Source organism: Camellia sinensis, chromosome 5 (assembly GCF_055761805.1).
Source record: "Camellia sinensis isolate YWXY chromosome 5, ASM5576180v1, whole genome shotgun sequence".
Classification (NCBI taxonomy): Eukaryota; Viridiplantae; Streptophyta; class Magnoliopsida; order Ericales; family Theaceae; genus Camellia; species Camellia sinensis.
In genome coordinates, this window is record NC_138965.1 from 25,283,824 (window position 1) to 25,355,912 (window position 72,089).

The 72,089-nt window shown below is 39.9% G+C and overlaps 1 protein-coding gene across 2 annotated transcripts; it reads left to right on the forward strand.

The window, feature by feature from the left end:
• Positions 1 to 31,949: 31,949 nt before the first annotated feature.
• LOC114294591 (uncharacterized) lies at positions 31,950 to 56,680 on the forward strand. Of its 2 annotated transcripts, none has more exons than XM_082867778.1 (4): positions 31,950 to 33,169; positions 43,641 to 43,753; positions 43,863 to 43,981; positions 55,801 to 56,680. In XM_082867778.1, the coding sequence occupies exons 1-4, from the start codon at positions 32,800 to 32,802 to the stop codon at positions 55,820 to 55,822; spliced, it is 624 nt and encodes a 207-aa protein (XP_082723904.1). In that variant the 5' UTR covers positions 31,950 to 32,799; the 3' UTR covers positions 55,823 to 56,680. The 2 variants fall into 2 exon arrangements, with proteins under 2 accessions (XP_082723904.1, XP_082723903.1); XM_082867777.1 differs by lacking the exon at positions 55,801 to 56,680 and adding an exon at positions 45,009 to 45,557.
• The last annotated feature ends 15,409 nt before the right edge of the window (positions 56,681 to 72,089 follow it).

Below are 72,089 nucleotides of genomic sequence, written 5' to 3' on the forward strand. Positions count from 1 at the left end.
AGTTCGCTGGAATGAGGTCACCTCTCTCTGCGGTCTTGTTAGTGGTTATCGGAGGATCTTCAGTCACGCCTGCCATGGATGTATTTGAGTATTCCCACAGACGGCGCCAGTTGTGGGGAAGTGGTTTTGGAAATACTCTTCAGCTCATGGGAGACGCTGGTGATCCTCAGCTAGTCACCTGAAAAGACACAAAAACTCCGGTCGGGGGTGCCGGAATTAGCACTCCGACGGACAAGTTAGTTCAGACACTCAGAATAGCTTGTTTACTAAATTTAGTGAAATGATTCTTACATCCCTTTCTAAATCTATGGTTCTTGTATTTATACTTGCTTTTTGGGCCTCGGGGCCTGAGCCTACTTTTATCCCATTCCCTTTTTATTCATTCGGAGCCACTGACCTCCGTCTATTCGGCTTTCCTAACGTATTCGGCGTCCTAGTCACGCAATATGAAGCCGGATAGTATCTAATTTCTGGAGTACGCATCTTCCGACACTTCTACTTATTCGGCTCCCACATCACTTTATTCATTTGGCAACTTTCCAAAACGCAACACTGAAATTACAGTTTGGGCCTATGAGACAAAATTGAAAAAGTAAAAAATAAATGTTAAGGAAGGATATTTTGGTCATTTTGGAGTGATGTGACACTTTTAAAAAATATTAAACCAAAAAACAAAAAAGTCAGCTTTTTACCAACTTCCCAAATCACTTTCAAAAAAGCCAAAAAGTTTGGTAAAAAGTCAAAAGTCAGCTTTTTACCAACTTTCCAAAACACCCTATGTTCATTTTACAATCAATTTTTGTAAGTCGAACTGTTCATATTTTAAGACTTATTGAATAGAATATTCAAGTAAAAAATCAAGAATATTGATAGTCATATATTTTAATCATATTTGTTTAAAAAATGGACCACAAATATAATTTAAAAAATAACCATTCAATTTTTGTAATATAGATTTGATTCAAATATATTGATATCGATATTCGATCATTTTGATTTTTTACACATATTTTACGCAATAAGTACTAAAAAATAAACGATTTAGATAATCGAAATAAGTTCCAAAATGAACCTGTCAAATCCAAATTCTCTCCTAAATGGCCAATAAGAGAGAAACTCAATATTTCGTTATCTTAGTTAAGTATTTTATTTTTTTCAAAAATATGTGAAGAGAAAAATTGACTTTTTTGTGAAGACTTTTTAAATTTTTAGTGAAAATAGCTAATTGTCAAAAGCAAGCCTGAGTGGTTTTCTTTTTTTCAATGACTTTTGGTTGACTTCTTTTTGTGTTTAGTGAATTTAAAATTTTTTTTATTAAACTTTTAAAAGTTTTACTCTATTAAACAGATCAGAAAAATGAAACAATGTTCCCTATAAATATATATATATATATATATATATTTGTGTTTAGTGATTTTTATTTACTTTTTATAGATCTTTGTTTATTAGGTGGATCTGAAAAATCTTTGTAAATTACATAGATCTGAAAAGTAAAAGAAAAAAAAATGATATAAATTTATAAAAATATCCATTAAAGGCACCAAAAAAAAAAATGTGGCTTTTTTGTGGACTTATTTTCATCTTTAGCAAAACAAAATTATTTTTTTTAAAACTTCAGATTTCTAGAATCTATTTGGCAAGTCGAATCAGAAAATTAAAAAGAAAATTAAATTTAAATTTTTTTCATAAAAGACAAAAATAAAATAAAAATCATTGATATTTTTAACTTATTTTGACTTTTTAAAATTATTTTTTGGAATGTTTTTAATTTTTATTTTTAATTCATCTACACTAGATTGGCTGAAGAAAAAAAAAAAAAGAATATTTTGATATGAATTTTTTTAAAAAATCACTAAAATAAAAAAAATTCAAAAAAAATTATGCCTTATTTGAAAGTTTCCAAACACGATAGTCAAATTACAAATATCGTTAATGTAATTTGCCGTTTTATATTAATATGTCTCTCAGAAGAAAACTATTTCAGTGGTGTTTTAACAAATTGTGATTAGTTTTTTTTCCGGGGAAAGTTTCAAATCTGTATAAATTAAAAAATAATATTTATAGAGAAGTGATAAACTTTTTAAATATTAATAATTAAAGTTATAATTTTCATGAATATGTAGGTGCCGTTTGGTAACACTGTTTGGTAACACTTACGTTTTCAGTTTTCTGTTTATATTTACAAAAATTAAAAAAACTCAAATAAAAACTTGTTTGGTAAAATTTTTGATTTATAAATCAGTGGTCTCAGTTTATAAATTTGGCCAAAAAATGAAAACACAAAAAATGTGTTTCCGTTTTGAGTTTTGAGTTTTTTTTTTTTTTTTTATCACTCAAAACTAGCCACCACCCGTCATCATTTTCCACCACCGTCTTCCGGCACCACCACCCACCCCCTACCACCACCACCTGCCACCACCACTCACCACCCACCTGCCACCACTAGCCACCACCCGCTACCACCCACTCGCCACCACCACCCATCCCTTGCCGCCGTCGCCACCACCACCACCACCACCACCACCACCACCACCATCACCCACCACCCACCCGCCACCCACCTGCCACCCACCACCCACTGGCTACCACCCGCCACCGTCACCCACCCACTCACTACCACCACCCGCCACCCGCCATCCGGCACCCACTTGCCACCACCACCGCCACAACCACCCACTTGCTACCACTTGCCACCGTTACCCACCCACCCGCCACCCACCCGCCATCCGCCACCCACCTGCCACCACTACCCACCACCACCACCACCACCACCACCCACTCGCTACCACCCACCACCCGCCACCGTCACCCACCCACCCCCCCACCACCACCACCACCACCACCATCCACCCGCCATCCGCCACCCATCTGCCACCACCACCCACCACCGCCACCACCACCATCACCACCCACTCGCTACCACCCACCTACCCGCCACCGTCACCCATCCACCTACCACCACCACCTACCCGCCACCACCACCCACCCGCCACCTACCCGCCACCCACTTGCCACCACCAACCACCCGTCACCACCACCACCACCACCACCCACTCGCTACCACCCACCACCCGCCACCGTCACCCACCCACCCACCCACCTACCACCGCCACCCACCCGCTACCACCCCCCACCACCTGCCACCCACCTGCCACCACCACCACCACCACCACCCACTCGCTACCACCCGCCACCGTCACCCACCCACCCACCGCCACCAGCTACCCACCATCCACCGTCACCACTTTCCACCACCGTCTTCCGCCGCCACTTGCCACCACTTGCCATTTCTCACTCTTTTTTATATTTTAAATTTTTTAAAAACATTTTGTCAATTACCAAACGCGTTTGTAGTTTATGTTTTTCTAAAAATAAACAAAAAATAAACAAAAACCAGTTTATAAAATTTTTGTAAATATAAACTAAAAACGTAAACGTTACCAAACACACACTTACGTTTTCAGTTTTCTGTTTATATTTACAAAAATTTAAAAAACTCAAATAAAAACTTGTTTGGTAAAATTTTTAATTTATAAATAAATGATCTCAGTTTATAAATTTAGCCAAAAAAATGAAAACACAAAAAATGTATTTCCGTTTTGAGTTTTGAGTTTTTTTTTTTTACCATCCAACACTAACCACCATCCGCCACCGTTTTCCGCCACCATCACCCATCTCCCACTATCACCTGCCACCACCACTCACTACCCACCTGCCACCACCACCCACCACCCGCCACCACCACCCACCCTCCGCCACCACCACCACCACCCACCTGCCATCCACCTGCCATCCACCCGCCACCACCCACCACCTGCCACTACCATCCACCGTTCGCCACTACCATCCGCCACCTACTTGCCACCACTACTCACCACCCACCTGCCACCACCATCCACCACCCGCGCACCACCAGCCACCTGCCATCCACTCGCCACCATCACCTACCACCACCACCACCACCACCCACCCGCCACCCACCCACCACCACCACCACCCACCTACCACCACCCGCCACCTACCTGCCACCACCCACCACCACTTACCTACCATCACCACCACCCGCCACCGCCACCGTCACCCACCCATCCACCACCACCCACCGGCCACCACCCACCCATGTCACCCACCCACCCACCCACCGCCATCACTCGCCTTCCGCCATCCACCTGCCACCACCACTCGCCGCCACCACCACCACCTACTCGCTACCACTTACCACCCACCACCGTCACCCACCCACCCACCCACCACCACCCGCTACCCACCACCCACCGTTACCACTTTTCACTACTGTCTTCCGCTGCCACTTGCCACCACTTGCCATTTCTTACTCTTTTTTATACTTTTAATTTTTTCTAAACATTTTATCAATTACTAAACGCGTTTGTATTTTATATTTTTCTAAAAATAAACAAAAAATAAATAAAAATCAATTTATAAAATTTTTATAAATATAAATTGAAAACGTAAACGTTAAGTCCAGGGGATTCACGTACACTTTATCAGGGTTTGGGTTGGTTGCTGTGCAATAAAATGGCCTCATTTTGATAATACGAATTGTTCATATTTTAGAATATATTAAATATAATATGTTTGTAAAAAATCAAATTAATTAGACATCGTTTACCAATTCATCCACTCACATTTGGATCTACAAAAATAAATAATAATTGTGATTTAAAGAATTATCATGAATACAAATGTAAGTGGATGAATGAGTAAATGATATTAGATTAACTTGATTTTTTACACATGTTTTACCTGATGTATTCTAAATGTGAATGATTCGAATTATCGAAATGAGCCTCGAAATGAGCCCATTTTACTGCACAGCACTAGTTGCTGTGCCCCCCGCACAACAGCTACCCCAAACCCCTAAACTTTCAATATCTATACTATTATCCATATATATAAAGATTATGTATTGTTTATTCCTTATAAAATTATAATATTGTCCCTCCTTAAATCATGTAAAACTTTTTATATTTTTTAAACTTTAAAAATGCTCTATCCTATTTTTTTGGTTATTCATGTACGCTTTTAATTAAAAAGTGCACGCAAGAATTGAATTAATTTATAATTCATTTCTCATTTGGGGTCTATTTAGTTGTTTGTTTCTTTTCATTATGAGGTTCTTTAGTTAATATGATTGAACTTATTGATTGTAAATGTAGTTATTTGTTTGCCCATATTGTTGGATTAATAGAATTTTAGTTATTGATTGTGAATTTATAAGTCATGTTATTGTAAATTTCTAGATGATTATAATATTATACTTCACGAATTGACAAAAAAAATAAAAATAAAAATGTATAGGTTTAATAAAATGTCATTGTTACTTGCATGGGAAAAAAAAATTCAGTGCTATGATTAATATGCGGCTACATTGAATTTTTGGCTTTGTCACTGAGTACACCAACGAGCTAGTTGAGTCTCTGATGAAGAAAGCAAACAGGCTTTGCAAGGACATTCATGATCTTGATTCGTATACCTTTTTCTCTTTTGTTTGTTTCAATATATTTTGGCGAAATTACAGTAAACCTTTTTAAACTATGACTTATTTATATTTTGCTTTCTTGAATTTTAAAACTCAAAAGTTAACCATCTCAAAGTATTATCTTATTGCAACTAATCTTTTTTTTTTTGTTAGGAATCTGTTAGAAATTTACACAAAATCAAATGATATACAAAGCACATGAAACATTTTTTAGGTCAATTCTACATTTATCTGATGATCTGGTTTACAATTTGTCATTAAGATAAAGGAGACAAAGTGCAAATAAGATCACAAAATAAGAATATTATTGTCGGAAAAAAATCAATGATGGATATTATTATTTTAAAAAAATCAATAAGTGTGTCATTTGCTTCATACATGATCTCATTCCTTTTAAATTCTTAACAAAATATAACAGAAAATGTTAGATAATAGTTCAAGATGGTTAACTGTTGAGTTTTAAAATTCAAAGGCACAAAGTCTAAATGAGTTATAGTTTGAAGGAGTTTACTATAATTTATCCTTGTATTTTTTGTGCGTTGTGAAGGATAAAATAGTCATGTTAAATAAGTGTTGTGGATTGTATGCGGGCATCCATCGCAAGTTAAGGTGGAGATGGTGGCAGAAACTGGTAATCCAAGAGATGTGATCTATCAAACAGAAGAGAAGTTGGGTGTTGATATGGTGGTGTTGGGAAGGCAGGGTCATGGCATCATCAAGAGATGGGTCCACTCTCACTTTTCAACCTTAATTTTTTTATGTTTTTTGAATTGAACCAGTTATATTTTATGCCATTGGATTATTTTTTAGGGAAAATCGGTCTAGGGTCCCTCTTCCACTTTTCGTAATGGAAGAGGTCCACAAAATTATTTTTTGATGTCTAAGGTCCTAAACATATATCAGACAAATTTCAGTCAAACCCATTGACACCCCTCTCTCTCTCCCTGTTGGACGATTTTTTCTCGATTATTTTCAACAACTCGAAGATCGATCGACTGTGAAATTCTCGATCGAAGTTTTTGATTATCGCTTTGCCAATGTCTTCAACGAAGCCATCAAAAGCCTCGAATTCGAGATCAAAAGTGTCGAAGATGTGAAGAAAATGCAATGGGAAACGCTGGAAGGAGAGATCACGACATGGATCAAAGTCGTGAAGCACTGCGCCGCCGTGCTCTTCCCCGGCGAACGCAAGCTCTGCGATTCCGTCTTCTCCGAGAATCCATCCATCGCCATCTACCTCTTCAGCAACCTCGCACGCGCCGTCGTCATCCAACTCCTCAACTAGGGATTCATCCCCTGTTCGCCGTACTATGGCACCACCTTCTTATGGTAGAAATGGCAAAGATGATTATTCACGAAGATCTCCCAGCAACCGTCGCAGCCGGAGTCGTGATTTGTCTGATCAAGATTATCCAGACCGAGACCAAGACCGAGACCGGGAATGGAAGTAATGCATGCCCATCCAATTTCTCTTTCAGGGAAGATCAACTTCTTCCTCCCAATTGAACAATTCCAATTTCTTGTGAGCTCTCTTTCCTCCCATTATCAACTTCTCCGATTTTTCCTTATGAAGTAGAGACACGAATTGAATGATATTCACAGAATCACGTACAGTGCATCTGTAGTTAGGCTGCATGTATATTTGTTGTTTATTTAACATTTTGTATTTCTCCTAAATTCAGTGGATTGTTTTTGGTCAATTGTTTCAGAAGATTGTTTTTGGTTAATTGTTTCGGAAGAGTTTGTAAAACAGGTTCTGCTTAGAAAACCCATTACCGAAAAGAAGTTGAAAAGAAGTTGAAAGAAACTGTGGAATTGAAAAGAAATGGAGAAGAGATTGAAATTTGTTCATATATACAAATATAGATATACTGTGAGCAAATCAAATTAAATTTTCTCTGGACTGTGTGAATTTTCTCTGAATGTGGGAACTGTGTGAATTTTCTCTGGTTGTGATCATTGTTTGTAATTTTGTGAATTTTCTCTGACTGTATAAAATTTCTCTGGTTGTATGAATTTTCTCTAGTTGTATGAAATTTCTCTGGTTGTGATCACTGTGTGAATTTTTTTTTTTTTCATTTGAAGTTGAAACCAGAGAAATTCTCTGGTTTTTGAACTGAATTTTCTCTAGGTTGAAACCAGAGAAATTCTCTGATTTTTTAACTAAATTTTATCAGGGTTGGCCCAGAGAAATTCTTCCCAGAATTTCTCTGGACCAATTTTCTCTGTGACGTGAGATGATGACAATGGTCGTGATCCGGCAATGAAGAAGTTGCAGAACTCTCCCATTAATGGAAGACTGAAGCAGAAATATAAAGGCCACGAATTGTATACGAAACACAATGGTAGAAAGAATTTTGAATTTACAGCCAATACATTGTTTTTTCTTAGGAATTGGGAAGAACTTGCATCAGGTGATAAAAGGGAAGGGGGGAAAAAACAATCATTCGTAAACTTGTTCAAGATAAAAAAGACATTTATTGATTATTAGTGCACAAACATTCACCAAAAACATGCATGGTGTATGTGTGGCTCCCTCTGCATAAAATTCTGAGAATAATTAGATTTTCCAAAGAAATTTGGACTGAAATTTCTCTGGACCAATTTTCTCTGGACTGAAATTTCTCTGCACAATTTTCTCTGGACTGAAATTTCTCTGGACCAATTTTCTCTGGACTGAATTTTCTCTGCACCAATTTTCTCTGGACCGAAATTTCTCTGGACCAATTTTCTCTGGACTGAAATTTCTCTGGATCAAGGTTGAGGGACCTTAGACATTATGAAAATATTGTTGATGGACCTTGGACATCATAAAAATATTTGATGTCCTTTATGCTATAAAATCATAATATCAAGGACCTTAAAAAAAAAAACCCCTATTTTCTATTTGATTTTTTTTGTTTTTTTGTATCTTTTATTTTTAATATTTTTTATATAATTTAATAATTTTTTTTAAAACTATTTAGAGCCACATAATTTCGATTCACTTTGTTAACACAATTAGACAAATAGAAGAGTATATTGAATAATATTATGTGTATCTGATACAATACAATGAAGGCGCATATATATAAGCAAGAAGAAGAAAGAGAATCCTAGTCCTACTATATAATGTAATCCTAATTCAATATATATTACTAACACACTTAAAAAAATAACATATTTGCAAATATTAAAAAAAAGAAAAAAACAAATGACCAAATACAAAACATACCACATAAATGGGTTATTTCATCGATTTAAAGGGTCTTACTACTAATATTTGTCATTGCATTATTGTTTCCATAGCGAGGGTAATCCATTTCCTTTCACGTGAGTAATCCATCTCAATTTATCTTTCTTTTTGGGTCTCGTGTTCAAAATTTAGGGGTTGTTTGGAATGACCTAAATAAGTGTACTTTTTATCTTTTTACGAAAAGATGTACAGAAAAATAGAAAAATAATGTGATAGAAAAAAAAATAAAAAATAAAAAAATAAATTATTTTATATATGCCAAACTTGATCTTATAATCCCTTATCCTAAGCGCCTCATCAATATCGTACAACGTGAGCATCTCAAATCAGCGAAATTTTGAGGCACGATCGTATAATTACAAGTGCTCCACGGACATGGAATAAGCATTTTGGAGACAAATTGTGTCATAATGATCTAGTGCTCAAATATATAGAAACTAGTGTATAGCTGTACCTAAACGAACGGTATAATTAATAATGAGATTAAAATATAATTGAATATAAAATTATTAAGTTAAAATGTAATTTATCAAATTTGTTGTCAAAAATTAGAGGTGCAAATATAAATACAGGTCTGATTAGTTATTCGGAAATAAAAATATGTTATTTTTGCTACTGAGGTGAGTTTTTTTAGTTTTTAAACAAATCACACCATCTCCATTATCTCTCTTATCTCTCTTTGTAAAAAGATTAAAACTAAACCATTTTTTTGTTAAAAGAACCCAATTTAAATTTTAAATTTAAATTTGTTCACCAAAGACAAAAATATTTTCCAAAAAAATGTCTTCCAATTATATTTTGACCTCATCATTAAACATAAATATTTCTAATGATATTTCGTCCCTTAATAACCAAGTAACTTTAATTTTTTTTTTATTTAAATTTTGAATTCAACTTTGTAACCTAAAAAAAAAAATTCCACAAACATTTTTTTAACATGACCATAATCAAACCAAGCAGCACTAGCCAGCACACAAAGCAAATGCAAATGCAAATGCCAAAAAAAAAAAAAAAAAGGACCAATTTCACATACCCTTTGCCTCAATATCCCTCTTCCCCGTACTCTTCACTTTTAAGAGCATAAAACACACAAACCTATAAATTTAGGGCATGCCTGGGTTGTAGAAAAAAAATAAAAATAATGTTTGGTTTCTCACTCCTCTTCATTTTTCTCTCTACCTCTCTCTTTCAACTCGTCCAATTCCAAACCCTTCTCCTTCAATTTCTTCCAAAACCACAGTACCTCTCATAGACAACAACCCAAGATTCAAAAATCCTCATTGCCGATTAGAATCCGAAATCACCATTTTCGTATAGTTACACCACTCTCACCGACAACAACCCTCTCGAAAACCACAATCACTGCCACCCCAGAATGCCTTTTCCACTCCGCCTCCAACGTGACTCCATAGGGCCAAAACTTTATCTGCGGTTATCTATGGCAACACTACCACCGGCTGCAACTTCAACAGGTATCGTACAACGACGGTTCGTTTGGATCCAGTGCTTCCCATGTTGAAAATGCTACACTCGGGCCGACCCGATCTTCGATCTAACCAAATTGACTCGCCAGGCTACCATAACCATCAGACGTGTCTCTACCAAGTATTGTATGACGACGATTTGTTCACGGTGGGCAATTTCTCAACCGAAATGTTGACGTTTCGGAGGACTAGAGTCCCTAACATTGCTCTCGGATGCGGTCATAACAACAAAGACATGTTCGTCGATGTCACCGGGTTGTTGGGTTTGGGCCGAGGGAAGTGAGGTTAGAAATTGGAAAGTGAGGCTGAGAGCCTTAAGAGAGCTTAGAGAGAGAGAGAGTGTGAGAAGAGCACGAGTGAGTGAATGTGTGTTTTTAAATTTAAAATCTGAAAAGTGAGGCTAAGAGAAACAGAGATAGGAAAGTGTAGAGAGAGAATGAAGTGAGACATGAGAGAGAAAGAGCAAGTGTGGGTGGGTGCAAAGTTTTAGATGGTGATATTGGATGTGAAGATGCTATTGTGCATAAAGCACAGCAGCAATTGCTGCACATGGTACGGTGTCGTTTTGTTTCTTTTTTGTTCCTTGTGGCAAAATGTTTTATTAATTTTCTTAAAGAAAAAACCTTTGACCAAAATATTACTGATTTTCTTATTGGTTATTAAAAAATATTATACTTACAACCCATCTCTGAGTATTTGTTCAAAATTAAATAATGTTAGAAAATTTTAAAATTTTAATACATATTTAAAAAGAAATATATATATATATATATATAAATATATAAAATGTGTAAGAATATGTAAAATGTGTATTAAAATTTTAAATTTTGAACATTATTTAATTTTTAACAATTCGTAGCCTAGTTTTTTTTTTTTAAATACAACCGATAAGAAAATCAATAATAATTTGGTTAAATGTTTTGGGGAAATTATAAAAAAGAAAAAAAAAATCCTAGGATTTGAGCCTTATAACAAAACCGTAATATTTTGATTTATTTTCAGTGTAAACTGTTTATCTATTTATATTAAGTAAAACTAATGAAAAATTGGTATTTTAGCCATTAAACTAAATATATATATATATATATATTTAAAACATTTTATGTATACCTACATCAAGTTTAATGGCTAAAATACATTTGTTATATCGGTTTTATTTAATAAAAATAGACAAATAATTTAAATTAAAAAAAATAAGGGTTTCAATTAAAAAAAATTAAAACCACAAGATTTATTTTATTACCATGGTCAAACTCTGAATTTTTTTTTTTGTTGTGATTTGTCCAAATTTTTTTTTTAAAAGTGCAGCCAAACTTTGTCCCAAGGGATACTTTTAAAAGTTCAACACCATTTTATGCACAAATAAATAAATAAACAAAACAAAACAAAAAAAAAAACAAAATTAAAAAAACAAACCAAAGACTCATTCCCGAAGAAAACAATTGCATTGGAGAAAATAGTACACCACACTTGAAATTTGAGAAAAAAATTAAAAAAAAAAAGAAAAGAAAGAGGGAGGGAGGGTGGGTGGATGGTGTTGAGAGTCATCACTAACTCTCCTCACTCTCTAGAATCTTCTCTTTAGAATTAATGATACAGTTTGTTCCAGTGAATGGATCGGACTGGTCCAAGCTCCTCAAGCCCACGTCCAAATGATCAAGCCCACCGGATAACCTACAAACAAGTTCAACGGGGAACTGGGTAGTCCCCCAGTGAACCCTCCGACGAGCAAGTTAGGAAGAGAAGTAGAGTACAGAGGGAGGGATTAGAGATAGAAAAGCTTAACCTTCTTCTTGTCTTTAACGTTTGCTTATATCCTTTGGTAATCATTTCGCTGTCCCTTCCGACCTGCCCTCCTCGTCGAAAGTCTATGCTGTAGCTTACCTTATTCAGGGTAAGGGGGTCCTGTTCCGACGAAGAGGTGTTGTCGTAATAAATGCTGTGATGGGCTGCATTAATAGTGATGTGCAGTGGTAATAACTTTGCAGATCTTTGTCTGCTGATGTGGCTCGTCCTTCACCTGCCATGTGTCTGAATGTCATTGGCTCTTTATGCCATGTTGGATTCCAACTGTCTCGGACCTCACCAACTGGGTTATGTTTTGGGCTCCAAGTGATGGGCTTGAGTTGTTCATAGTGATTCATGGCCTTTATAGGCTTATACACGTCAGTAGTCCCCCATTCCCGAGTGCAGCTTTAGTCCAACGAAGGGAATACTAATGAAGAAGATGAGGGTGTTAGGGATTGGCAGGATGGAGGTCGACCAGCAGGGGTGACTAAGAGGGTGAACCGACCGGGAGGTGGTCCGACCGTGCAGGGTGAGCTAGTGGAAAGGCCGACTACGAGGAGGGCCGACCGCAAAGGTTGGCCAAGTGGGAGGGTCTACCACGAGGAGGACCAACCGCGAAGGGGGCCGACCACGGAGGTTGGCCGAGTGGGAGGGTCGACCACGAGAAGGGTCGACCGTGAAGGGTGAGGTGGAGGGGCGTAGGGCTCGAGAGGCGTCGTGTCATGTGGTGATTTGAAGTGGAAAAGACAAGGTAAGGGGAGGAGACAGTGGATCGTGGTCGTACACGTGGCAACATCCCGCGGGAGGGGGAGGTGGGGGAGATTAGGCATTAGATCAGAAATGAAACGATAGGTCATTATGGGTGTTGAAAAGACAGTTTTGGCGGATGATTTAAAAAGTTTTCAAACTGGCGAAAATTAATTGGGATCCTTGGAATACGGGCAAACCGTGGGCTTTTGGCATTATTCGATTCACCTACTTGTTTACGAAAAATCAAAATATTCCAAGTGTGAATTCCTATGTTGCTCACGATACACCTCTGCAACACTTTTTTAATTTCCTTGCACCTGCATCCGAAGCGATTCGCAGACATACCATAGAAATGGCCCAAGAAGAAGCTGCGAATGTCAGGGTGGATCCACTTGGTGATGATGATGCAGTGGAGTTAGCACAGCAATATAGGATGGAGAGGGTGGGGGAGTTGGTGGTACGATCCCATGGTTCCACCATGATGGCAGCTCCAAAGCCAATCAACCAGGCAGAACCAGATCACTGGCATACAAAGGCAGATAGATCAACGGTTACTGCAACGGATTTGGAGGCTATTCGCGAAAAATACCAAGTGCCTGCTGAAATAGAGTTATTGTTGCCGATGTCAACGAAGAGGCCATCCGACGCCAGGCCAGGGGAGTTTGCCCTTTATGAGGAAGCATTGAAGGGAGGACTGAGGCTGCCCCTGCCGCAAGTGGTGGTACATGTCCTGAATCGTTTGGAAGTAGCACCGGGCCAACTAATGCCCAATGCGTGGAAGATCTCACTGGCCTGTGCAAGTGCGTGGCCGAAGGCGAACGAAGGGACGGCTATGACAGTAGACGAATTCTTTGCATGTTACAAGGCCTCAGGGCAACAAGAGACTTGGGTCACTCTGTAGGCAGCAGTAGGGAAAGGGTTGGTGGCGGGGCTGTCGTCGTCGATCAAGGGGTGGAGACCACGATGGTTCTATATGTCTTCCAGTGGAAGGGTTGGAGTGCGCACCATTTGGAAAATGCCCACCAAGTCTGTGGAGCCAAAGCTAGGAGCAGCAGTAGAGGAGAGGGTGAAGAGGGTAAAGGAATGGAGGGAGAAGGAAGGGGCCAGATGAGACGAGCTCGTTTAGCCGTCGGCTTTGTTTGAGGCAGGGTTGGGTCCACAGCCGAGTGGTGGGGACCTCGACCGAACGGAGTTGGAAGCAAGGAGGAAGGCTCAAGAGGCGGAGGACTAGACCATCTTTGCCAAAGCCTAAAAATTCAAAGAGTCGTAGGCAGACCGACCGCCAAAGCCGGTTGCGAGGGAGAGGATCCGACCTCGCCCCAAACCCTTGGGGGAAAAAGACTTATGTGAATTTGTGCCACGACTGGCCCCAACAGATCCCTTGAAGGAGAGGGCTTTGAAGAAGATGGAGGTGGGGGGCATAGTGAAGAAGAAGATGAGAGTGAGGAGAAGTGAAGAAGAGCCTGCCTTGAAGAGAAGGAGGGAAGTGAGGACAGAAGAGACTAGTGTGGCCAAGGAGACAGAGAGGGGGGGGGGGAGTGGAGGAGACCTAGGAAGGGTGGTCGTCCCAGAAGTGGTGGACATCGCGTCGGAGGGGATGAAGGTCGTCCCAGTAGTGGTGGGGATCGCCACAGAGGTAGCGAGGGCCACCCCTGAAGTGCAAGTAGAAGGTAGGGCAACTGGCCCTGAGCTAAGGAGGGGAGAACAGCCCCATGGGGGTCTTGCACCCCAAGGAGGGGGAGTCAGTCTGACTACTACGATCTACCACGCTCGTGCAGTGGCTGGGCGGCTGGAGGGAGAAGAAGGCCTAGCCAGGACAGGGGCAGATCGCCTTGTGGGGATTGTGGAAGAGGCAGCCTTGCGCTCAGCAGCCAGATTCAATGAGGCTAAGCTGCTGAGGGGGTTATGCTCCGCTCAAATAGAGGTAACCACCTTAACAGGGGCTCTGCTGAGAAAAGCGGGGGTTGTAAAACTCAAGGCAGATGAGGCCAAGGCTCAACTTGCAAGGTTGAAGAAGGAGAGTGTAAACTGGGAGAGTGCCCATGATGAGCTGTGAGCGGTCAAGTTGGAGCTGGAGAACGAACGCCGCCAGGTTGTGTCGCTCGAGTTCCAGCTGGTTGGCGAGCAGAGGAAGCTGGAGGAGGCCCAAAAAGCCTGCGCGGTCGCGCTCGAACGGCATGAAGAGACGATGACCAGTAATGAAGAGTTGGTTAAACAGAAGGATGGGGCAGACGTGAAGATTGACGGTCTGCAGAGGGAGCTGGAGGGAGAGCGCGCGAAGGCAATAGAGGAGAGGGACGGCCTGCAAAAGGAGTTGGAGGAGGAGAGGGCCAAGGCATCTGCTGGGAGGGCGAGCGTGCAGAGGGAGTTGGCTGAAGAGAGGGCCAAGGCAGCCTCTGAAAGGGCGACCCTGCAGAAGCAATTGGAGGAAGAGAGGGCTAAAGCGGCCTCTAAAAGGGCTACCCTGCAGAAGGATCTGGACGAAGAGAGGGCCAAGGCAGCCTCTGAAAGGGCGGCATACCCCGATCTGTGCATTGCAGCAGTGGATCAGTTCAAGGGGTCTGCTGAATTTCAAATGGCAGTTGATGCCGTGGTCGCCAGCAGCTTGGCGAGGGAGGAGTCTGGGGAGGCGGGCCCATCGAAGACGATCGCTGGGGGCAGGACTGAGTCGGAAGTGATTGAGAGCTTCCAGCGGTCAGACTTTTATAAACACGAAATGGCTAAGTTCTGGGACAGTGGTTGGAAGATGTTCAAGTGTAAAGCTGAGGAGCTGTTCCCAGACTTGGACCTAAGTAGTGTGAAAATCGACGACGACGATGTGGCCCAGACCCCCCTGGATGAGGGTATTGAAAAAGAAGACCTTATGTCCAGCGAAGAGGAGTAATTGAAGAAAAAGAAGAAGAGCTTGCACAGACATTGTGTGGTTGTTTTTGTTTTGTTTTGTTTGTTTGTTTTTTTTTTTTGAATTGCTGTAATGAACTTATGTACAAAGTTGTGAATAAATAAAATTTCAGTTGTGTTTTGCATTAAATTGTTTTTGCTTGTGCATCTGAAATGGATGAGAATGGTGGCTTGTGTGTGGAGCTTGTATATGAATCATTGTGAAGTGTAGAGTGGAGTTAGACTTGTAATAAAAACTGAATTTAGGAATTCCTCAAGACAAAGTGGGATTGAAGTTGTAATAAAAACTCAATGCAGAGTAAAGTTAGGAACTCTTCAATGCAGAGTGAAATTGAACTTGTAATAAAAACTCAATGCAGAGTAAAGTTAGGAACTCCTCAATACAGAGTGAAATTGAAGTTGTAATAAAAACTCAATGCAGAGTAAAGTTAGGAACTCCTCAATGCAAAGTGAAATTTAAAATGTAATAAAATTATAAGTTGGTGTTTGCCACGCTGCTCAAGTAGGTTAGTGGTTTATGGAGTGAGGCTTTGCTTGTAAGGAAAGAGGCTGACTTGTAAGAGTTTGATTGAGAAGAAAATACACTGACTTGTAAAGAAAACGTGTAAGAACGTCTTTGGAATTTGACTGAGCAAAGAGTGGTGTAAAGACTTGAAGCTGGAATTGTGACTAAGTGTGTCTACTAATTCCACAAGCATGAAGTTTGCATGGGTGGCCTTGACCGAGCCCTACATACGTGTTCGGTTGGGGCTAAGCTATGATTCACTGACGTTGTAAGTAACTGAGTCTGAACCTGAAATTGTGGCGTTCGGTCTTGGCGGAGACTTGTTATGCTTAGGCTGGCTGAGGTTTGGTCTGGCCAAGTGCTTCATGCTCAGTCAGGCTGAGACTTTTTGGCGCTCGTTTGGACGAGGCTGTTGGTGCTCAATCTGGCTGAGGCTTGTGGTGCTCAGACTGGCTGAGGCTTTTTGGTGCTCAGTTTTGCTGAGGCTTCTGGTGTTCAGTCTGGCTGAGGCTTGTTGTGCTCAGTCTAGCTGAGGCTTGTTGTGCTCAGTCTGGCTGAGGCTTGTTTTGCTCAGTCTGGCTGAGGCTTTTTGTGCTCAGTCTGGCTGAGGTTTGTTTTGCTCAGTTTGGCTGAGGCTTTTTGTGCTCAGTCTGACTGAGGCTTGTTGTGCTCAGTCTGGTTGAGGCTTTTAGTGCTCAGTCTGGCTGAGGCTTCTGGTGCTCAGTCTGGCTGAGGCTGTTAATAAATGCTGCAAATGAAAATGTTATTGAGACAACACACAGATAGTTGAGATATAAAATTGTTGTCATGGACAGTGTAGTCCAGTCGATCAAAGTTTACATTATGCATCAAAAAGAAAATACAACAACTGAGCAATACAACAGTAAGAATTTATTGAAAGTAGCGCTTCAAGTGTTCAGCGTTCCAGGGGTGGGGAAGGTCTCGACCTTCCATATCCTGAAGTCGGTAGGTGCCCGGACGTGGTCGGGCTTGCACAACGTAAGGTCCCTCCCATTTGGCTGCCAGTTTACCCTTAGTCGGATTTTTGGTGGCAAGAGTTACTTCTCTCAAGACAAGGTCCCCTACAGCGAACTCCTTTGGTTGGACTTTGCGGTTGTAGTGTGTTCTCATTTTCTGTCGGTATGAGGCTAGTTTGACAGCAGTGGTCTCTCTGAGTTCTTCAATTAGATCCAGGTCTGCCCGACGGAGCTCTTCCGTTAGTGCTGGATCTGGATGTAAAAACCTAGGAGTTGGCAGACCGACTTCCACCGAAATAACCGCCTCAGCGCCGTATGTTAAGCGGAAAGGGGTTTCCCCAGTGGGAGTCCGAGCTGTAGTTCGGTAAGCCTAGAGTACATTTGGTAGTTCCTCAGCCTAAAATCCCTTAGCAGCTTCTAGCTTGGTTTTGACGATCTTCAGAAGAGAACGGTTTGTGACCTCAACTTGGCCATTGGCTTGGGGATGACCGGGGGAAGAGAAACATGGTTGAATCTGGAGGTTTGCACAGAACTTCCTGTACTTGGCGTTGTCGAATTGTTTGCCGTTGTCGGGGACGATGGCCTGGGAGATGCCAAACCTGCAAACGATCGACTGCCAGATGAACTTGGTTGTGTTCCACTCGGTAATGGTGGCAAGGGGTTCTGCCTCTACCCACTTAGTGAAATAATCAATGGCGACAATGGCAAATTTGGTCTGGCCTCGGCCGGTGGGTAAATGACCAACTAGGTCGATCCCCCATTTGGCGAATGGGTAGAGGCTGCAAAGTGTGATCAATTCAGTAGGAGGAGCATGGGGGATGTTGGCAAAACGCTGACACTTATCACATTTGAGCACGAAGTCAGTCGCATCTTGGTTGAGAGTAGGCCAGAAATATCCAGTGCGAAATATCTTGTGGGCCAGGGACCTGCCGCCTGAGTGATTGCCGCAGATACCGTCATGAATTTCTTGCATCACATAGGTTGCTTGAGCCGGATTGAGGCACCGCAGATAGAGGTGTGAGAAACCACGTTTGTACAAAATGCCGCTGACGATGATGTAATTGGACGACCGGGCCCTGACTTTGGCGGCTACTGTTGGTCGTCTGGAAGTTCCCCCGTTGTCAGAAATAGCAAGATGTCCGACGCCCAAGGGATGGGCTCATTTTGGAGGAATTGTATTTCGTGCGGGTCGGGGGAAATGGCGGGGTGGGATAGGTATTCGAGGCGGACACTACAGCTGAGGTCGGACTGGTCTGCGGAAGCCAACTGAGCCATCTCATTTGCCTTAGAGTTTTTCGCCCGAGGAATGTGCTTGATGTGGAAGGTATTGAAGAGGCGAATAAGGGGAAGTGCAATGTCCCTGTAAGCCCGTATTGTGTCCTTCTTGGCATCGAATTCTCCCGTGATTTGTCCGACGATGAGCTAGGAGTCGCTGAACACGCGGATGTGGTTGACAGCAATATCCCTGGCTAGGCGAAGACCTGCTATCAATGCCTCGTATTCGGCCTCATTGTTACTGGTCTCAAACAAGAAACGGAGAGCATATTTGAAATAACCACCCTTAGGGGCAGTGAGGATAAGGCCAGCCCCACTACCTTCTCTACGGGATGATCCGTCGACGTTGAGAGTCCAAGAATGCTGGTTTTCTGGCTCGGTAGGGATTGGTGAGGGTGGAGGGGCAGTGGTTTGGGTAGGATTAGTGAATTCTAGGATGAAATCCGCGACAACCTGTCCCTTAATTGCTGTTCGAGGCTGGTAAGAGATGTCAAACTGACTGAGTTCCACTGACCACTGCATGAGTCTGCCGGAAAGTTCTGGTTGTTGCATGACCTTCTTCAAGGGTTGGTCGGTGAGAACCACTATGAAATGGGCCTGGAAGTAAGGACGGAGCCGTCTGGAGGCGATGACCAAGGCCAAGGACAATTTTTGTAACAGCGGGTAATTCTGCTCTACTCCCCTGAGAGCCCGACTGATGTAGTAGACCGGCCGTTGGATAGAGTCGTCTTTCTTGATAAGAGTTGCACTGACTGCGGTGCTTGAGACGGCTAAATAGAGGAAGAGGGGCTCGCCTGTAATTGCTTGTGAAATGAGGGGGGGATTGGCCATGCGCTGCTTCAACTGCTGAAAAGCCTCTTCAGATTCAGTTGTCCATTCAAAAGTTTGCCGAAGAACTTTGAAGAATGGTAGGCACTTATCTGTTGCGCGGGAAATGAAGCGGTTGAGGGCCGCAACTCGGCCAGTAAGGCTTTGAACCTCCTTAACTGTTTTGGGTGACTGCATCTCAATCAAGGCCTTGATATTGTCAGGGTTAGCTTCAATGCCCCGCTGACTGACCATAAAACCCCAAAACTTCCCAGATCCTACGCCGAAGGCGCACTTCTCTGGGTTGAGCTTCATTTGGTACTTGCGTAGGGTGGCGAAGGTCTCTCGCAGGTCGGTCAGATGATCAATAGAGAGTTTGCTCTTGACTAGCATGTCGTCAACATATACTTCCATATTCCGACCTATCTGATGATGGAAAACGGCATTGACCAACCGTTGGTAGGTGGCCCCAGCATTCTTCATCCCGAATGGCATCACGCGGTAGTGGTAGGTACCTCGGTCGGTAATGAAGGATGTATGTTCCCGATCGGACGGGTGCATCAGGATTTGGTTGTACCCAGAGAAAGCATCCATGAAGCTGAGCATTTGATGACCGGCCGTGGCGTCGACCAGTAGATCTATGCAGGGAAGAGGATAGTTGTCTTTGGGGCAAGCTCGGTTTAGGTCAGAGTAATCGACACAGAGTCGCCATTTGCCATTGTTCTTGAGGACTAGGACCACGTTTGACAACCATTTAGGGTAATCCATGTTTTTGATGAATTGGGCCTCAATGAGCTTGTCAACCTCTGCGGCTACAAGAGTATTGTGCTCTGGATGAAAGATGCGCTGCTTCTGGCAGTAAGGTCGGAAATGGGGTTCGATGCTGAGGCGGTGAGTTATGAAAGAGGGGTTAATGCCCAACATGTCTGAATGGGTCCAGACAAATACATCGTTGTGCTCGATCAGAAGGGCGGTAAGGTCAGCCTTTGCTTGGAGGGATAGTTGGCTGCCGATCTTGGCAATTTTCATTGGGTTGGTGGGATCGATGGGAATCTCAACGAGCTCCTCCACCGGTTCTCCTCTGACCAGCTCGTCCTCATCTCGGACGTCAAGTCCTTCAATGATCATGGCCTCCTTCAGCTTGACTTCCTTGAGTGAGGCGACATAACATTCCCTGGCTACGGTGTGCTCTCCCCTTACTGTCCCGACGCCCAGGTCGGTAGGGAACTTTATGGCGAGGTGGTAGGTTGAAGTGATAGCTTGGAAAGCGTTGAGGGCGGTGCGACCAAGGATGATGTTGTAGGCAGAGGGACAGTCAACCACAAGGAAAGTGAGCAACTTGGGAGTCTGCCGTGGGTATTCTCCGATGGTGAGGGGGAGATCGATGGAGCCGATGGAGGTCACCCGGTCGCTAGTGAAACCGACCAAAGGGGTTTGGAGGGGAGACAAACTTTCCTCCCCAATCTTGAGCTGACGGAAGCAGTTGAGGAATATGATGTCGGAAGAACTGCCGTTGTCGATGAGAACCCGTCTGACCTTATAGTTAGAGAGGAGGGCAGAAATGACGAGAGGGTCATCATGAGGATAACAGATGCCTGTACAGTCGACGTCTGTGAAGGTGATGGGCTCTGTCCACTGCTTGGGCTGTTTGGAGGGTCGGTCTACCGTAGCAACTGCTTTGTCTAAGCCTTGCCTTATTTTTCTGAGTTCTACCCTCTGAGCCGAGCGGGATGGTCCCCTACAAGCAAGGCCACCTGAAATGACTCGGATTTCACCAACTGGCGGAGGGGGATTACCTGGCGGCCGAGGCTGTTGTGGGGGGCGATCATGGCCTTGGTTAGGTTGGGCTGGCTGCCGGGGTGGGGTGCGCCGGCGGTTGTTTCTGAGGGGCTCGGTTCTTTGCCTCTGCTGTGGACGGGTGTTCGTGAACCAGCTGAGACGTCCTTGACGTATTAGGGTCTCGACCTGATCCTTGAGGTTGATGCAGTCATCAGTGTTATGGCCATGATCCTGGTGGAAACGACAATATTTGGACTGGTCTTTCCGATTGGAAGGGGTCCGTGAAGGTAGGGGCCATTTGAGGGGGTAGTCCCGTTATATCTGGTTGAGGACTTGTTCCATAGGAGAATTAAGGGGGGTGTACCGCTCGAACCGACTAGACGGTCGGGCTGGTGCCGACCGGTCAGTGCGGGGGGGGTCAGTCTGTATAGTGGGGTGTTTGGCTATTGTACTGGATGTTTCAGGGTTCTGAGTCTTTTCTCTTTTTTATAGGGGTCGGGTTTTTAGCTATTGGATCCTGCCGAGCAGCTAGTGAATCTTCAGCATTTATGTATTTCTGGGCTTTGGAGAGTAGGGTTGCCATGGAGGTCGGAGGGTTTTTGGAGAGGGAGAAGAGGAAATCGGACGATCGTAGCCCGGCCATGAAAGCCGTGAGGATGACCTTGTCTTCCGCTACTTGCAGGGCTTCGGTGTTGAAGCGGATAACGAAACTGCGCAGCGACTCCCCCTCGGTCTGACGGATGTTGAGGAGTTGGGTTGTTGGGCGGCGTTGGCGCTGGGCTCCAATGAAATAGCTAAGGAAGGAGTCGCTGAGGTACTGGAAAGTGGAGACAGAGTTTGCTGGTAACTGGCTGAACCACAGTCGAGCTGACCCCTTCAGTGTCACGGGAAAAACCCGACACATGATCTCGTCAGGGAAGGCATTGAAGATCATGAGGGTTCGGTAGGTCTCCAGATGGTCGACTGGGTCCGTGGTACCGTCAAAAGAGTCAATGGTGGGCATCTTAAACTTGGCGGGCAGAGGTTTGTCCCGGATGGAGGCAACAAATGGTGAGTTTTCCGTGGTAGAGGGTTTATGCTAAATGTTCTGCATGACCTTTTGGAGTTGGAGCTTCATTGCTCGGAGTTCAGCGTCCCACAGGGAAATGTTGTCACCACGGTCAGTCAATGGGGGTTGGACGCTGCTGGCTTTCCCTTCAGGGGCTGGTGCCATGACTGACGGGTGTGGAGGTGGAGGTGGTAGATTTATATGTGGGGGAGGAGGTTACAAACCTTCCAAGTTGGGTGGATAGGGTTGCGGAACAGTATGGCTTGGGGCTCTTTCTTGGTTGGGTGGAATATTTGGAGGTGGTGGAGGAGGCATCGGAAGGTTTCTTTGGAGTAAAGCATTTATCAGGGCCTGGTTTGCTTGGCCATGCGGTTAATGCTGTTGGTAAGCTCGATAAAATACTGCTGTGGGTTGTTTAGATTGGGGGGGTCGGCCTGATGGTCGGCAGCATTATTGTGAGAAGCCATGGATCTAGTCGTGACTATACACTTTGATGGGTAGGAGGAAGAGGTTGTTGGGATAGGGTCTCCGGCGACAATAAGCACAACTGGCGCGGGGAGCAAAGTCTTTCCCACAGACAGCGCCAACTGATGATACAGTTTGTTCCAGTGAATGGATCGGACTGGTCCAAGCTCCTCAAGCCCACGTCCAAATGATCAAGCCCACCGGATAACCTGCAAACAAGTTCAACGGGGAACAGGGTAGTCCCCCAGTGAACCCTCCAACGAGCAAGTTAGGAAGAGAAGTAGAGTGTAGAGGGAGGGATTAGAGATAGAAAAGCTTAACCTTCTTCTTGTCTTCAACGTTTGCTTATATCCTTTGGTAATCATTTCGCTGTCCCTTCCGACCTGCCCTCATCGCCGAAAGTTTATGCTGTAGCTTACCTTGTTTAGGGTAAGGGGGTTCTGTTCCGACGGAGAGGTGTTGTCGTAATAAATGCTGTGATGGGCTGCATTAATGGTGATGTGCAGTGGCAATAACTTTGTAGATCTTTGTCTGCTGATGTGGCTCGTCCTTCACCTGCCATGTGTCTGAATGCCATTGGCTCTTTATGCCATGTTGGATTCCAACTGTCCTGGACCTCACCAGCTGGGTTATGTATTAGGCTCCAAGTGATGGGCTTGGGTTGTTTATAGTGATTCATGGCCTTTATGGGCTTATACACGTCAAGAATATTCTAGAAGTTTCTACAGGAATCTAGAATACTCCGAAAAGATCTAAAAGATTCTGAAAAGATCTAGAGAAATCTGGAAGATTTTAGAATATCTTAGAAGGTTTCGGAATATTAAAGAAGTTTGGAGAAAACTAGAGAAATCTAGAAAGTTTCGGAAGATTCTAAAATATTTTAGAGAAGTATAGAAAGCCTTAATGTATACTAGAGTAATCTAGATTGTTCTACAGTGTAAGAAAAGCATGAGTGTATTCTAGAAAGTTCTTCAACTAGTATAAATATGAGATGAGTGCATGTACTAAGCAATTGGACAAGTGAAAGAAGAGTGCGTCCAGAGTGAGTCCAAAGTGAGTGGTCAAACACTATCTAGTGTGAGGTGTCTCAAAGTCTTGTGTGAGGAAGACACAAAATGTGAGTGCTTGAATGTATGTGTGAGTAGATAAGTGAAGTGTATTAGTGTGTGATTGTGTAAAAGTGTTTGGTGTACTAGAGTGTTATCAATGAAGATTGTATTTTCTGGTCCATTCGTGTGTCAAACTCAACAGGTAGGTGGATGGATAGGTGAAAAGACTCAAAAAATGAGAGAAATAGATATATATTTTGGGGGGGAAAAAACGAAAGTAAAGAAATCATTTTGACCCTTCAATTGTTAGATGAAATAATCTGAACCGTTAATTCAAAATGTATTTCTAATACATTTTGAGATATTTTCAAAAACTATCCTGCCGTATTATATAGATTATTTGATGCGGCATAATGTACTGATTTAATGAAATTAACCTAATTGAAAAGCTAGGTCGTTTGGTATCCAAATTTACCATTTCCTTTTTAGAAAAAAAGAAATAATTAACTTACTTTTTTTTGTGATTAATTTACATGGTAGGGTTTTTATAGGAAGTGTGAGCAATCATTGTGCACAAAAAGCAAAGTGCTTTGTTCTAATTGTAAAAAGGCCCAAATCAACTGCTCCCAGCAAATAAAAATAATGACTTTAATTGCTACTTTTGTCAATTTTATTTTTTAATTTCTATTTTAGTTGAGGTTGTTTTGCTGTGTTGTAGAAATTTTCATGAATGTTTTATGTATCTTTTTCCGGAATGCTTTTTTTTCCCTTTGTATGTTTTCAATATTGTCGGCTAGAGCTTGTTTTTATTGTAAAAAATAATTTAAGTGAACATGTTTGGTTGAGGACAATTTTCCAATGACCCCATTGGTTGCCAAAGATTTTTTTCCTTGTAACTCTCCCACATGATTTTTCAACAACTTTTTTTGGTGAAGTAAAATTTCACTCTTAATATCACCCTAAACAAACAAAAGCAACAAATTCAAATGCGAAGACAAAATACAAAACAAAATATTTCAGCACAAGAAATTTCTTTGACATGTTCTATGCCAAACACAGTGCAATTTAACACTAACCCAATGAAAATTTTCTATTTCTCTATGAAATTCATTGACTTGTTTCAGCGAAATTTTTGTGTGCTTTAAATTACTCAATTAATTCAATTAAAATTCATTAAGTGTATTTATGTAATTAATAACTTGGTGAAATTTCAATTGTCAAGGTGGAAATCCACAATTATAGAGTGAAAACAGTGAAATTTCACTATCACAACGACTATTAACTGTGCGACAATGAAATCTCAATATTTTGATAGGAAAAAAAAATAATATAGAGAGAGAAAGAAAATAGAAAAAAAGATATATATATATATATATCTAGATATATAGAAATATATACTAATCTAAAATGGCAAATAAGATGGTAGTGATAGAATGTTGGAAGCATAGGTGATGGAATCGGTGATGAATGTTGAACAACGATGGAGGCTTGGACTGACAAGGAATGACCGGAGGTGGTTGAGGCACACATGGTGGTTTGAAACAATAAATAAATGGCGAATAACGATCCATATTTGGATGCGTGAGGTACGAACGATTATAGAGCAACATCGGTGGATAGCGATTGATGTGTCATTGGTAAAAAATACTAGTGAATGAATAGAGCATAGAGGGAAATGGTAGAAAGAGAGTTATTCAAAAAAAAAAAAAAAAAAATGGTAGAAAGAGAAAAAAGTATTCTAGGACTTTTTTTGTTTGCAAGGCTATTTTTGACTATTTACGTCAAAAAAATTTCTTTTTCTTTTAAAATTGTAATTTTAGAGTTTTCAACTAATAAGCAAATTTTTGGTGAATTAAACTCTAACGAAAAAAACTCCAAAGAGATGTATCCCTAATTTTTTCATAAAAAAACTAATAATAATAATGTACTATTCATATTTATTTTAGGCCATGGGTTCTGTCCAGTTCGGGATTGGACTGGACTGTGTTGTTGGGCTCGTGTGGGTCCACCACAGGTCCCGTTTTGATAATCTGAACCGTTCAATGTATAGAACTCGTTGAGTACTATATGCCTGTAAAAAATCATGTTGATCGGATATCGATAGCTATGTGAACAAAATAACTTTTTATCAACCGTTAATTTTTTTACCGTCCATTTTTTTTTTATACAAAACTGATTTGATCACATAGCTATCAATATCCAATCAACGTGATTTTTTATAGGCATGTAGTACTCGATGAGTTCTACACATTGAACAGTTCAGATTTTCAAAACGGGACCCGTGGTGGGCCCTCACGAGCCCAACAATACGGTCCAATCCGATCCCGGACTGGACAGAAGCTGGACCCTTTATTTTAAATGCAGACTCCACTATACAATAATAGACCCATGTTAGCAATAAATCTGATTTTTGTAGTCCCTCACATTGTTGAGGTGATGTAGTAATAAAATTATAGTAATTTTTTTTTTGATAATTGTTAATTAAAATAATTGTGAATTAAAAATTGATAATTGATAATTATAGTAATTGTTAATTAAAATATATTTTTAATATTATTAAAAATTATTAATTGACTTAATAATTTATTAATAAAATGAGTCATTTACTATACAATTAGAAATCTGAAGGAGCAAGATGTAATTTTCAAAATCACATGATATAATCCGTATTTTAAATAAATTTCAAGAGGTGTATGTGTAATTTATTCAAAATTTATTATATTATGTGTTTGGCATCCAACTAAAAGAGTTTTATTTTTATTTTATTTTTTGTCTGTAATTATTTTGTTTTAAATTATGTTATTTTTTTTAATTTTCAAGTCTATCTTGTATAAACGAATCTAAAAGTAAAAAATAAATAAACTTTTTTTTTACTAAAGACGAAAAAATAGAGATAAATTATAAATACATCTTTTGAGATTTGTTTAAACTATTGATTGTCCAATATGGTTTTGAAAATTATAAATATCCTATTGTCATAATTTATCATTTAACAAATTTAACAGAAAAAATTAAACTTTTTAAGTATACTCTTATAGAAACTATAAAATTATCAGAATTGGTAATTGAAATATAATTATAATATTATTAAAAATTATTAATTAACTTAATAGTTGATTAATGAAAGAAATCATTTATTATGTGATTATAAATTTGAAGGGACGAGATGTAATTTTTATGGGAGCAATTAATATTTTAAGCAAACTTTAATGTTGTATTTGTAATTTATAAAAAAAAAAACTGTTTTTGGCATTTCTCGGTCCTTTCTGGACTTTTTAAAATTTTCTTTTTCAATTTTTAACTTTTTCTAGTCAATTAGAACTCAAAAGTGTAAATTTTTTTTTAAAAATTGTTAAAGATGAAAATAAATCAACAAAAAATTTAAAAAGTAAACAAAACAAAACAAAAAAACCGACCCCAAAATTTACTGACAATATCAAAAGCCATCAATATAATTAGGGTATAGCAAATTAAAAATTAACACTAATTATATCATATCATTGTAAGTCAAATTAGGAGAGATTTTTATGAATATATAACATTTTCTAATTTATCCTAGCAAAAATCCAATTTGGTTTTTGTACGAGTACGAAATAATTCTTCTCGTATAATCCTCTTGATCAAGCTTGCGCTCCTCCAAACAATGTTGCTTTGCCACCTGAGAACACAAACGTGAGCTAACCGGCGGGTGTGTGCCGGAAACCCCTCCGATGCCTAAGTCAGCACAATAGATAATAGACACAAAAGCTCTGTGAATTCAGGAATCAAAGTTGTGTTACCTCTCCTTAGGTGATGTTATGAGCTTTTATAGGTTTCGCGTGGCACAATCCTAGTGTGACTCTTATTCCTTCATGTAGAGTCCTCCTAGGAATCACACTCTTGAAAGATAATGCTTATCCTTCAACACCCCCCTCACTGCTTAAACCAAGTGAGATGGTTTTACCTCGGTAGTATAACAAAACGACCGAGCTATCATAGCCACACTAAATTGGCTGAAATGACCGAGCTTTAACTAGCTCGGTTCTTCCCTTCATTGCATGTACATCGACTTCTCCTGCTGAGACTGTGCTAACCATAACGAGCTTGGACTGAGCTAATCCGTAGCAAGGTCATGAGAAAAGCTCAAAATACCTTGGCTCAAAAGGGTATGGCCGAGCTAACTGCTATCACTCTGACAGTGGTGACCGAGCTAACTACAAGGCTTTTTTGAACCGGGCTAACCTACAAGGCCCATTCACTCAGCCCATCTTACTGTGGCCCATAGAACAACCCATTACCCAGCTTGGCCCAATTTATTTATAAATTACCCTCTCAATTGCCCCTCTGCGCAGCATGATTGGGATTACCAATTCCCAGCCGAGCTAAAACCTCTTGTCTTTCAACCGAGCTAAAATGTTGCTGGGCTGCCGATTTGTACGGTTACAAAACGTCTTTTCAGTCGTACTGTAACTGAATCGCTTCCTATTCCATGGCCACGTGGCCAACTGTCATTGGCCCAACGTAGCTGTCACGCCGTCTTCGTACTTCGCGTATTTTGAATAGTCTCGCCCAAACTTGAGCTCTTTACCAAAAGAAAAACCCTCATTTTCAAACCAACAAACCACTATTCATCTTTTTTCTCTCTTTCTACCTTCTGAGCCTCCGTTGTTCTTCAACCTGCAACTGCAAATGCAAAGCTCGTGTTTTTCTTCTGGTGCCATTTTTATCTCCAGTTCCTTCCTTTTTGGGCTGGTATGTTGCTCAGATCTGTTTCCTTTTCGTTGATTTTGTACTTGTTTTGTAATACATAGCATGCTTATTCGTATGTTTTTCAAAATACATACCATTTTTGCTTCAATTTCTCTGGGAAAAACTCATGTAATAGAACTATTATATTTACGAACAATCTGGAAAACGACACCTTTGATCCAAAATCGCACTCCAATCGAACTAGGATATTGTTTGTATTTAGGTGCAAGCCTAGTCTGACTGGATAACCCTTCTGCAACCGGGATAAAACTTCACACCGTACTTGTAGTTTAAATAGGTCAGCACCTTCTGCCTTACTTTAGCCGAGCTAGCGAATTGTTTTAGGTTTGCGCCACGCTGCACTAGAAAGCCTCAACCACCGACCGGGCTATAACTTAGGGCTAAACCAGCTCCCTGACTTAGTCAAAACCGAACTAAGAATGTTGTACCATAAGCTACAACTGGGCTACGAACTTTTCATTACTAAATCGGGCCAAAGTCCCTCGCTCAAATCGCGCTAAGAATAAACAATATACTATGTAGCCGAGCTAAGACAACATTTATTTTTCCTTTTTTGTTTTTAGCACGGTCCAACGATCTGTGCTTAACACCTTTCTTCTTCACTTTGCAGACTGACTTAGGTTGGCTAGGCACACCATTGTACACTCAACAGAGATACCGAAGGTCATCTCATCGCTGAGCTAATTTATACATAACTTAAGGCCATATGGGGAAGTATCGATTTTTAGTGAGCTCTCCAAGGGCCATAGGTGAGTTCCGAAAGGATTACCAAATTCCGGACGACATCCACCTCTCATTAGCCGAACTAGATACCATTCCATGGGGAAAACCGGGCTTCGTCCCTTTCAACGTTATTTCCATCGTAGAGGCCAGTCTTCGTTTTCCCGTTCAGCCTCTTTTCTGTGAATTCCTTAGACAAACAAATCTCTACCCTACCCAGCTTTCAACAAACTCATACCGAATAATTAATGGCATCGCCGAGCTAAACTGCCGGCTTGGCCTTAATCTCGGTTTAGCTGAGCTATTTCACCAGTATTCACTTGGCCAAAATGAAGACGACTGGGTCTATTATTTAAGAATAAGAAGACGCCGAGAAAAAATAATAAAGAAAACCCCAGAAAAAGATGTAAACGATGATGATTTTTTCTGGGTCTCTGGTAACTTCGAAAACCAGGAGGCCCAGATCCCGGCGACCGAATAAACTGGAGCAAAGGCGTAGCCGGTATGAATACCTCGGCTCAATTTCATGTTTTTCTTTACTTCGTTGTTTTAATTTTCAACCGTACTAACCGTCTGTCTTCTTTTTTTATGCAAATTTAAACTTCCTAAAGTCGTAGTACAGTTACCCCAACCTTAATGCCCTCCGCGCCGCACCAACATATCCTGATAGAAATTGGGCCGATCTACTCAATTTCGAACCGACCTATAGGTACAGTAGCAGGCAAAAGACCAGAGTGACAGACTTCCTGTTGGAGCCTTCGCCAGAACCAGATCCAACCTTGCCTCAAATCAACCTAATTCTTTTAACTGCAGAGCAAGAGATGGCGAAGAAAAGAGCAGCGAGGGCCCTAATCAATGAGACAAACCAGCTTGAGGTACAACAAACCGGTCAGACTCAGGAGACCGTGGTAGCCCTACCATCCCATCAGCCATCATCATCTCGCCCAAGCATGCGTGCTCGGATTTCTACAACCGAGCCACGTCTTGTCGACGAAGATGACACCATCCTTCCCCAATCCACACACCGGAGCATTCTGACCGAGCTAGCTCCTCCAAGTGGGTGCCTAAGGTCACATTCAAGAACCGTGCTATCACTGACTCTGACTCAGTGGTCGCGAAAAAAGACCATTTGCCGGCCTTTAATCTGGCCAAGAGCATCTGCCTTCCAGCCGATATGGATCACCACAATCATCATACCGAGCTGAAGGCCATTTGCTCGGCTACAAAATCAATGGTGTTGGTAAGTTCTCCTTTTCTTTTTTCAAATTTCAGTATCTTTTTGCTCGGTTCATCTCAAAATTGTTTCTCTCTTCTTGCAGGCCTTGCAGAAAAACCACGTTGCTCACAAGCGCGTGTTGGAGCTTCGAAAAACCACAAGGCAAGCCATGGTAGAGGCCAATGCCAAATCGGCCGAGCTAGACAAGGCAAAAAAGCAAATGGCCGAGCTACAGACCGAGGTGGTTCGTCTGACCGGTCAAGTTATCTCGACTGATGCTGATAAGTAAAAGGCTCTGGCTGTGATGAAATACAAATATCTACGCGAGCTAGCCAAGCTCGAAGGAAAGAAGAAGGCAGAGATTGCCGAACTGGAGAAGAAGGTCGAGGACGCGGAGGACCGCGGTTACAAGGAGGGGGAGGCCACTTATATCAAACAATGTGAAGTTGCTAAAGACATATTCTTCAAATGTAGGTAAAAGGCAACCATGGCGCAGCTCGGTTATGGCCTAGAGACCAAGGTCTTCCTCAATCCCCCTTCGCATTTCATACCGAGCTATATGCCGGAGTACGCTGCTGCCATTCAGCAAAAATTTCTGCAAGAAGGGGAGGATGAAGATCATGTTCCTGAAGACAACACCCAGCCCGGTTATCAGTTTACCTCTCCCACTCCAGTGGTCTCCATCCCACCTTCACCTGTTGCAACTGTTGTAGCGCCATCGACTGAGCTTAACCTAGATGTGCTTGCCACAACCGAGCTACCTCTGGGTGAAGACCGAGTTGTTGTGGACGCCGATTTGGACAACCTCTTCTCCTGATTTTTCTTTTCTTTGTTTAACAGTGGAGTTTGTAACCGGGCTGAGGCCCCATCATTTGTATTTCTGACTTGCACTATCAATGAAATCTTCTCTTGTTTCAACTGTTAGTTCGGTTAATTGCCATGCCATGCTTGCATTTACTTTCTAATTGTAATCTGAATGCAGTATATCATTTTCTGACCGAGATGCGCATGTCGGTCATTAACCTTGTAATCTGGTCGGTCATTCCAGCCAACCACTATTCAGCCTAGATCCTTATCTCGACTAAAGAGTACTGAGAGTTTGGTTATTCTAGCCAAACCACTCTTCAGCCTAGATCCTTATCTCGACTAAAGAGTACTGAGAATTTGGTTATTCTAGCCAACCACTCTTCAGCCTAGATCCTTATCTCGACTGAAAAGCACTCAGAGTTGGTTATTCCAGCCAACCATTCTTCAGCCTAGATCCTTATCTCGGCTGAAGAGTACTAAGAGTTGGTTTTTCCAGCCAACCACTCTTCAGCCTAGATCCTTATCTCGGCTGAAGAGTACTAAGAGTTGGTTATTCCAGCCAACCATTCTTCAGCCTAGATCATTATCTCAGCTGAAGAGTACTAAGTGTTGGTTTATTCCAGCCAACTTCCTGCAGCCTAGGTTCTTATCTCGGCTTAGGACAGGTAAGTGTTGGTTTTTCCAGCCAACTTCCTACAGCCTAGAGCCTTATCTTGGCTTAGGAGAGGTAAGTGTTGGTTTTCCAGCCAACTTAAAGTGTTTGGTTATTCCGGCCAAACGTCATGCAGCCTAGATCCTTATCTTGGCTTAGGAGAGGTGTGTGTTGGTTTTTCCAGCCAACTTCTTCAGCCCAGATCCTAATCCTAGCTGAAACTCATTCTGTATTGAGGTTACCAGCGCATTTTGATTTTCTATCTCGTTCCATTACCAATGCTTATTTGGAGTGGTGGTTCCAATTTTGTGCAAGCTATTTCTCCAACAAAGAAAATTCTATCCCAAGTAGCAAACGCTTGGCTTCACCAAATCAGGACATGGTTAAAGCGAAGAAAAATGCAATTGCTAAGCAAAATTCTAATCTTAAGACCAATGAAATGGTTCAGGGAAGTGTTGATGAGACTCTTGGTAGAGTAGCAGACAAGGACCATAATAACAGTGATCGTAATTTGCATCACTTAGAGAGAAAATCTGGTACTGGCACTGTTGGAAGGAACACCACTACTTTTAATGACGTAAAGTCATTTTTGATTGGCGTTCCTAGCACTTCTCAACCATTGGCTACTAGTTCTGTACCGATAATGACAAAATCTATTATTTGTCATTTCAATTTATTGTGCCTTCCTTTACTCATTTTTTTTTTTTTTATGACTCTTCTTTAATTCATTTTGACAGTTGCCAAACGATGACTTTGATTTAGCGTTTGGCAATGAGGATATGAGACTTCTTGATGAATTCTTAGATAATGAAGAATCGGTTCATGGACCGTCAGCCTTTGATTTAGTGATTGGTCGTAAGAGTTGTCTCTCAGTTAACCCAACTCCTATTATCCATACTTCTTCCTTACCTGCTACTCCGATATCGAGTCAAGTTGCACCTTCTATGGCTTCTACCATTGACACAAGAGCTTTAGATAGACTATAATGAGCTCCAAGAGCTTTATAATGAGCTCTCAAAGCTTTAGATGGACTATTCTCTGTAGCAAAGCCAGATTAAGAAGTGCGTACAAAATACTACTACGTATATCTCTATGAAATCAGCGTTTGCTCAAGGGATGACTTCAGAGCTACAGAATCAATGTTTGGCGAGTGTCAATCAATGTGTTACTCATGCTCTAGCTCTTGAGAATGAAGGGATTGAGCAGATTCACTCGCTGAAGTCTAATTTGGGTAACCTTGCAGCAAAGAAGGCAGAATTGTTAAAGGCGTTGAAACATTTGGATGAACAATCACAACAATTAGAGACTACAATTAATGTTGCTAAAGCTGAAGTACTTCAAAGGCGATCTATTGTTTCCACTTTAAGGGACAGACAAGCTACAATAGAAGCAGCTGAGGTTATAAAAAGCAAGGATATCGAAGTTGCCAACAAGTTGGAACAGCTCTTGAAGGTTGAACAAGGTGAGATCTAGAGTTTATCATGGTTGCCATGATTTATTTATTATTTGTTATTTCATTTTTATTTTAATGAAAGTAGTTCGAAACCAAATACTTCATTATAAAATAATTGCTCTAGAAAACACTTTATTTATGAAATAAATATTATAGTTTGAAGCAAAATACTCTTATTGTAAAACACATTTGGTTTATTGATTTATTAGCCATTCACAGTTTATACTCATGCGGGACAGGAGTGGTAAATGTTTTTTTTTTTTTTTAAATAATAACCTTATTTCATATGGGCCAAGAGCATCATGCAGTTTATGCTCATATGATTAGGAGCGTTACATTTTCATAGATAGTAGTGCTTTAGGAACTTGCCATTGATCGGGCCAACTCTTATACATTCTTCATCAACAATCTTGTATGCTCCATTAGTGTAGACTTCAGTCACCACGTATGGACCATCCCACTTGGACAAGAACTCGTTGGTAGGTTGGTGGGTAATGATGATTGGTCTTCAAACAGCCAATACCAATTCTCCAACTTGAAAAGACCGGGGTCTAACTTTCTTATTGAAAGCTCTGGAGAGTCAAGCTTGGTAACACTCAAGTTTTTGTTGTACTTCTAATCTCTTCTCATTCGATGCTTCTAACTCATCAAGGCGTAGTTTTGCATTCTCATCATCAGTGAGACTTTCGTGTATAGCTATCCTTAATGAAAAAAATCTGTTGTTCTAAAGAAAGAACCGTTTCAACACCATACATAAGGGAGTATGGAGTGGCTTGCGTCGGGGTATGATCTATCATACGGTATGCCCAGAGAGTTTCTCAAATCCTTTCATGCCAATCTTGCTTTGATTTAGTAACTACCTTTTTCAATAGGTAGCCCAAAGTTTTGTTAAACACCTCTACCAGTCCGTTGGTAGGTGCATTGTGCATTGAAGAATTGTGTTGCTTAAATCCAAACCTTTCACAAAGTTGTCTATTAGACTATTGTAAAAAGGCTTTTCGTTATAGGTGATGATGTAGTGAGGCACACCATACCGATAAATAATGTGGGTTTTGATGAAGTTAACAACAGTTTATTTCTTGACTTTTCTAAGTGGAACGGTTTTACCCCACTTGGAAAAGTAATCTGTGGTGGCCAAGATGTATAAGTGGCCTGCGGAAGACTTGGTCAACAGGCCAACTACATCTAGACCTCATGCATTGAATGGCCAAGAAGCAATTGTCAGGTGTAAAGGTTTTGGTGGTTAATGGATAAAGTTTGCATGAAACTGGCAGGGTTGACACTTTCTTGAGTAGTCCAAACAATCTTTAATCATCGTTGGCCAATAGTAACCCATCATTTTTACTCGAAAGTGAAGTTTAAGACCAGACCGATGCACTCCACATATCCCGAAATGGGTTTCTTCCATGGCTTGTTGAGCTTCGTCATCCCCTAGGCAACGAAGAAAAATTCCTTCAAATGATTGTCGGAATAAAGTTCCTTCATAGTAGATGAATCGAGGAGCTCAACGTCTTATTTCAGTTCTATGGCGAGAATCATCAGGGAGTTTATTATGTTCAAGGTAGTCTATAACTGGCATTCTTCAATCGTTGACTTCAATGGCTAGTACTGAAATTGCGTTTGTTTCTACAAGGCAACATTTCAACAATTGTGACAATACCCATTGTTGGCATACAGGGACACTAACTTGTTCACCTTCTAACAATGCCAGTATAGTTGCTAGATTGGCAAGTGCATCAGCCATGCGATTCTCTTTCCTTGGAACATGTTCGAATACCACTCCCTCAAATTTTTCAATGAGATGAGTTGCATACTGGAAATATGGGATTAAGTTGTCTTTCTTGACTTTATAATCCCCCCGAAGTTGATTAATTATTAACTTAGAATCCCCATAGATATCTAGGTCAACATTTTTTAGCTTTGTTGCCATTTGTGAACCAATGATTCAAGCCTAGTACTCAGAAACATTGTTTGAGCAATTTTTGCCAAGAATAAATGAGTAAGGCAAAATGTGCCTCTATGGTGAAACAAAAATGACACCTACTCCTGCCCCTTCCTTCCTTACAGCCCCATTAAAAAAAAATCATCCAAGGTTATAGGACTTATATGAACAATACATCTTCATCAGGGAATTCCTCAGAAATTTCCCAATCAGCAGGGGTATGATGGTCGACTAAGAAGTCTGCAAAGGCTTGCCCTTTCACCGCTTTTCTTGGCACGTAAATTATCTCAAATTCATTAAAGACGAGGGACTACCTCGCTAAGCGTCCTGAGAGAATGAGCTTAGACATGACATACTTTATTGGGTCGGCTTTTGCAATGAGATGCACTGTATGGGCTTGGAAATAATATCTTAATTTTTGAGAGGCAAAAACAAGCGCTAAACACATCTTCTCAATGGATGAGTACTTGAGTTCATTTTTAGTTAATCTGCGACTTATGTAATAGATTGCTTGCTCTTTATTTTCTTTGTTATTTTGGGCCAACATCGCTCCAAGGGACTCTTCTTGAGCAGCAATGTAAAGTACTTATGGTTTCTCCTTAATAAGAGCTCCTAATACTGGTGGATGAAGCAAGTGTCTCTTAATAATGTCGAAAGCATTTTGACATGCTTGATCCCAAGCAAATGGAGCCTCCTTTTTCCTTAGTCGACTGAAAGGTTGACAACGACCTGTTAAGTTTGAAATGAATCTACGGATATATGCCAAGTGACCTTGGAGACTTCTAAGTTCCTTCAGGTTTTTTGGTGGTGGCATCTTTTGTATAGCATCGGTTTTGGACGGATTAACCTCAATGCCTCTATGTCAAACAATAAAGCCGAGGAACTTTACAGACGTGACTCCAAATGCACATTTGAGTGGATTTATCTTCAAGTCATACGTTCTTAACCGGTTGAAGACTGCACGAAGGTCCTCTAGGTGATTTTCCCTTTTCCTAGTTTTGACCATCAACATCAACATAGCACTCAACAAATTTATGGAGCATGTCATCGAAAATCTTTTTCATGGCACGTTGATAGGTGGAACCGACATTATTGAGTCCAAAAAGCATCACTTTATAACAATAGATGCCTTTTGTGGTATGAAATGTAATTAACTCTTCATCCTCAGGTGCCATTCGTATTTGGTTATATCCTAAACACCCATCCATAAAGGAAAACACCACGTGTCCGGTAATAGCGTTTATCATTAATTCCATAATAGGAAACAAAAAGTCATCCTTGGGACATGCTTCGTTTAAATTTTGAAAGTTAGCATATATTCTAATTTGTCCATTCTTCTTGACTACCGGGACCATAGTTGATATCCATGTCGGATATTTTACTTCACGTATAAACCCAGCTTCAATCAACTTGTGGACTTCTTCTTCTACTTTGAGGATGCGCTCAGGTCTGATGTATCGATGAGCCTGCTTTACCGGTCACATACCATGTTTGATCCCAAGGTGATGGACATCAACTTTTGGACTTAAACCTAGCATCTCCTTATACGTCCATCCGAAGACATCTTTATATTCGAGGAGCAGTTTGAAAAATGTCTTTTTTTCCTAAGGCATTAAGAGTGTTCCCACAAAGATTGGTCGAGGGTCATCAAGAGTTCCCAAGGTGAGTTCATTCAAATTGTCAACAATTGATTGTCCCCTATCTTCAAGTTCTGGAGGAGCTTCTTGGAGATCATCATCCTCCAAATCTGATCTAGAATCTTTTTCAACTGTTACATGGTGAGAAGCAACATGTTCAATTTCTTCTTCTCTTTTACTTTTCGCTTGAGTCTTAATTTCTCCAGTTAGTATGATAGTGTGCCTTTTGACCTTAAGCGGACCTTCAACACTAACTTCAAGTGAAGACATGTGTTTCATGCGACAATGAATCAAACTTCAAGTCTCATCATCCTTCTTTGTAGAGTTCAACTCAATTATTGTTGTGTTTCTCTTGTTCTTGCCATTTCTAGGTGATGTATTCATATCGCCAAGTCTAGCAAAAATAGACCTTTCTGACTAGGAAGTTTGTTTTTCATCTCTTTCCTTAGTAGTGCCTAATCTGTTGAAAACTGAAGGTTGAGAAGTTGTACCTTCATCTGTCTTATCAACAGTGCTTAACCTATTAAAAACTGAGGTTCGAGGTGCAGGAGCTACAATGCGATCAAACACTGAGACTCAAGGAGTTGGGCTTGGACTTTTGTCTTCCTTCACTTCTTCCACAGTGATATGTTGCACGTCTTCCTTCTTGTCTTTTCTCTTGGCAGAGATACAAATGCGTTGAGTTGGCATGAATCCGACTCCGGTCTTTGAAGGGCTCACCTTGTACCTTTGTTGCCTTAACTTTTTCTGAGTTTCATTGAGACCATGAACTTTCTCACCTATAAGTTCAAGACTTAACTCTCCTAGTGATGAGGGATCAGCAAAGTCATAACTTGACTTGACTAAAAGCTTGTGGATCAAACCCTTCCATTCATCTTTTAGGTAAGGAGCCATGTTTGATAGAATTTTACGCAGGCCTAACAAATCCCTTTAGTGGAGGTTTAATTAGGCTTGACAATCCCACCTATGGAATTGGAATTGCTGCGTCTACTTTTAGTATCTGCAGATCTTCTTTTATTTCCTGATAAAAAAGGTCTCCTCTAACTTTTGTGGATGCTGTGACTTCTTCAAACAGTGACTATCCTTCTTTCTGTTGAGATTTCGACACATACCTAAAGACTTTTGTCATTACATGGCCTTTTGAGGATGAAGACTATTTTTGTGGTAACGCGACCTCAGGTGTTTTTTTGCCACTTGATGCATCTTCCCTTAAGAAGTCCAACACAACTTGCTTTTCTTCATTCATTTTCTCTTTTCTTGCAAAAGGGATTTCAGCTGTGATAATTTCAGGTATCCCATTAGAATCTAGATAAATTTTGCATTAGCGAAGTGAGCCTCAATTTCTATAAATGGCTTGTCATCTGTTAGCATCGTCTTTATTCCACCTTGGTCAAATTTAAAACACTGATGGAGATTTGACGCAACTACACCATTTCCATGGACCCAAGGTCGCCCAAGCAACAAATTATAAGATGTTCTTGCATCGATGACGTGAAACAAAGTACTAGCTGTGAGTTCTCCAATGGTGAAGTTCAAACGAATCATATCAATCGCACGTTACCCCCATTGGTTGAAACCTTGAATAACCAAACGACTTCGGGCTAACTCATCCACTAGGATTCCAAGTTTCTTCGTGGTGAACTTTGGCATGATGTTTACCGCTGAGCCTCCATCAACAAGGATATGGTTAATTTTTTGTTCACTAATAAAACCAAAGACAAACAATTAGCGATTGTCTAGCTTTGAACCTAGTTGAAGGTCTTTATCAGTGAAGGTGATTGTTGTGTAATAAGGAACAAAATTGATGGAGTTCACCTTGGGATAGTCTAGTTCATTAACAACAAACTCATATTTTTCAGGATCTTCTAACACTCGAACAAGTGCAAGTTGTACAGATTGAGGGAGTTGAGACGCTTTACGCAAACTAAAGCGTGGGGGTATTCTTTCGAGGTTTCCAGGACATTAATTTCCTCCCTATCTGGTGTCGCCTTAATGGCGTGAACTTGTTTCAAATGTGCTTCAATGGTTGAAACCATGTAGACCGCCTCGACCAAGTCAACTCCAAAATACCCAATGGGGAAAAAGTCTTGCAGGATGATTGGGGTATACGAGTTTTCATCAGGAAATTTGTCTTCTTGTTGCATCTTGTTTTCTTTCTTCTTTTTGTCTATCACTTCTTTTTTAGAATGTCGATGGGAGTTTTTTTTTTAATTTTATTTTTACTTTCTTGAGTGAAAAATGTTGAGTCTTGGACTTGTTTCTTCATGACTTCCTTTGTGTCACGAGAGTCCAACTTTCATCTTCTCTAATAGTTAAGACTTCTTCAAAACCATCATAAACATGCTTGTCTTGATTTGGAACTGGAATAATGATAGGTTCAAATAAACCAAATTGGATGACTTTGGGAATTACTTTTACTGCTGGGATTGCAGATTGTGATATTTTTGTCTTGGATTTTGAGGATGGAGAATTTGGAGGTCCTACAATAACCGTCGCATGGTTGGATTTTGCTGATTTGTCAAGATCCAAAAGAATTTTGTTCTTCCTGGCTAAGTCCACAAACAATTCCTTTAACATAAATCATTTTTCAGTAGGATGACAAACTATCTGATGATAATGGCAGTACTTCAAATCCTTCACACGACCTGTTTCTTCAGGGCGTTTGCACTCAGGGAGTTGAATGACTTCTTTTCAAGTAAATCTTCTAACATCCATGGTACATCAAAGTCAGGAAAGAGATACTTCTTTTCTTGTAGTTCTTTCAGAGATGGGCTTGTTTTTGTCCTTTCTTCTTTTTTCTTGTCTGTTATTGAAATCTTGATTGGAGATGTGGTTACCGTCATTGCTTCTTTGGTGGTACCTTTGGAAGGCTTGCCCCATTTCTTTCCTTTATTCAAGAATGGGAAGGTCTTTCCCACCATGGTTGGCTATGCTAATTTCCATGTCATGTGAACGCGTAGCTAACTCCTCAAATGTTCGTGGTTTTATTCCTTGAAAGATGTAAAGGAGTCCCCAGTGCGTGTCTTATATGCACATCTCCACAATTGAGATCTCAGAGAGTCGGTCTTTGCAATCTAGACTTAGAGCACGCCAACGATTAATGTAGTCGACCACAGGCTCGTCCTTCCATTGCTTGGTATTGGTTAATTCCATCATGCTTACCATACGATGGGTGCTATAGAAATGATTAAGGAATTCACATTCCATTTGCTCCCAACTGTCGATTGACTCAGCCTCCAAATCAGTGTACTAATCAAAAGGCATTTCCTTGAGTGACCGAAAAAATTGTTTGACAAGTAGATCTCTGTCTGTCCCGGTATTGTTACAAGTTTCAACAAAGTGAGAAACATGTTATTTAGGATTACCTTTTTCCGTCAAACTGATGGAACTTGGGAGGTTGGTATCCACTAGGCATTCTAAGAATGTCTATCCTCTTTGTGTAAGGCTTGGAGTACATGAAAGCGCTTTGCAGGAGGCCACTGTATTGTGCTCGGATGGTACTTCTAATCATGTCTTGGAGTTGTTGAATAGACAAAGAAGCAATAGATGTTGGTTGACTACTTGTGTCAATCGCTTACCTCACAACAGATGTATGGCAAGTTTCCTCACTAACAACTTGCTTGGACTTAGATGTAGGGTTTACATTCTCAACCAACGTGGCTTGTGGTGTAAAGCTAGGTGGATGAGAATTGTCTTGACTTGCCTCGTCAGCATTTCGTGTTTTTAACTTATTCGTCAAGGTGGCAATCTGAAGATCTTTCTCTTCCACTATTTCGGTGAGCTTGTCAATGGCAGAAGCCATGGTTGCCAATTATCCTTCCACTGAAGTGGTACCAGTGGTCATGACTTGCATAGTCACCGAACGACTCAAATCTGAGTGATTCAATGAAATTGAACGTTGAGGACTACTAGGAGATGATCCTGAGTGTGAGCCAGTACTTGAGTTTGCATCAGAAGCTACGGGTGTTGGGTGTGGGGAAAAACCTTCTAGCAAAAAATCCTTTGAGACATAAGTGGGCTTCTTCAATTTCCTCACTTCCTTTTGCTTAGCCCCAGATGTAGATACCGTAACAGATTTGTGAGACTTGCCTTGTGCTTGCTTTGTTGCATTGGTGGTCAGCATGACCCTGTGAGTGGCGAGAGCAATAGTAGCCTTGGTCTTGTTACAGGTGATTGAACTAGTAAAAGTGCTGTTGTTGATGGTCGTGATAGCAGCATTCTTGCAAGCGTTCTTATTGATCGGAGTAATTTGAACTTTCTTTGAAGCCATTATGCTTGATCAAACAAGGCTTTGGGAAGATGCTTTAGGAGAAAGAAATGAGAGGCAGAGAGGTCCCACCGGGTGTGCGAAAATTTGAAAACACAAATTTCATATCCTACAATTAAGACACGGAATAAATTCACAAATAATTAATTTTATTTTATTTTAAATAATGGGTACAATCCTTTGTAGTTTGCTTTATTTCAAAAGAGTGGATCCTCTGATTCGATCTCCAAAAGGATGTAATTCAACGGCTGTAAAAGCTTGTTGTTGAACTAGACAATTTGATGAATTTCTTCAAGTCTTCGAATGGAGAAACTTGGAGAAGAAAGGCTTGATCTCGGGCTTGAACGGCTTAATCCTGAACGAGTCTTGAAAATGACCTTTTTGAAAAGAGAGACCAATTTGTATTTGTAACTTGAAAGGATTGGCACAAGTTTGGAATGCTTGACAATCCTTTATTTTAAGTTTAAGGAACTTTAGAAAGAATTTTAAGAAGAGAATTTGGCAGAGTCTCGAGATTGCTTAGGAGCTTGCATGACCATTAGCCAAAAAATGTGCGTCCTTTCCTCCTAGTGAGAGTCTCTATTTATAGGCTTAGGAGGGGAGGGTTAATTTTGGAAACTCCAAAATTGACTCTAATTTCTAAGAAACAAGCAATTTACCTGTCATAGAAATTATTTGTAGTGAAATTTGAATTTAAATTTGAGTTATTCCACCAAATTCTGACAAAATATCTTTATGGGCCTCACACTTTTGGGTCGACCTAATTGTCAAAATAAGTTCACTTTTCTTTTTGTGTGACCCATAATTTAAGATGGATTAAGATTCATAATTTTAGTAGGACCCACATTCATTTGAAAAAATTTGACCATCTTATTTTGGTTAATCTAGAAAATTTATTCGCTTTGATTAATTAGACGGTGGTCAAGACACGTGAAAATTTAAGTATCTACAGTAGTAGTGGGTAAACAAACAGTCTCTCTCTCTCTCTCTCTCTCTCTCTTTGTCTTCAACTTCTCATAAACTCAGGGTTTCTCATAGCCTTAGGGTTTCTCATTCATCACTACTCTCATCCATGACGATCTGTCACACTCTTTATTATTAAATCTGAAGCATGGACGCGAGCGGTCTATTGCACTCCTTCATCTTTAATCTAATCACAATGATCTTCTTGTTGTTGTAGAAATTTTGACTCCAAACTAAGGTAAATTTGAAGTCTTTGTTTTTTATTTTGAAAACCTTATTTTTGATTTTGAGCACCCTAATCTTTTGAACCTTTTGAAAACCCTAATCTTTTAAACTTTTTTGAAAACCTTTTGATTTTGCTGAATTTTGAAACGTTGGATTGAAATAATATTTATTGTTGTATGTCTTTTGTTTTTTGTTTTTTGTTTTTTTGTTTTGTTTTGTTCTTGAATTGGATGGATATCATCCATCACAAATAACTACATTGCATTTAACACTTTGGGGGCTTTTTTTCAAACCTTTTAAACTTTTTACAGCAATCCTTTTGTATATTTTTTTTTACAGAACAAGGTGTCCATCACAAATCTACGTTGCATTTAGCATTTTGGGGTTCTTTTATCAAACTTGTTTTAATTTTTATTTTATTTTTCAAATTACTGATGTATTTTTTTCTAGCACAAAAGAGGCTCAAAACTGTAACAACCAGCCAAACCGCACCAAACCACATGAACCGGTTTGGTGCGGTTTATATACATATTTCGGTCTACTTGGTTATCATAAGTATAGAACCAAATGAACTAGTTCGGTCTGAAAATTGAAAAAAAATTGGCCGGATCGAACCAATTTCACCACTGGCATCTATATACAATTTTATTTATTTATTTATTTATTTTTTTAAATCTGGACCATTGGATTTTCTTGTAAGTTTTGAAAGTATATAATCCTAATCTTCTCTTCTCTTACTCATTTTAATCTGATTATCAAACCCGTAGGTTCTAACATTATAACATTATAATAACATCACACATTGCCTTATTTAAAATACTTATTATTCAATAGGAATTTTTTCAATTTTTTACAAATCCAGTTATGTGAATTTTTTTTTTCCTATGTTAGTTTTTATTTAATTTTTATTCTAATTTTTTGTAATCCAATTTTAATGGAGGATAGTGTTGAATCTCTCGCAATCAAAAAATATTAAAAAATTAGGAAAAACCAAGCTGAAAAATAATTTTTTTAAAGGAAACAGCTCAATTTGCAAACCGCCTGCAACTGTCCACACATCCGTGAACCCTATCCGCACAAATCGCATTACGGACTGTTGCGGGTTCAATTTTTCTCAAATTACAGATATGCAGATGGATCCAAACCACAAACCGAACCGAACCGTCAAAAATCGATCCACAAGTACCCCTAATTTGTTATTTTATTTTAATATTTCTCTCCTTGAGGTGGCAACTATTTGAGTGTGTTTTGGTAAATTGTGATTATTGTGGAATACTTACTAGACTTATTTACTTATGAGTCATGTTTCTTTTTTTACATGCCAATATCCCTCTAATGTATTGGAATAAAATAAGTATTTTAGAATTTATTAATGCATTAAAAAAGTGTAAGAGACTTACAATTAAGTCCATAGGCTTAGTCCATAATTTATCCGATTATTTTTAGGGTACATGTTCTCCCTTGATATAATGGTGGCCATAGACAAGTACAACAACGAGCTGGCCGAGTCTGTGATGGAGAAAGCGAAGAGGCTTTGCAGGGAGGTTCATGATTTTGATGTGTGTACTTTTTCTTTCTCGTTTGTTTTTGTATTTTTGGTGTGTTGTGAAGGGTACAATAGTCATGTTAAAAAAGTGTTTTTGTGGATTGTGTGCGCTTGCATTGTAGGTTAAGGTGGAGATGAGGGTGGAGAGTGGAGATCCAAGGGACGTAATTTGTCAAGCAACAGAGAAATTGGGTGTTGATATGGTGGTGTTAGGAAGCCACTGCTATGGTCTCATCCAAAGGTGAGTACACTCTTGTTTTTCAACCTTTTTTCTTTTGGGAAAATTACAAATGTAGTCTTTGAGGTTTGAGGATTGGTTAAAATATAATTTGCTTTCTATGATTCTGAAAATGACTCATTTTATTAAGAAATCATCATATTAATTAATATTTTTTAATAATGTCAGAAATTTATTTTAATTAATAATTCAAATAATTTTATTATTGTATAAGAGAATAGTTATAATTTTTATTTTTTTCAATTAATTCTATTAAATAAAAAATTCTAACAAGAATATTTGTAATTTTTAAACATATATACTTCAAAAAATGTATTTATAATTTATACTTTTTTATTTGAACCAATCACATTTTACAAAATTGGATTGTTTTGTGTCTGAAACATTGTTCGTTGTGTTTGATTTTGACATTTAAATTTATTTTTTTTGAGCTTTTTATATTTTTAGTATTTTTTTTAATATTTTAATAATTTTTGTAACTTGTTAGTCTACCCTTAAGTAACATATTCCTGGGGAAAAAAATCACAAAAAAAAAAAAAAAAAAAATTCACCTAATCTACATATTGATATTTTGTATTTGGTAATGAAATTTAAGATTTGTGTGATCAATTTTAAATTATTTATTGATAAAACTATGTAATTATAATTATTAAATTAATATTTTCCTAGTAAATTACAAATAGAATCCTTTTAGCTTTTGCTTAAAATACAAATTGTCTTATGTGATTCTAAGAATTATAAAAACTCTCTCATCAAAGTTTGTCATTTAACAGAGTTAAAAGCAGGAAAAAAAAATCTTAACAAAGAACCATTTATATTTTAAACAGATTTATAATTTATTTTTTTTCAATTTATTAAATGATTGACACACATGAGCTTACAAAATAAACGTAATAAATGCATTGATTTAATGAAATTCTCCTAATCTGAAAGCCAGTTCATTTGGTATCAATAGCGTTACTATTTATTTTGAATAAAGTAATTGGCTAACCCTTTTTTTTTTTTTTGGGGTGGTTAATTTAAATGGCAGGATTTTCCTAGGAAGTGTGAGCAATCATTGTGTACATAATGCAAAGTGTCCCGTTCTAATTGTGAAAAGGCCCAAATCAACTACTCCTAACAAATAATATAGCAGTGTTACATCCATATAATCTGCTCTCCTTTAAGCCAGCTCCGAAGAGGTGGCAAGACATAATATAGGCCTTATTTGGTTTGTTTTTCAAAAAAAATTTGAGAAAAATTTTCTACAAACAAATTTTCAAGAGTAATCAAAGTAAATAAATTTTTTAAAAAAAAATCTTAAAATTTTGTTTGGTTACCTACTTTTCAAAATCAGTCTCTCTCTCATACACATTAAATCAATCATTTTTTTTAAAACTCTCTCTCCAAAATAATTTTTCAAAACCATTTTTGAAAAGAACCGTGCTACGTAGCTCGAAACCAAGACCCCCCTAATCCCCCGAAACCAAAACGACGCCGTTTCGGCATTTTTGATTTTTTTTTTTTTTTGGTTCAATCAGAAAGAAGAAGCAGACGGGAAGAAGAAGAAGAAGAAGGGAAGAAGGGAAGAAGGGAAAAAGAAGAAGGGAAGAAGGGAAGAAGCAGAAGCAGAGGCAGACGGCGGCGACGGAGGCAGACGGCGGACTGACGATCGGCGGAGCTGCGATGATCGGACGCTCGGCCGGAATGCAAGGGCCATTTGTGTGTGTGTGTCTCCATTCCCTCTTCTCTCTTCTCTCCCTCTCTTTCTCTCTCTCCTCTCCGCTCTTCTCCTCTCCGTTCTCCCTCTCTCTCTCTCTCTCCCTCTTCCACCTGCGTTTTGAGCTCGAAAATGGTGAAAATGGTAGAAAAAAAAGAAAAAAAAAACCTAATCGTTTTGGACATTAGGTTTTTTTTTTCTTTTTTTTCTACCATTTTCACCATTTTCGAGCTCAAAACGCAGGTGGAAGAGGGAGAGAGAGAGAGAGAGGGAGAACGGAGAGGAGAAGAGCGGAGCGGAGCGGAGCGGAGCGGAGGGGTTAGGGGGGGCAAATTTTCGAACTCTCAAGCTTTATTCTTTTGAAAATTTATCACATTCTATACCAATTGAAACTTGAGTCAACTTTAAAATTTTACTTATCATGTCATTCCGGAGTTAGGGGATGGGAAATTATGCAGATGAAACATTTTTCTAAGAACAATGACTTCAATTTTACTTCTATCAATTGTATTTTTGTTTTTGTATATTTTTATTTTGGTTGATGTTTTTTTTGCTTTGTGGTGGAAATTTTCATAAATGTCTTACAATTTTTTTTTTCTTTTTTCCGATAACTCTCTGACATGTCCTTTCACAACTTTTTTGGCGAAGTAAAATTTCACAATTTGTACAATTTTTCATGTATGTCATATATTTCTTCTATTTTTTTCTTCAGTAACTCTCCGACATGATTTTGCAACAACTTTTTTGGAGAAGTAAAATTTCACAATTTGTACCACTCGACATTGGACAGTGAATGAAATTTCAAAAATTGCACTCTCAGCACTCATTTGAGAATATGATTTTTTAGTAATTTTTTGATTTTTACAAAAAAAAAATAAATTATTTCAACACAAAGAATTTTTTTTGACATATACTATGCCAAACACAATGCAATTTAACACTAACTCAATGAAAATTTTCTACTTCTGTGTGAAATTTCATTGAGTTGTTTCAGTGAAATTTCTGTGTTTTGAATTACCCAATTAATTCAATTAAAATTCATTAAGTTTATTTTTGTAATTCATAACTTCGTGAAATTTATGTGTTTTGAACCACCCAATTAATTTTATTAAAATTCATTAAGTTTATTTATGTAATTCATAACTCAATGAAATTTCATTATCATGATGAACATTAACTGTATGAGAATGAAATCACACTATTTTGACAAGAAAAATAAAAAAAGAAAAAGAAAAAAACACGGAAAGAGAAAGAAGAGGGAACAAAGAGAGACAGAGAAAAATGAATGAGAGTGAAAAGAGAGAGAGAGAGAGAGAGAGAGAGAGAGAGAGAGAGAAATTGTAACAACCCCGATCCCTGATTAATGTAAATCCATGCTTAATTATGCTTAATCAATAATTAAAGAGGAATTCTGAATTAATTTGCAAGTGTGCTTTTCGTTATTGTGTTATATCTGTTTGCTGTAGAAAGATCTGTTCATGTTTTAGTTTTGGTTTGTGAAATTGAAGGCCTTAACGACATCTGACTCAGAAATTGATTTGATATGTGTGTTATGTGGGATTTATAAAATTTTATGGTAAATTTAATTGGAATTCGATTTAGAACGATTGAATTAGATTAATTTAATGCACATTTAGTTTGTTTTAATTAATAGCTACCAAGTGAGCTCTTATAAGCTCCGTACATGCTCCACTCACCCTTTTTCTTGAATAGTCATCACATTTTGAGCCTCCACACACACACAAACGTGGGAGGGAGAGAGAGAGAGAGAGAGAGAGGTGGAAATTGAGATCAAGCTTGAAGGTAGAAGAAATTGCTAGGAGACCTTGAAGAATTACTCAAGAATGTCTTTGACCATAAGGAGTTGAGAACCTTACGTATAAATGTTAGTCTCTAGCTTTGTAATTAGTTGATTGATGCATGAAATCAATTGTGATAGGTGAATTAGCATGAGAATTGGGCAAAATGATGGAATTAAGGATGAATTCATGCATGCATATACATTTCAATGCATTGAGAACATGTTGCTAGGAAATTCTTCCATGCATGTTTAAAATTCACTTCAATTTAAGGAGAACATCAAGTTTCAAATTGTTTTATGGCATTTGATCATGTTTTGAGAAGTTTTGGTTCAAAGAATTTCATACATGTCATGTTCTTGGATTATTCTTGAATTTAAGTTGAATTTTGTACAATTGGCATGTCATTGGGCCATGATTCTTTGAAATGATCCTTTAAACATGTTGTTTTATAAGTATCTAAGTGTTTCCTTAAGTTTTGGCCCAAAAAAATGAAGTTTGATGCTTTAATGCTTGAGTTTGAACTTAAAGATCAAATCTAGAAATTCCAGAAATTTGATCCACGCTCGAGCGGGGGAATTCACGCTCAAGCAAGCACTCTGAGTACGTGCACTTCCATTCGAGCGAAAAGAGTCACGCTAGATCGTGAAATACATATACCTAGAAGTTCAGATGTTTTACAGTCCGCTCGAGCGAGGAACTTCACGCTCGAGCGGAGGTTGAGCGTCCGTCGAGCGTGAAATTCATGCATCCAGTACTTTTGTTAAAATTTGCAGTCCGCTCGAGCGAGGGAATACACGCTCGAGCGAGCTTTCATATCCTGCATGTCCGTTCGAGTATAGGGAAAGCCACGCTCAAGCGTAGACCCTATTTTCAGCAAAATTTGAGAAAAGTTTCCAAGTGCATTTTGTGTCCTCTTTCCATCCTAGGCATTCCTAGGCCATGATTAAGACTCCATAATGAGATTAAAGGCTAGAAACACACTAAGAACAAATAAAGTAAGGTGTGTGCGTTTTGAACGTGTGTTTCAAGTATGCGTTTATTATATGTTCGTGTAGGTCACATGTCATAAACTGTTGATTAGTCTGCTCTGTCTGTCTGTCTGCACCTGAAGCCAATTGTGAGTAATAACTTAGTAAAGTTATATTCAACTTTATCTATTTTATGTACGAAGAATTAAGATCTATTTTCTTAAATGTTATGTTCTGTACAATGAATGATTGTCCAATTTCTGACATGTGTTCGTGGCATCCTTAGCACCATGTGATATCTATTAGCTATTACCCGGTATCCGAGGTTTCATTGGAACTTATTATGTTTGTCATCTGTTATCCGTACTGGAGGCTCCATCATGGGGCTCAGTATGTTTATCCTCTGTTACCCGAATCCGGAGGTTCCTTTATGGAACTGGTTATTCATAACCACCACATGTTCTGCATCTGTTATGTATCTTCTCTATTAGCGCTAATGGATGTACCACGTATGATTGAGCATGACTTACGATTTTTGTATATGATCTGAACATGATTATGAACTTGAATCTGATTTATGATTTTTGAATCTGCATGAACTTCATTCATTAAAATCCTTTACTCCATTATTATTTATTGGGCTTCCGCTCACTGTTTATATTATGTATGTAGGTGAGTCGGTACATGATCAGGGCCAGAGTTGACAGCCCACGCTTCCGTTTTGTCAGCCAACCCTTGCGCCTCCCGAGGAGGTTCCTGATGAAGTTTGGTTTTGTGGCTGTTTTTGTAATCTGTATTAGACTATGCTTGTTGTTAAGTTGTGGGGGAGATTTTTGTCATGTACGCCTTAGTGCGTTGTGTATATATTATGTGTGTTGACTTCGCTCGCATTTTATAAAAGTTTCAAGCTTTTCTGTTCCATGTATGTCATCACAGCTCATTGGACCTTGTCTATTTTTGTACATTTGCTTCCGCAGCCCTTATCCATATGTTAATCTGTCATGAGGCCTTGGGTAATCCAAGGATTATTGACCGGTTGCGATACTAAACCTATAGGGGCAGGTTTGGGTCGTGATAGAGTGGTATAAGAGCACATGTCCTCCCACACACATAGGTCCATATGAGCTTAGGATGTCCTAGTAAGAATTATGGGCATTCCATCTGCATGTGTGAGTGTGTGGTAATCTAAAAGGATATGAAAATTAAGTATAAACCTGAGTAAATAAATTGAAAGAAAAGAATGCGATTATTCCAATGTTTATTATCATTTGATGTCTCTATAACAACATGGAGAATGCAAGGGGAAATGATGTAAGTGAATCTTCAGAGGCTCGCATGAGCAGATGGAACAAATGCTTGTGGCGCTGACTGAAGCTATGACACAACAGCAAAGACAACAACATTCGCCCCCTCCACCCTTGCCGGCACAAGCCGAAGCAGAAAATAATGACATTATCAACTTGACTCAGAAATTTATGAAAATGAAACCACCAACATTCTTTGGTGGAATTAAACCATTAGAAGCAGAAACATGGTTGCTCGAAATGGAAAAACTGTTTGATGTATTTCCCTGTACTGAGATTTCGAAGGTTTTACTGGCCACCTATACTCTGAAAGACGAAGCTCGAAGATGGTGGTTCCTAATTCGGAATACCGATGGGAACATGATGTGGGCTCGATTTAATGAGATCTTTTATGAAAAGTATTTTCCTCAATGTTTTCGGAATCGAAAAGTGTTTGAGTTCCAAGAACTTAAACAAGGCAGAATGTCTGTAGTCGAGTACGAGGCAAAGTTCACCGAATTAGCCAGATTTGTTCCTTATATGGTGGACACAGACTACAAGAAAGCTCGCAAATTTGAGGGAGGATTTGACTTGGACATATTTGATTGAGTTGGAGTACTAAAGTTGCCAACATACGTGCAAGTTCTTGATAGATCTTTAATGGCGGAAGCCACCCTAGCCACTATGAAGCAAAGTAAGGCCCCAGCCGCAACAACAACTGATTGGAGAGGAAAAAGGTCTGGGTATGGTTTCAGAAAAGGCCATTCTTATGTAAATAAGAAACAAAATATGGGATCTACAAGCAGTTCGAGCCAGAGCAGTGGGTCTATTCCGGTTTGTCCTGACTGTGGAAGAAGGCATAGGGGTGTGTGTTATCGAGCATTCGGTGCTTGTTTTCGATGTGGCAAGATAGGTCATGTAGTGAAGGATTGCCCACTTGGGTCCGAAAATGCCAACCGTCTTATGATGAGTTCAGCCGGGTCTGCTTCTACAGTAAAAACAAATACAAAGGCTAATACTGGGAAAGAAACTTTGAAACAAGGTCGAGTTTTTGCCTTAGTGCCTAGTGATGTACAGAACATCGAAACTGTAGTGTCAGGTATACTCCCTATATGTTCTCAAAATGCATGTGTATTGATAGATTCTGTTCTATGCATTCCTTCGTATCGTATGCTTTATCTCGGAATTTAACTAGACCACTAGAGCTTATGACATATGTGTTATCTGTTTCTACACCGTCTGGGGGTTCTACGTTATGTACTTATGTTTATCCAGCATGTGACATTATGGTTGGCGATATGATATTGTATGTTGACTTGTTGCCCTTGAACATTGATCATTTTGATTATATTCTGGGTATGGACTGATTGACTAAATATTGTGCTACTATTGACTGTGCTAGTAAATCTGTTGTGTTTAGACCACCGGATATGCCTGAATTTATTTTTACTGGAAATGGGGTAGTTCCCCCCCCCATACTTGATTTCGCCCATGAAGGCTGTGAGATTGCTTAGGAAGGGATGTAGTGGTTACCTGTGTTGTATACTGACTACACCATCTGACCATGCTAATGTGGAAACTATTCCTGTTGCGTGTGAATTTCCCGATATATTCCCAAATGACTTACCTGGGGACTTAGTTGATAGGGAAATTGAATTCACTATTGAGGTAATTCCGAGAACACAACCTATTTCTAAGACCCCTTACAGAATGTCAACTTCAGAATTGAAAGAACTGAAAACACAGCTCCAAGAACTATTAAACACTAAATTCATTCGCCCGAGCACTTCACCTTGGGGTGCTCCAGTCCTGCTTGTCAAAAAGAATGATGGATCCTTGAGATTATGTATAGATTATCGGGAATTGAACAAAGTAACCATCAAGAACAAACACCCTTTACCCCGAATAGATGATTTGTTTGATCAACTCCAGGGAGCCCAAGTGTTTTCTAAGATTGACCTCCGATCTGGGTACCATCAGTTAAAGGTTAAGGCAGAAGACATAGAGAAAACTGCATTCAAAACTAGATATGGACATTATGAAGTTTTAGTAATGTCGTTTGGGGTGACTAATGCACCTGCTGCCTTTATGGACCTCATGAACAAAGTGTTTAAACCATTTCTGGATGAATTTGTGGTTGTGGTTATTGATGATATTTTGATTTATTCCAGAAGCACGGAAGATCATGAAAATCATTTGAGAACTGCTCTACAGACCTTGAGAGAAAAGAAATTATATGTTAAATTGTCCAAATGTGAATTTTGGCTTCACAATATGACATTTTTGGGGCATGTAATCACCAGGGATGGTATTTCTGTTGACCTTCAGAAGATTGAAGTTATCGTGGACTGGCCAAAACCGACAAATGTGACAGAGGTTAGAAGTTTTCTGGGACTTGCAGGTTACAGAAGAGAATTGTGAAAGACTTTTCAAAACTTGCCATGCCGTTGACTCAGTTAACTAAGAAAAATGTGCCATTTAATTAGAATGAGCAACGAGAGTCAGCCTTTCAAGAGTTGAAGACCAGATTAGTGACTGCGCCAATCTTGACTTTACCTAATGATACCGATGGATTTCAGATTTACAGTGATGCTTCCTACAAAGGTTTGAGCTGTGTGCTAATGCAGAATGGGAAAATAATTGCTTATGCCTTTCGGCAACTTTGTCCACACGAGAAGAATTACCCAATACATGATCTTGAATTGGCAGCTGTGGTGCTTGCCTTGAAAATCTGGCGACATTATCTGTATGGAGCAACTTGTGAAGTGTATACAGACCACAAAAGCCTCAAATATTTCTTCACTCAGAAAGAAACTGAATATGAGACAAAGGAGATGGTTGGAATTGATCAAGGATTATGATTTGCAAATTCTATATCATCCGGGAAAAGCTAATACTGTAGTTGACGCTTTGAGCCGAAAATCGATTGGGAACTTGTCATGTTTGCTGTCCAGTCAAAAAGAATTGCTAGATGATCTAGAAAAGAATGGGATAGAAATTGTTTTGCGAGAGCAAGGTGGGATTTTAGCTGCCATTTCCGCTCAACCTACAATTGTTGAAGAGATCAAAGAAAAGCAACTTGAAGATGAATACTTGAAAAAGGTTGTAGAAGAACTTGATTCAAAACCGAGGCCGGGATTCGTGTTTGAGAACAACGTACTGAAGTTTCAGAATCGTCTTTGTGTACCTGATTGTCATGACTTGAGAAAGCGTGTTATGACCGAAGCTCACAACACTAAGTTTACCATGCATCCAGGAAACACAAAAATGTATCATGATTTGAAATTAAACTTCTGGTGGCCGGGAATGAAAAAGGACATTGCAGATTTTGTGGCTAAATGTTTACACTGCCAACAAGTTAAAGATGAACATCAGCGACCCGCTGGTTTGTTACAGTCGCTTCCAATACCAGAATGGAAATGAGATCATATTATCATGGACTTCATTGTGGGATTGCCTTGCTCTACTCGAGGTATGGATTCTATTTGGGTCATTGTAGACCGTTTAACTAAGTCCGTATATTTCCTACCTATTAAATCTATTTACAATGTTGACAAATTGGCAAATATTTATATGACTGAGATTGTGAGATTGCATGGAGTGCCGGTATCTATTATATCTGACAGTGACTCAAAGTTTCTGTCAAGATTCTGGCAGAGTTTGCAACAGGCTTTGGGAACTGAACTAAGGTTGAGTAGTGCCTATCACCCTCAGACAGATGGACAAATTGAACGGACGAACCAAACTTTGGAAGATATGCTCAGAATGTGTGTATTAGATTTCCAAGGACATTGGGAAACCTATTTGCCATTGGCCGAATTCGTATACAACACCAGCTACCATTCTAGCATTGGAATGGCTCCTTACGAAACTTTGTATGGAAGAAAATGCCGATCTCCGATATGTTGGGCTGAAGTAGGTGATAGGCCTTTGTTGGGGTCGGAACTTATGCAAGAAACAACAGAGAAAGTGAAACTGATCCAACAGCATTTGAAAACTGCATAGAATAGGCAAAAGAGTTATGCTGATATCCGAATAAGAGATAGAGAATACGAAGTTGGGGACCACGTGTTCATAAAGGTGACTCCCATGAAGGGACAAACACGGTTTGGTGTTAAGGGCAAATTGGCGCCAAGGTATGTTGGGCCATGTGAAATTATTGAAAAGATCAACCCGGTAACGTATCGGGTAGCCCTACTTCCGGTAATGCATATGCACATGTATTTCACGTATTGATGCTTCGAGAATATTTGAGAGACCCACTCCATGTCATTGAACCAACACATGTGCTTTTTAAAGATGACTATACTTACGAAGAAAGACATATTCAGATCGTGAACCGCTAGATCAAAGATTGAGAAATAAAGAAATTCCGTTAATGAAAGTGGATTGGCAGAATCATGGAGGAACTTATGCTACATGGGAAACCGAAGAAGACATGAAGAGATATCCGGGTTTGTTCTCATTGGACCCAATGTTGATCCAGAACGAAGGTAATTCGAGTTTAGAGGACCAAACTCTTTTAAGGGGGGAAGACGGTAACAACCTCGATCCCTGATTAATGTAAATCCATGCTTAATTATGCTTAATCCGTAATTAAAGAGGAATTCTGAATTAATTTGCAAGTGTGCTTTGCGTTATAGTGTTATATCTGTTTTCTGTAGAAAGATATGTTCATGTTTTAGTTTTGGTTTGTGAAATTGAAGGCCTTAACGACATCTGACTCAGAAATTGATTTGATATGTGTGTTATGTAGGATTTTTAAAATTGTATGGTAAATTTAATTGGAATTCGATTTAGAACGATTAAATTAGATTAATTTAATGCACATTTAGTTTGTTTTAATTAATAGCTACCAAGTGAGCTCTTATAAGCTCCTTACATGCTCCACTCACCTTTTTTCTTGAATAGTCATCACATTTTGAGCCTCCACACACACACAAACGTGGGAGAGAGAGAGAGAGAGAGGTGGAAATTGAGGTCAAGCTTGAAGGTAGAAGAAATTGCTAGGAGACCTTGAAGAATTACTCAAGAATGTCTTTGACCATAAGAAGTTGAGAACCTTAGGTAAGAATGTTAGTCTCTAGCTTTGTAGTTAGTTGATTGATGCATGAAATCAATTGTGATAGGTGAATTAGCATGAGAATTGGGCTAACGGATGGAATTAAGGACAAATTCATGCATGCATGTACATTTCAATGCATTGAGAACATGTTGCTAGGAAATTCTTTCATGCATGTTTAAAATTCACTTCAATTTAAGGAGAACATCAAGTTTCAAATTGTTTTATGGAATTTGATAATGTTTTGAGAAGTTTTGGTACAAAGAATTTCATGCATATCATGTTCTTGGATTATTCTTGAATTTAAGTTGAATTTTGTACAATTGGCATGTCATTGGGCCATGATTCCTTGAAATGATCCTTTAAACATGTTGTTTTATAAGTATCTAAGTGTTTCCTTAAGTTTTGGCCCCAAAAAATGAAGTTTGATGCTTTAATGCTTGAGTTTGAACTTGAAGATCAAATCTGGAAATTCTAGAAATTTGATCCACGCTCGAGCGGGGGATTTCACGCTCGAGTGAGCACTCTGAGTACGTGCACTTCCGCTCGAGCGACAAGAGTCACGCTCGATTGTGAAATGCATGTACCCAGAAGTTCATATGTTTTACAGTCCGCTTGAGTGAGGAACTTCACGCTCGAGCGAAGGTCTGAGTCTCATGCTCGAGTGGAGGTCAAGCATCCGTCGAGCGTGAAATTCATGCATCCAGTACTTTTGTTAAAATTTGCAGTCCGCTCGAGCGAGGGAATACACACTCGAGCGAGCTTTCACATCCTGCATGTCCGCTCGAGCGGGGAAAGCCACGCTCGAGCGTGGACCCTATTTTCAGCAAAATTTGAGAAAAGTTTCCAAGTGCATTTTGTGTCCTTTTTCCATCCTAGACATCCCTAGGCCATGATTAAGACTCTATAATGAGATTAAAGGCTAAAAACACACTAAGAACAAATAAAGTAAGTTGGGTGCGTTTTGAATGTGTGTTTTAAGTATGCGTTTGTTATATGTTTGTGTAGGTCACGTGCCATAAACCATTGATTAGTCTGCTCTGTCTGTCTGTCTGCACCTGAAGCCAACTGTGAGTAATAACTTAGTAAAGTTATATTCAACTTTATCTATTTTATGTACGAAGAATTAAGATATGTTTTCTTAAATGCTATGTTCTGTACAATGAATGATTGTCTAATTTCTGACATGTATTCGTGGCATCCTTAGCACCATGTGATATCTATTAGCTGTTACCCGGTATCCGAGGTTCCATTGGAACTTATTATGTTTGTCATCTGTTATCCGTACCGGAGGCTCCATCATGGGGCTCAGTATGTTTATCCTCTGTTACCCGAATCCGGAGGTTCCTTTATGGAATTGGTTATTCATAACCACCACATGTTCTGCATCTGTTCTGTATCTTCTCTATTAGCGCTAATGGATGTACCACGTATGATTGAGCATGACTTACGATTTTTGTATATGATCTGAACATGATTATGAACTTGAATCTGATTTATGATTTCTGAATCTGCATGAACTTCATTCATTGAAATCCTTTACTCCATTATTATTTATTGGGCTTCCGCTCACTGTTTATATTATGTATGTAGGTGAGTCGGTATGTGATCAGGGCCAGAGTTGACGGCCCACGTTTCAGTTTTGTCAGCCAATCCTTGCGCCTCCCGAGGAGGTTCCCGATGAAGTTTGGTTTTGTGGCTGTTTTTGTAATCTGTATTAGACTATGCTTGTTGTTAAGTTGTGGGGGAGATTTTTGTCATGTACGCCTTAGTGCGTTGTGTATATATTATATGTGTTGACTTCACTTGCATTTTATAAAAGTTTCAAGCTTTTCTGTTCCATGTATGTCATCACAGCTCATTAGACTTTGTCTATTTTGTACATTTGCTTCCGTAGCCCCTATGTATATGTTAATCTGTCATGAGGCCTTGGGTAATCCAAGGATTACTGGCCGGTTGCAATACTAAACCTATAGGGGCGGGTTTGGATCGTGACAGAAATATACATGTATATAAATCAAAACTAGCAGAATGGGTGGCGATGACGGAATGTTGGAAGTGTAGGTAGTGGAACTATTTACGAACAATGAACAAAGGTGGAGATCTAAACTGACAAGGCACGAACAATGGTGGTTGAGGTACAAATAGTGGCTTGAAATAGTGAATGGCAAATAGTGATCCAAATCTGGATTGCATGAAGTGTAAACAACAGTAAAGCAACATCAGTGAATGGCGATAGAGCAACATCGATGGATGGAAATTGAGGTGCTATCGGTGAAAGGTAGGAGTGTGCGTAGTGTGGTTCGGGCTGTTTGAGAGTAAAATTACAAACCGAATGGCTGATTGGCGGATTAACGAATTAACAAATTGTAATTTGGGCGATTTTGAGCGGATTGGCGAATTGAAGAATATTATAATACTAATTTGCATAATATGTTTCATATATATAACACAAGCTAATTTGACATATATGTTTCATATATAGTTACTAATTTATAACAAATTTCACATCTTAAATCTCTCTTGCACTCATTTTTACTTTGATATTTTATTAGAGGTTAAGAAATATATGTATTAACTATAGTAGAGCAAAACAATTTCGAAGGTGGATTATAAATTTTAAAATTTAATTCATGGTTAGCGGATAAAGCGGTGAGGATTAATATGGATTGGTATGGTTTTGACCGGTATTTTACACAACTCTAGTGAAAGGTGCTAAAGAACGAATAGAGCAAAGAGGGAAACAAGGCAAAAAGAAATGAGTGTTCTAGGACTTTTTATGTTTGTAAGGCTACATCAACCATTTATGTCCCCAAAAAAAAAAATTTATTCTCTCAAAATTTAAAATCTTAGAGACCTCAACTAGTAAACAAACTTATTCTAAAAGAAAAAGAAAAAGAAAAACTTTTAAAGAGATGTATCCTTAATTTTCTTGTCAAATTACACCAGTAATCCCCACATTTTACCCCTTGCGTCATTTGATCATTGTACTTTTAGGGCTCGTTTGTTTTGAAGGATAACTCATGGGATTGGACTATTAGTCCGGATGGGCTAATAGTTCGTAATTTGGTATGGATTTTTTGGTCCGGACTAATAATCCCCCCGGACTATTAATCCTATATTCATTGGCTTATTGTACCCCGGGGGGGCTGGGACCAAATTCATGGGACAATGTATCCCATGGGATTAGCTAGGTTTATTACATCTTTGACCCTATCTCTTTCATTTATCTTTTGCCCATTTTTTTTTCACTGCAAGAGCTTCATTTCACTGCAGGAGCATACTCAGGAGCTTCATTTCCTGCGCAGGAGCTTCATTTCATCTTTAAAGTAAAAAAAAAAATCATCTAATGGTATTAATTATATTTGGTGCATGAAGTCAAAAAAATTTCATATTTGGTGCATTCATGGTATTAATTATACTTAATTAAGTAAAAAAAAAATTAAAAATCTCAATTACAAATGAAAATAAATTTATGTAATATTTATTAATATTCTATTTATTTAATATTTTAAAAGTTCTAGTAAACAAATTAAATAAAATTTATAATTCAGATTTAATTTTCTTATTATTTAGTAAATAATTCAAAAGGGCAAAATAATCTTTTGAACATTTATCATTCTCCATAATATCCCAAACAAACATGAGATTCAATAGAACAGTCCAATCCAGACCTCTAATCCCATGACTAAACAAACATATGATACAAATCCAATCTAACCAAATAGTCCAGGAACAATGTATCTGTTGGCTTTTTGGCTTTTCGAAGGGTATTTTTGTGAATGTGAGCGTGCCAGCAAGGATCAATCAGTCCTTACAGAAATTGTGATTGCCAACCAATTATCAGACGATTGTGTTTTAGTTCTTTCCAGCCTCAATGAAGAGGACTTTTACTGGTGGCTTGATTTAGGAGAAGTTAATAGAAATAACAGTAATATGAAGAACAATTGAAGTATTTCATAAAAATGAACACTTACAATGGTCCGAACTCAGCCTCAGAGAGGTTTACAACAGCAATCTACTTGAATCTACTTGAAGCTACTCCTATGAATCGAAGTGCAGTGCGGGTATTTAAAGTGCAGGTATTTAAAGAATAGGTATTTAAAGACTGGAAATGTAAAAGACTGGAAAAGAAAATATATAAAGTAAATGACTGATTTGTATGATCTGAGTCCGTCCTTTTTTTCTGGGGGCTGCCCTGCTATTTATACTCGTCAGTGATGACCTTCGAACTGCACTTCGAACCGTCGAACTGCTCCTCCATGATCGCTGATCATGCTTCCTTACAAGTAGCTCCATTACGCCATTACTGGCAGTTGAGCTTCCCTCTTGTACTTGAATTTGAATATGAGTAACCGTTGAAGATATGTCATCTTGCATCCCGTTATTGATCTAGTGTTACTCAGATCATGTGAGGACCAATATTTATTGCCACGTGTACGATCAGGATTAAAGGCTTGAATAACATTCCTTTATTACCCTTACTCTGCCACGTGTCGAACTGTAACTGGCTTTTACAAAATATGTAGCCAACATTACCCCCCGCACTAATATACCCAATACTTGGTGATATTAGTGGATTACAGTTTTCCCGCGCCTCTAGAACGTGTATGGAGTCCAAATTCTGGAAACACAACCGTCATCCATTTGGTAATCATTTGCATTAACTCGTCGAACATCCCAATACCTTAGTATTCGAACAGGCTATGGCTGCATCAACCTCCCTTACTACTGATCAAGCATATGAAGAGCCTTTGAGTGATGTTATTCCCCCTCGAAAGAACCTCCACGCATTCATTAGCCACCTTTACCCGCCCTTCTCTATTCAGGTAATGGAGGCTTTTGCAGATTATAAACCTTTGGACTACGAACACATTGCCTTTAATCCCTTGGTTTATAAACTTACAGATACAAAGAGTTCTTCCCCTAAACTCCCTTTGTATTTTGACCGAACTACTCTCAAGCCTTTGCTTCGACAAGTTGCAAATATGGACTTAGGAAACTCTTCTTCACAGACCTCTGCATGGGATGAAACTGTAACCTCTTCACCCTCTGGGGCTTCTGGCTGGACATGCTGGTCAACTCTTGAGACTTATGATTTAAGGGAGCGAATCAATCACTATTTTGTTGAGTTCACTGACCCCTTGGAGTTTCCCTCCTACGCTCGAAGCTCAGTAGTCTACCCTTACGTGCCCATTGACCTTCGACGTAGCTTGGAAGTGACTCTGCTTGTGGCTTGGTATACTTCTTCCATGCCTACAAAGATAATGCACCCTGCCCGGTGTCCAGAAGAAGCACAAGGGTACACCCCTTCATTCTTAGCCAAGAAGGCGAAGATTTGTTCTTCTGATTGGCTTGATTACATTAATGCCTTTGTTCCTTCTGCTCCCGTGCCATCTCCCATGATAGAGGCATCCACACCCTCTTATGCATCTTCTGAGATAGAAACATCTACTCCCTCCCCTTTGTCTTCTGAAGCAGAGCCATCTACTCTCTTCCCATCTTCCGAAGCAGGATCATCTTCTCCTTCTCCTTCTCTCATTCTTTCCTGGACAGAGAAACTAAGACTTGCCCTTCCAATGGACAAAGTTTTTCCACCTTACCAACCTCCGTCACCCCCTTCTCCAGCCGAGCGAAAGCAAGCTCAACTTTTGCTCGCGGCTTTCTCCCACCTGCCCTTCAATGTTCTTGAGGATGACATTCCTCTTAAGAACTTTCAATGGGCTTGTGATGTCCTGACTAGGGGTCATGTCCTCAACCCTCTTGCCCAAGCAGAGCTTCATTTGTTTTTGGACCAACTCCCAGTGCTCCTCTACTGGCATCGGAATTCTAAGATCACCATCCAAAATCTGGATCAACTTTTATCTCTCCGAATTCATGCCCAGTATGAAGCAGAAAATTTTATCGAAGAGTTCGATGACTTCAAGAATAAAGATTCTGCGTACTGGGACGATTTGGTTATAGATGAATCGGAACAAAAATCGAGGGAAGAGGCTTTCGAAACAAAGGCTGAAGAACTCTATTATGAAGTGAGAGCTCATCAGCTTATGCAGCCAACTTTAGAAGAGATAGAAGAAATAATAAAGAAAGAACAGAAATTTATTGACCATTGCTGGACAAAATTTCATGACCTCGTTATTTATTCTATTCCTTATTTTTATGAACTTGAATTTGTACCCAGATAGGGTCACTTAATGTAATCGTCTTGGCTTTAATATAAACAAAGTCTTTCTGTACTTAACACTGTTTGACTCTGTTTCCTTTTATCTCTAACAGCTAACTCATAACTTCGAATTTGAACAATCTCATCCTTCAAGTCAATTGTTTAATGAAGTACTAAAAGAACCAACATGTCTTATTCCAATTTATGGAGTAAAATTGACAATTCTGGCCGATATCGTCTGGAATTAATGCTTTAAATTTTAACAATATTACTCCTCAAAACCAATTACAACCAACATATGGTCATGGTTAATATAATCAATCAATTCCAAATTGACCATTTTTTCTTTCGAAGAGTAATATGTATAAAAAACCAACAATTGGTTCTGATGCTTTGAACAGTGTTTCTCATACTCAGAGAATATTAGGGTTTGCTCCGAAGGTCGTTACTTTGATTCATAATCCCTAAACAGGTCTTTAAACCCTTTGAAATAGACCAATAATCAAGCAATTTAACACCTTTACGCATATAATAGGCTTCGAAGCCGGCTTATGTATTTCGAAGCCGCTGTTATTTAATTTTTTGGCGCCAACTTCTTGTCTTCGAAGCCAAATATTTCATTTCGAAGCTGGCCCCAATCCCGGAATAAGCTCTTCCCTCCAAAACTACCAAAATTGGAAGAGACTCCTCGCATTCGTACTTTTAGTACTTAACGACTCACGGGGTATAATTTCGGACACAGAGATTTTAAAACCTTCTCGTTTCGTGTTCCGAAATCTCTTGACTTTTACAAACCCTTCTCTCTACTGGTTCCTCTTTGCTTCGGTCTTCATCTTCTGAAGAGTGTATCATCAATGGCTTCTTCTTCACAAAAAGTACCAGCCCCAGAGCGCGTAAGCTCATCTTTAGCTTTGAAGAGGCTTATTGACGCAGAATGTGAGAAGTACAAGGCTGGAGAGAAAAGCGCTATCGATGGGCGTATCTTCGTCCCTCATCGTCATGAGCAGCAGAACTACGTGCTTGGACCAATTTTCAAGGAAGTCCTTGCTGAGCTCCCAACCTTTTATCCGCGTCTGGTGGACCAACGTCTCCTTTATGAAAGTGGCCTTGACTGGAAGAACTGGAGAAGCAATCGTCCTCATCGATGCTGGCCCACGTTAAGACCGAAATGGCAAGAATGGTATGATCGGATCATTCCTGCTAAGACACTGGACCTCCAGGAGCTCTGTCTCCTCGATGCTCTTCGACTATCTAGGGTAACTATCTCAGAGGACCCTTTCCTAGTTCCTACTGCTTTGTGCTTTTGGAACCCCGTCTTCAATTTCTTTCAATTCAGATGCGGGATGATGGCCCCCACTGTTCTTGATATTTGCCATCTATTAGGAGTATCCCCCATTGGTACCCCCATCACACCAGATTTTCCTGACTTAGTAGTCCCTTTCTCCCTCCCCTCTCTTAATTCATCTTACAGTGATTTTGTTAGAGCCGAGAACAAAAGAGTGGGTCCAGTAACTGATAGGGAATTCTTTTCCTTTTTATTATATTGGCTTTGCAAATTTCTATTCTGCACCTCCTCCCAAAGAATCATGCCTGAATTTGCTCCCCTTGCCAAAGCCTTGGTTTTGCAGAAAAGAGTAGCCTTAGCCCCATACATTCTGGGTCATGTATATAGAGTTTGTTCCCTCTTTTGTGAGAAACCCTTAGATGCTAGTCAAGGGGGACCATTTTGGATCCTTCAGCTTTGGCTCTTTGCCTATTTTACTGAACTACAATCCAAATGCCTTAAATTTTCTGGGCTACACTCTCTCACTCATGGCATAAAACTAGCCAATGCTTCACTTTATCCAGCTACTTTTGCCTTTTACTTCTCCTTCTTTCATCAACTACCAGCTGTTCTTCCTGATCTCCGTTTCCGTCCCTTCGAAGCTAGCATAGGTCCAGCCTGGTTGAATCACTTCCTCAGTGACAGGCTCTGCGCCTTGCCTATTCATAAAGACATGTGGGCTTCCCTACTGATCCCCAGAGAACTGTTTATTGGGACCACCAACCCCAGAGCCTATAAATGCATAGCTGAGCCTTATTGTCCTGCTCAATTTGCTAGACAATTTGGCCTCACACAAGGAGTTCCAATACCTCTCTGCAGCAACACCAACTTAACTCTGACCAAGAGAGATTTGAAGGTTCGAAAGTCAAGGCTAGAAGAGGCAACCTTCAAGTTTATGGATGATTTGGCCACTTTTGAGTACATCCCTTTCATACCTCAAGGCACCTTTTTGAAGAGATATCAGAGTTGGTGGGTGAGTAATATGGAAGTTTATTTAGTTGAAGGTGATCAGAAACAAAAGAAGCGGAGACTGCTTGAGCCTGAGAAGAAAACAATTAAGGTGCAAGAAGAAGAAAAAGAAAATGCCCAAGATCAAGAGCATGAGTCACCCTTGATGAGGAGGAAAAGGGCGATTGATTTGTCCCAAGAGGAGACAACCACTAGGGAAGTAGAGGAGGAGGTTATTTTTAAGGAATCCGAACCTCAAGCTGAAGGAGCTGAGAAAACAATTGAGGAGCAGACAATGCCAATTCAAAGAAAAAAGAGAAGAAAGATTACTGTCTCTTCTTCTGAGTTTGATATCTCCCCTTCCAACTTTGATGAGGATTCTGATTCTGAGACAATCGCCCAAGCCATAGGAAAGAGAAGGAAAATGGCTGCTTCAACTACTGCCTTGATTGAAGATCCCCTTCATGAGGCAGCCGCCAAGGCCGTGGAACAAGAACATTCCAAAGCCATAGTCGTCTTTGAAAGGGCTGAGAAAAGACGGCAACAACAAATTTTAAGAGAGAGAGCTGCTGTTGCTGATGCATTGCAAAGGGAACTAGCCAGAAAACAACGGACTGCTGGACACTATTCTCTTCGCAGTTCTCCCATCAGTACCAGTGCCTCTGGAACAAGTAATTTCTTTCATACCTCTACTGTTTTTTACTTTGTCAGCTTGTGGTATTGAAGTTCAACATTGTTCTGCATTTCTTCTTTTTGCAGCGACAACTACTGCACTCACCTTTCCAATAAGGCCTTCCTCAATTTCGGTTGAAGTTGATCAAATGCAAAATGTCAGGGTTGTTCGAATCGTACTTCCACTTCCAAAACCTATATTTGACGTACCTTCCTTAAGTCCCAGTATTCCTGCATCTCCTTTTCTTGGATTAAAGCCATACCTCCCTTTTTTGGCTCGTGACCTACCTCAGTCTACTTTTCCTTCGAGCCATGCTCTTTTTCCATCCTTTACAGAAACTCCAACTGCTGCTCCATTCCTAGTGGCAGTTGATTCTTCCACAGAGGACACTGGTAGCTCTTCAATTCATGGCTCATCACCAATGCCAACTTCCAGCCCCTCTTCACTTGATTTGCTGGTGGCCAAGACCATAGAGGCTGCCAAAGATGCTCCATCCGTTTCTCCCATCCCCATGCAGCCCTTTGTGTCTTCCACCACAACACTCTCTATGCCCTTCATGTCAAGGGACGAGGTAGACATCTTCGAAGGAAGACTAGCTAGTCTCTTTGACATACCTTCTACCTCTCCCACCTCTACTGCTGAAGCTGAACCATTAGCCTTGGCTGACTCCCTACTGGAAATCTTCAAGAGTTCTCCTTCCTCTAGCAATAAGCCTTTTGCACCTTCAGTAGATTTGGACACATGCTTGCAACTGTTGACTTCTTTTTCAAGGATCCCCTTCGAGGCTCTACAAAGGCCTATCATCAGGAATGGGTTCCTTCAATGCTGTAACATTGTTGAGCAGTCTGCCATGAGTGTCTCAAGTCATCTATCTCAGGCTGCAGCTACTATTGATTTTTATCTCAATATTTGTCATGCTGCTAAGACTGCGGATGAGAAGCTGGCTAAGGACCAGAGTTTTTTTTCTCAAGTGCATACTGAAGTATCGACTTTGAAAGAACAACACTCTTTTGCCTCCCACTTTCGAGTCCAACTTCTGGAGAAGAAAGCTCAGCTTGAAGAAGAGTTAGCCGCAGTAAACCAAGCCTTGGTTCGAACTGATAAGAAACTGCACATCACCAATCAAGGGCTGGCTAATCGAAAAGAAGACATGGCTGTGGCTATCCAATTATTTCCTTCCCTTAGCAATAGGAAAGCTATTGTACAAAAACAACTAAAGCATTGTAATGATTTTTGGGCCAATTTGTGGCACAATGTACTTGATTCTTTATGAAAGCACAATATTTTGCATATCATTTGAGCAAGCTTGTGTTTTTGCATATGATGCTTGCATATGATGTTTACTCTATCCCTTGTGTTTCCCAAATGGTTGGAAAATAAGGTTTTAAATATCTGCCATTAATCTTTTTGGGATGTACATAACCATTCAAATTTCTTAAATGGTATGCTCCAAAAGGCAGAACCCTATGAATTTGATATGGTCCTTCCCAGTTAGGTGACCATTTGCCAAACTTATGGCTTTTAATCCCAATTGGGAGTATTGTCTTCCATACCAAATCACCTTCATCAAAGCCAATGTGTTTGACTTTCTTATTATAATTCTTGGCTGCTTTCTTCTTTTGGAAAAGAATGCTATTTAATGCCAAAATTCTGGCTTCATCTATGCCTTCTAATTCTAAGCACATACTTTGATGGTATTGTTCAGGATTCAATTGATCTTGACATCTTACTCTCAAAGATTTAACATTAATCTCTACTGGTAAGACTGCATCATGTCCATACACCAAGGCATAGGGAGTGACTCCTGTGCTTGACCTCGGTGAGGTTCTATATGCCCACAGAACATCCAATAATAGGTTATGCCAATCCCTGGGATTGTCATCCACAACCTTTTGTATTCCTTTTTTCAAGGACTTATTGGATGACTCAGCTTGACCATTAGCTTGTGCATAATAGGGTGTGGAATTAACAAGGCTAATTCCAAATTCTGCCACAAAAGCCTTCACCATCTTCCCATCAAACACAGTTCCATTATCAACTGTTATGGTTTGCGGGATGCCAAATCTATGGATCAAATCTTTAATAAAACCAATAACCTCTGTTTGGTCTACAGCCTTGTATGGCTTAGCTTCGACCCATTTAGTGAAGTAGTCAGTGGCCACTAGAATGAAACAATGATGCTTCGAAGAAGGTGGGTGTATTTTTCCCATCATATCCATGGCCCACCCTCTGAATGGCCAAGGCTTCACTACTGCATGTAGGTCAGTTATGGGCACGTGCCTTATTGTGCCATGCTTTTGACATGCCTGACACCCCTTTGCATATTCTATGCAGTCTTTAAGGATGGTTGGCCAATAATAGGAATGCCTTCGAAGCAACCACCTCATTTTTACACCAGGTTGATGAGCACCACAGATGCCTTCATGAACCTCAGCCATGGCTGTTAATGCTTCTTTCGGGCCTAGACATTCTAACAATAAGCCATCTCCCCCCTTTTTGTAGAGAGCATTACCGTATATCATATATTGCATAGACTGCAAATTAACTTTTCTACTGGCCTTCGAAGATGGACCAGTCAAGTACTGCTTTATTGGATGCCTCCAATCTTGTTCTTGTAAGTCATTATGATTGACTTCCAAGATCACATTCCTTTTATTCAAAGGTTGTATTAATCTCTGATATGTTGTTTGGGTTATGTCCCTTTGGGTATTATCCCTTCTCTTGAAGTTCGAAGCCTTTTGAGCCACATCATTGGCTCTGGTGTTCAAGAATCTTGGAACATGGGTTACATTTGCTATTTGAAACTGAGAAAGCAAATGTAATGCAACAACATAATATGGCAGGATACTTATGCTTTGACACTTGAAAATTCCTTTCACTTGGTTAACCACCAATTGAGAATCTCCAAATATGTCAACTGCATGTACTTGTAATCCAATAAGAATCTCTAATCCCACAATTAAGGCTTCATATTCAGCCTGGTTATTGGAACAGGTAGCTTCATCTACTCTAAAACCATGGGTAGTTTCTGTCCCCTGTGGAGACTTGATTACAATACCAATTCCAATTAACCCATTTGCTTTCGACCCATCGAACCACATTTGCCATGGCTCAACACTGGCCATACCAAGTTCCATTATCTCCTGGCTCTCTATTTGAGATTGATGATCTGCCAAGAAATTGGCTAAAACCTGCCCTTTTACTGCCCTTTGAGGGACATATTCTAGATGAAATTCTGATAAGGCAAGCATCCATTTGCCAATTCTTCCCCTCAACATTGGTCTAGATAACATATATTTAACCAAATCTGTGGTTGCAATTACCAAGACAGTTGTAGGCAAAAGATAATATCTTAATTTTATTGCAGCAAAATACAAAGCAAGACACAGCTTTTCAACAGCTGAATATTTACATTCACAAGAATTTAAAAACCTACTAAGGTAATAAATAGCTTGCTCCTTGCCTCCTTCATTGTCTTGGGCTAAGAAAGCTCCCAATGAATCCTCTGCTGCGGCTATGTACAACTTCAAGGGCTTGTTCCCCTTTGGTGGCATCAGCACTGGAGGGTTAGCCAAGTAGGCCTTGATACCTTCGAAAGCAATTTGATGCTCTGCTGTCGACACAAATTCCTCTTCATCTTTTAGCCTTAACAAGGAAGAAAATACTTTAGTTTTCCCTGCAGTGTTAGAAATGAACCTTCGAAGAAAGTTAACCTGCCCAAGGAACCTTTGTAATTCTTTCTTACTTGATGGGGGTTTGGCTTCAATGATTGCTTTGGCTTTATTCTGATCAATCTGTATTCCTTTCTTGTGAACAACATAGCCCAAGAAATTTCCAGATGATACACCAAAAGCACATTTAAGAGGATTGAGCTTTAACTTGAACTTCCTCATCCTTTCAAAAGCTGCTTCTAAGTGAAACAGGTGCTCTTCCATGGATTGGGATTTAACCACAATGTCATCAATATAACATTCCAAATATCCTCCAATAAGATCATGAAAGATAGTGTTCATGGCTCTTTGATATGTAGCTCCAGCATTCTTTAGACCAAATGGCATTTTAACCCATTCAAAGGTGCCAATATTCTCAGGACATCTGAATGCTGTCTTGTGGATATCTTCCTCTGCAATGCAGATTTGGTTATAGCCGGAATGCCCATCCATCATTGACAAGACTTGGTGACCTGCTGAACTGTCCACCAGCAAGTCCACTATAGGCATAGGGTACTCATCTTTGGGAGTCGCCAGATTTAAATTTCTGAAATCGATACATACCCTCATTTTGCCATTCTTCTTGACTACAGGCACAATATTAGATAGCCACTCGACATACCTGGCTGTTCTAATAAAACCTGCCTTGAGGAGTCTAAGGATCTCTTCCTTAACCTTCTGAATTACTTCTGGACTCATCCTCCTTGGTTTCTGCTTGTAAGGCTTGAAATTAGGCTTCATGGGGAGCCTATGTTCCACTAATGACCTATCCAATCCTGGTAGTTCATTATAAGACCATGCAAAGCAATCTTTGTATTTCTTCAGAACAACCAATAGCTGGTTTCTGTCCAGAGCATTCAAACAAGCACTTATATAAGTGGGCTGTTGTACAGAACCTTCCCCTAGATTTACTTCTTCTAAAGGGTCTTGTACATGAGAACTCCCTCTGGTTTCTTCTACCTTTGAAGTGATCTTCAAGCTTGGTTCTGCCCCCAGGTTCTTCAATTCAATATCTCTGCCCTCCTCTTCATAGACAAAATCTGTCCACAAGGCTTCCTCTTCCTGTATCTCCTGGACTTTTGTTTCAATGTCCAAGGCACAGTACTTACCAAGAGTCAAGACTCTAGCCTGTTGCTTCTGCTGTTTGCAGCAAATTATCATGGCCTCTCTCTCTTGCTCCTGAACTTTCTGGACTATTGCTTTTATATCCAATGCTGAAAATTTAATCAAAGCCAAGGACTTGGCTTCTTGTGGTTCCTCTCTTTGCCTATAACCAGGCATCATTGTCATCTCTAAGGACAACCTCTTCATCAGCACTTTCTTGGACTAAGTGCTTCAGGTGTGTCACCTCCTCATCAGCCGTTACTTTGGCTGAACTGTCATCTTTCATCAGTATACTGAGTGGTGTCACTCCCTCAATATACAATTTAGCCTCCGCAAAGTCTGCACAGGCTATGAAGGGTTGAGGATCTGCATCGATTTCCTCTGTCTCTCCATTGCCTAAAGCCATCATGATTTTCTGATGTAAAGAAGAAGGCACACATTTATTAGTGTGGATCCAATCCCTTCCAAGCAAAGCATTGTATTTAGCATTACTGTCGATTACGAAGAATGCTGTCATACAATCCCTGGTTCCCACACTTAAATTAATGGGTAGAATCCCCTGAGCCATTTGCTTATCTCCAGCAAAACCAGCAATGGTTGTGCTGGTTGGTATCAACCTGGGATTCTTTTTTCCTAGTTTCTTCAAAGAAGATTTCGGGAGTAGGTTTACTGCTGCCCCATTGTCTATCAGGACTCGATTCAGCTGTATCCCATCAAAGAAAGCCTTGATGTACAAAGGCTTGACGTGCTGCGTCATCGAATTCGAGGGGTACTCAAATGGATACGATAGATTGATGCTTACCACTTCCTCACTTTCATATTCATCTTCCATCGGGGTAACCATTTCGAAATTATCTTGCACCATACTTGCTTGTGAGTCTTCACTAGAGATCTGAACTGGATCAGCTTCCTGCCCCTCTTGATTTTCATCTCCAGCTTGGAATTCCTGTGGTAGTATGTGTACCATGTTCACTGATACTGGGGGAAACGAGCCAAACTGGATGGCTGGCTATACTTGTTTCCCCTCTTGGTTACTTCGGTCGACTCCCTCAGAAACATCCTGCATGATGCATTCTGGTATTTCATTGCTAACTGATCCCTTCGAAGGATCTTTCTCAACTGGCTCTTCAGTCAGAAACGTTTGTTCAGCCATGAAGGCTTCGAACATCTCTTCTTCCATCATTTCTTTCTTTTGGCTTGTGCCAATCTCTTCTTCCGTCTCACCATCACTCTCTATCAGAGTCTTCTCCAAACCAGCTAAACTAGACTTCTCTCTGGCTGTTAGTTCGGCATGAACCTTAGCCAATTGTTCTCGGCTGCAGACCACTTTGCTCTGTGGAACCGGCTTTGGAGCATGGTCTGACTTTGGGTTCTTCCTTCCTTCCGTTTTGACTGGTGAAGAATTTTCTCTACCCTTCAGATCTTTCTGGTACTGGGTGTACCTGCGCTGAATTTTTCTCCTCTGTGATCTTGAGATGACTGGGACCATGCCTGGTTCCCTCGTCTTTGGGTGTTTAAGCAGCACCTAGTTATTTGGAGCCACCATAGGAGGCCTGATCATCCTGCCTTGGTTTACAACATCTCCTCGAACAGGCAATTCCCTAGGTTTGTTTTGCATTACAAACCAGTCTGGGACTCCAGGTACCCATGAGCTTGCTGATTCAGATGCTGACCTGCCTTTTTCCACCTTCGAAGCCATCTTCGAAACTGGCCGTGAAGGTAAGTGCTTGGTTTTGTCTTCATGTTTTGAATCTGATTCAGACCTTCGATAAGGGTGACCATTTTCTGTCCTGCATGAAGCTGGTCTAGGGGGCCAATCTCTGGCTTTGATTCCATGAACTGAACCTCTCTCCAGTTTTCTTTCAGAATGGCTACTCTCCATTCTATAATAGTTATGTGGCCTGGATTCATGCAAGAGCTTCTTGCCTTTGTCATGCATTCTGTTCACCACAGGCTCAACCACTGGTGGTCTCTGCCTATCACTAGCCGGATACGGCCTTTTGTTGTAAGCATTGGTTGACTTAGGACGTCTCTGAACATCCCTGTAGTATTGCTTCCCATCAGTTGGAAGCCCCTTCAACCACTTGTAACTGAGTCTGCACCTGGGGCACATTCTCTGCATCACCGCTGCTTCTAAAGAATCATCATCCAGTGATTCTTCATCAGAACGTTCCATCTGGTGCGAGAAACCCTGTTCAATAACTGGTGGGCTTCTAGTATTCTTCTTAATGTTGGTTTGATTAGCAACATGCATCTGCACATTGACTTCCTCCAATTCTGTCAAGGACAAGTTCTGGAAGTCTGATGTAATGACATTGGCTGCTGCCTCTCCAACTTCTGGAAAGGGATCACTGTCAATTCCCATGGCTTTTTCTGTTTTAGCTGAGAACTTCAAACTTCCTTTTCGAATCTGTTCTTGGATCCTGTCTCGAAAAACAATGCAGTTTTTAGTCGAGTGAGACCAAGAATTATGCCATTTACAGTATACTTTTCCTTTCAGTTCATCTGGAGATGGTAGTTTTACTCCTTTAGGTAACTTAAGGAAATTAGCCGCGAGCAAATGATCAAAGATGTCATCTGCTTTTGTTAAATCGAAAGAGTATTTTCTGTGAAAGTCTTTCTTTTTAAACTGCTGGTCTATAGTTGTATCCTTATGAATTAATGCTTCACATATTACAGGTTCTTTGCCTACAATCTCTGTTGCATCTATTTCATAATTAGGATCTCTATAATATGTCTTATATGATGCATTATTTCGATCTTGTTCCTCTTCTAATAATGCTTCATATCGAGACACCTTATAGGTCAGTTCGACCAAATCTCTGAATTCAGTTGAATCAAACTTCTTTCGAAGCCTGAATTCTAAACCATTTTGAGCCAATCTGACGAATTCTGGCTCTGGCAGGATGACTCTACATTTATTTCGAGCCCTTTTAAATCTGGCAATAAACTGAGTAGCCTTTTCTTCAGGCCTTTGACTCAATCTAGCCAAATCTGCCATAGATACTTCTGGCTCTGATTGGAAGAATTGGGCATGAAATGCCTCTTCCATTTGTTGCCAATTTTGAATGGAGCCAGGTGTAAGGTTGATGTACCATACAAATGCTCCCCCCGTTAGGGAATTTGGAAATAATCTCAGTTTCATATAGTCATGGTTAGTAAATTCACCGCATTGAGCAGCAAACCTAGCAATATGTTCTATCGTTGATTGATTTCCAGTCCCATAAAAAAGGGTAAAATCTGGTATCCTGAATCCCCTTGGGTATTCATGTACCCTATCCACCCATTCTGGGTATGGTTTTCTGTATATAGGAGTCTGGACCCCCTGAGCCATTGGTCCACATATCTCCCTAACAATATCAGCAATCTGGTCTC

What these genes read in the sequence shown, in the direction of transcription:
- LOC114294591 (XM_082867777.1), top strand. Translation starts at nt 32,800, where the DNA reads ATGAAATCAGCGTTTGCTCAAGGGATGACTTCAGAGCTACAGAATCAA. An exon ending in GCTCTTGAAGGTTGAACAAG is followed by an intron (nt 33,170 to 43,640) that starts GTGAGATCTAGA and finishes GATTATTTTTAG; the next exon opens with GGTACATGTTCTCCCTTGAT. An exon ending in TGCTATGGTCTCATCCAAAG is followed by an intron (nt 43,982 to 45,008) that starts GTGAGTACACTC and finishes TTTAAATGGCAG; the next exon opens with GATTTTCCTAGGAAGTGTGA.